This window comes from Hylaeus anthracinus, unplaced genomic scaffold (assembly GCF_026225885.1).
Source record: "Hylaeus anthracinus isolate JK02 unplaced genomic scaffold, UHH_iyHylAnth1.0_haploid 5, whole genome shotgun sequence".
In the NCBI taxonomy this organism is placed as follows: Eukaryota; Metazoa; Arthropoda; class Insecta; order Hymenoptera; family Colletidae; genus Hylaeus; species Hylaeus anthracinus.
The window spans coordinates 14,238,434-14,299,552 of record NW_026535322.1 but is presented as its reverse complement, the minus strand read 5'-3'; the positions used below and the strand labels follow the sequence as shown (position 1 = coordinate 14,299,552).

General features: G+C 40.2%; 2 protein-coding genes and 1 long non-coding RNA gene across 7 annotated transcripts; 1 reads left to right on the top strand and 2 right to left on the bottom strand.

Moving 5' to 3' along the window:
* Positions 1 to 36,711: 36,711 nt before the first annotated feature.
* On the top strand, positions 36,712 to 38,804 carry LOC128895385 (uncharacterized). 5 transcript variants are annotated; one of them, XR_008461761.1, is made up of 3 exons: positions 36,712 to 37,312; positions 37,677 to 38,114; positions 38,497 to 38,633. XR_008461761.1 is itself a non-coding variant. In XM_054157931.1 (3 exons), the coding sequence occupies exons 1-3, from the start codon at positions 37,206 to 37,208 to the stop codon at positions 38,675 to 38,677; spliced, it is 447 nt and encodes a 148-aa protein (XP_054013906.1). In that variant the 5' UTR covers positions 36,725 to 37,205; the 3' UTR covers positions 38,678 to 38,804. The 5 variants fall into 5 exon arrangements, 3 of the variants coding, with proteins under 3 accessions (XP_054013906.1, XP_054013907.1, XP_054013908.1); XM_054157931.1 differs by having other exon boundaries at positions 36,725 to 37,312; positions 37,956 to 38,114; positions 38,497 to 38,804; XM_054157932.1 differs by having other exon boundaries at positions 36,725 to 37,312; positions 37,952 to 38,114; positions 38,497 to 38,804.
* LOC128895387 (uncharacterized) lies at positions 38,350 to 40,513 on the bottom strand. Its single transcript, XR_008461765.1, has 3 exons — positions 40,369 to 40,513; positions 38,798 to 38,927; positions 38,350 to 38,671 (listed from the first exon to the last, which is right to left on the bottom strand). It is a non-coding gene; the product is annotated as an uncharacterized LOC128895387 (long non-coding RNA).
* A 6,992-nt stretch (positions 40,514 to 47,505) lies between these two features.
* On the bottom strand, positions 47,506 to 59,999 carry LOC128895381 (E3 ubiquitin-protein ligase MIB1-like). The gene is made up of 5 exons (XM_054157923.1): positions 59,683 to 59,999; positions 58,666 to 58,840; positions 57,882 to 58,083; positions 53,678 to 53,835; positions 47,506 to 52,731 (listed from the first exon to the last, which is right to left on the bottom strand). Exons 1-5 carry the CDS (start codon positions 59,997 to 59,999, stop codon positions 52,591 to 52,593), a joined length of 993 nt encoding a protein of 330 aa, XP_054013898.1. The 3' UTR covers positions 47,506 to 52,590.
* Positions 60,000 to 61,119: the final 1,120 nt, after the last annotated feature.

Below are 61,119 nucleotides of genomic sequence, written 5' to 3'. Positions count from 1 at the left end.
AAATCCTAGAAATCGGTGAGAATGTACCTGTTCTATATAATTACCAATTTTTTTATAGACCCTGCTAGTGTCGAATAAATTAATCCTTTTTTTTCGACACTGCTCTTGAAACCTTCTGCGATGGCATCGCTCTCCATCTTGGTAGACGCTTGATTTCTACCCCAATTTATGAAACATTGATGGTGTGGCGGGTCTTTTTCTTTTATGGCTGCATATACAACAAATTTTGTTCTTCGCGCCAATAAATAATACTTTCTTAGTGTGATAACCAATGATCACACGTACACCGGACAGTGAGTCGTACTTTCCTGTTCGATACGAACTTTTCATCCACCTTCCGTCTGTAACTACAGGAATATGTGGAATTCTACATGAAAGGACATCACCTCTTTCAACGGCTAGCCTTTTTTCTTCTTTTGCCGCTGCTACCATTTCTGTTTCGGCAGCAGCGACTAATTTATTGACGTTGTGGTCGTGACATTTCCTATATTTCTTCTTTAACATGCAAGGGACATTGATAGATGTCAAAAAGTCCTCCATTTGTGCGTAGCCGCCTCCACTGAGAATGTTTGCTGCAACTGCATTCTCAGATGTATTCATTACCTAAGCATTTTCAGGTTGGCTGTGCACTTCGGCTCTATAATTGCACATCCTGCATTCTAGAATAAGGGTTGAATTTAAACCGGATCTTTTCAGACCTTTTATTTCCAGGTTTCTGAATGTTCGCCGATCAATTTTATCTGGTCGAAGACGTGGTGCATGTCAACAATGCTGAACCCGTCAGACCGACATAACTTTTCGTCTGATTTCGTCGTTTCTTTTTCTACGACTAGATATTCTTCTTCGTCAGTGGCAGTTTATGTCTGCATGACGACGCCTACTATCCGATGAAATTCTTCTTCCTTTTCATTTTTTGTATCTTCTTCTATTTCTTCTTCTTGTCGATCTTGACATTCATTCTCTACAATGTCTCTTCCATCTAATTCTATTTCCATTGCTTCTTCTATTTGTAATTTTTCATGTGCCGTTGCAGCTGACACAGTTTCAGTCCGCTCCTCTTCGCAAACTTGTTTACCTAACCGCTTCAATCTAGAAACAAAATAACACAAAAACCGTGCAATAACGATATGGCCTTAAATTTCCCTTATACAGACATATTTTTTTAAATCTGGAGACTTGAAATATCGTGAAATTAAACTGATTTAAAATGAACGCTACACATATTTTAAAAAAACAGTCTGTAAAAAATGCATTTTGAAAAAAATTAGGTATATTCTATTTTACGACGTACGTGTTTATGAAGTTTTTTCAGATTTGTTCACTGCAAAATGGTTTTTTAAAAAATTCAAAAATTTTTAAGCAATTTTTTTTTAGAAATTATGAAATGACCACGTTTATATTTGTACACTGTTAATGTCTTCTTATGATTATTAGTCTGTAATTTTTTCATATTTTTGGAAGTGGTGGAACGATGTTGAAAAAATGAAAAACCGATTGTTGTTTATATTATTACCTTAATTTGTCATCTGACTATGTTCATATTGTGTCTGTTTTAATAGTTTATTACCGTTATTATAGTATGATATTTTCAGATTTTCTGCACAGACGTGCTACATACAAAAAAATTATAAATCGATATTTTCTAACTTTTCGTTCGCAGAGTACTATATATCGTACATTCGGATAATTAATATTTTTACGGCATCGTATGGTCATTATATGCAAGTTAAAAGTAGTTTTAAATGTATTTAATAAGTTCTGATTTGAATAAAAATTGTTCAAGTAAACATTGCAGTGTTTTTGTAGGCCTATAAACCAGTATCAACAAATTAAAAAAAAATATTTTTTCCCCCACCCCCAACCCCGAAATTTTTGACAATTTTTGTTCATTAGTAGAACAGTAAATGCATTTTGTTATTTTGAATCCAACGGTGTGTATGAGTTTATGATTATCATACTGGTAAATAATGTAATATAAAATTTTCGCTGTGGTAGTCGATATTGCAACGGAAAAGTAACGTCTATAATGGAATTCGTTAGTTTCGATACTTTTGAAGAATTGAAAAAATCATAACTCTTGATTGAGTAAACGGATGTCAATTATCAAACATGAAAACTGCGCGCCTTTAGATGAATAATTTTTAAAAAATATGAAACAATCGAAACGGCCTACTTTTTAGTTCTTTTTGATGGAAAAATATGTAAACAGTTGACAAATCTTAATAAATTAGTAGTTCTTTTTATAATTAACATTTTTGATTGAGCCTTTTTTTCGTTGAAGATCTCATGGAATCCCACAGAAAACAAATAGAAAGTTTTTTTCTAAAGTGAAAATCCAATTTTTTAAAAAGGAAGGAAGGTTTTTATAAAGATTTCGCAAACCAATTCATCGTCGATTTTGGTCAAACTCTAAAATTATTTACAAAAATTATTTTTCACATTCTCGATCAAAATGAAGCATATTTTGTTAAATAACATATTGGAGCGACTTCTATTATTTATGAGAAAAAAATTCTTAAAAAAAAGAATAAAAATGGTTTGAAAGAAGTGATCCTCGGAAAATATTTTTTTTTCGAAAAAATATATTTAAAAATAGGTTCATATTATTGGATTATGGAATTTTTAAATCAACAAATTCACACTAAATATTTTATATCAAATGTTCTTTTATTTTAAAGAACACGGAAGCACGTCTTTATTCTTCTAGTGAGACTAACAGCTCTTTCAAAAGTGCATAGGAAAATTGGCGCTTAGGTCGTAGAAGAAAAATACGGCTTGGGTCTGCCACATGTTTTTCACACTGCCCTCCTGAACATAAATACTGTCAGAGGCCCAACTACGAAAGACAGAAGGAAAGAAACTTTCACTTTTGTAAAACACAGTGTTCCTCAACTCTAGATTTATTTTTGTTACGTTTATTATTAAATAAAGCAACACATATCTCATCAAGATGTACAAATTTTGTTTAAAAGATTCGAATATGCATAGTACTCTGCGAACGAAATGTTAAAAAATATCGATTTATAATTTTTTTTGTATGTGGCAAACATGTGCAAAAAATCTGACAAAATCATACAATAATAACAGCCACAATAAAACAGCCAGAATATGAACATAGTCAGATGAAAAATTAAGGTAATAATATAAACAACAATCGGTTTTTCATTTTTCCGACATCGTTCCATCACTTCCAAAAATCTGAAAAAATTACAGATTAATAATCATAAGAAGACACTAACAGTATAAAAATATAAACGTGGTCATTTCATAATTTCTATTAAAAATAAATGTTTTTAAACTTTTTGAATTTTTTAAAAATCCTATTTCCAGTGCAAAAAAACTGAAAAAATTCATAAACACGTACGTCGTAAAATAGAATGTACCTAATTTTTTTCAAAATTTTTGATACAGTGTAACGAAACAGCTCAAACGGTAAATTACGTTTAGCTCTGGAACTATCCTTCCGGTAATGGTAACGGGTTGAAACTTTGCACAAATGGTTTTCTTTGAACGCTCTATTAAATGATATGCTTATTTTCCAATTTGGCTCAAGGGCACTTTTGACCGCCTTATCTGGCCTTGTTAAATCAGCTGTCATTCAATGTGATCTCAATAGACATTAATAGAGTCAATCTCGATAGACATTTATAATAGAGATTTTACAGTAGTAATTGTTATAAACATTGAGAAATCCATGTGTTTGAATTTGGAACAGGGCGCGGTATTCCAAATCACGTTACTGCGATACGTAGGTGCGCAATTTTGTAATATAAGACAGGTGCACATCCCAACCTTTTTAGTAGCCTATTTTTCGGCCAATTAGGGGCCACGCGAATCGCTTCGGCTATCCAGCGAAGCGTTCAGACACACTTCCGATAACCACATCGATCTGACGAACACGTGTCGTGTACCGAAACAATTAAAGTAAAAGTTTACCGATTATTATTCGAAATTTATATCAAATGTAAAGACTATTATTTGTTAATATTGTGACGTTGAAATAGTGACTCATTCCAAGTTATGTACATTTATTCATAAGTTTTGTAAATAGTGTGTTACAATTAAAGTACGTGGCTTTGATTCTTTAACGTGTGCATTTAATCTCTTCGACTCCGAGTCTTTGATAAGGCTAATCAACCCATCCGTTCGTTAAGAATATCCTAAAACACCGTGGATTTTTACAAATGGAGAAATCAAGACATTGTTCAATTTCGATCGATAAATTCATCTCCGAGTTACATAATAAATAGGAATTTTGCAATAACAATACTTATAAACAATAACAAAAAATCATTTCTGCAAAGTGAACAAGTCGAAAACCTTTTCGACAGCAAAATGTAAAGGGTTTCATCGATTTCATCGAATTCAGGCCGAACATACGTGAAATAGTACAATTTTGCGATAAAAAAAGTGCAATAAAATGATAAAAGATGGATGAAGGAGAAATGTCTTTTTAAGCTTTTAGGAGGCACCGAAGCCCTACCAGATGCAAGAAGATTCCATCCTATTGGTCAATCCGTTTCGAAATAAGAAGCAATACAAAATTTTTCGGTTTTTTGGTAAAAAAAAAACGGGAAAAAAATAAAAGATCTTAAAATGTCGAAGTAACGGGACCAAACTAGGAATATGCTCTACAAGATACAAGAGGTTTCATCCCGATCAGTCAAGCCGTCTGGACGTAATCGGCGAACATACATAAAAAAAAAGGTAATTATAGAGAACAGGTTACATCCTCTCCAATTTCGATGATTTTTAAATATGTTGTAGAAATCAACATTGTCAATAACTTTTTCCTATACATATAACCGTTGCTCGGCCTTAGTTTCCGAAATATTTGCAAAATATCATTGCTACTACTACAATGAATATTGCGTATAGCTACGCGTCTCTAGCAGTGCGTGTGTAAGCGTTCAGTCGTCGATTGTTTAGGCTCGGAATACACGTACACGTCTGTGAGTTTCCGTACTTTCGAGGCGTATACTTTTCAAAATCCTGTTACAAAAATTGAAAAGCATATATGTCTCAATCATACGCATGCTGGCGGGCTGCGCCGCCCAGACCCCCCGCTAAACTATAAAGACCCCTCAGGCTAACCGTGTACACACCTGAGTGGTGCGCTGCAGTACTCGCTGTTGGGGGCTCCGCCCCCAAACCCCCGACCGGGGGCGAACCCCCGGACCCCTATTTTTTTACTGTACGAATACAAATCATGCGCTACTTTATATGTATAAATGAGTTCGGAACAGATTGAAACACGAGCCGACCAGCGAATGATAGCTAACGCATACAGACTCACAGACGCGTATGTGCATTCCGAGCCTGAACAAGTGACGACTCAACACTTACACACACGCTGTCACAGACGCGTAGCTAGCTATACGCAATATTCGTTGTTGTAGCAGCAATGATATTTTGCAAATATCTCGGAAACTAAGGCCGAGCGACGGTTATATGTATAGGAAAAAGTTATTCACAATGTTGATTTCTACAACATATTTAAAAATCATCGAAATTGGAGAGGATGTAACCTGTTCTCTATAATTACCGTAAATGTATATTGTTTACACTGACCTATTTCGAAGATACGCTCCTTTTCCGCTGTATCTTTTCCTGGAGATGCGAAGATGTTTCAATGATTCTTTCCCCTTCAAGTATCGTGACGCCACATTCCGTTCCGTCCGTAGAATTATTGTTATCCATTTTAGAAACACAATATTACAAACACTATACACAATATTGCGAACACTATACACAATATTAAAAAATTGCTCAATTTTATATGTACACGTGCGAAGGTGTTACGATATATCACTGAACTGTATCAGAAGTTCGAAATTCAGTTATTTGCTTTCAAAGTCAGACGAGTGGGAAGATTGTCGTTCTCGGTATACGAAAAAATGACGTCAAAAATGACGATCGCAAAGGCATGTTTGATATTTATCATGTTTCATTTATGATTTTTTCAATTCTTCAAAAGTATCGAAACTAACGAATTCCATTATAGACGTTACTTTTCCGTTGCAATATCGACTACCACAGCGAAAATTTTATATTACATTATTTACCAGTATGATAATCATAAACTCATACACACCGTTGGATTCAAAATAACAAAATGCATTTACTGTTCTACTAATGAACAAAAATTGTCAAAAATTTCGGGGTTGGGGATGGGGGAAAAAATATTTTTTTTTAATTTGTTGATACTGGTTTATAGGCCTACTACTACTACTACTACTACTACTACTACTACTACGCAGGTTGACCACTTGGCCTGCGTAGCATTAAATGCTACAAGTGAAGGGACGAACGTCTCCGGATCCAACCGGAAGATGAGACAGACGTCCACATCGTCGGACGGTGGCCGCCGGAGGCGACGCGGCACGTATGATAATTCATTCGTGCCGCCTCGGAGCCCTGTCCGTCAGGAAGTGGCCGCGGTATCTCCCCAACTCGGCAGTGGTGGAGCTTGGCGAAGGAGCTGCCGTTAAGCTCCTGGTCGCCGCCAAGCTCAAGATCGGCTGGGTCAATTGCCGCATCCGGCGCTGGATGGAGGTTCAGCGTTGCTTCCGGTGCCTGGGCTATGGACACACTCGTAGAGAGTGTAAAGGCCCGGACCGGAGCTTACCCAAGAAGGGTAAGCCCTCTTCGCGGCCACGGTAAGCATCCTCCAGGGAAACCTGAACCGGTGTCGACTTCCCGATGACTTGCTAACGCAGCTCGCTTCTCCATAGCGCCATAGGGGTCAACGCCGACGTATCGACGCCCTGGAATCGGAGACTCGATACCGGATGTCACCCTGGTGTCTGAGGATCTGGTCCAGAGAGCGGCGAACTGGAGGGTGATTGGTGATTTCATCGGTAGCGATCATAGCTACATCACCTTTCAGTTGATCGGCGAGCGGCAAGCGCGGCCTCCGGGGATTAGACGCCCGAAAGGATACGTCACCTCTCGCCTGGATAAGGATAGGCTCTACGCCACTCTCCGGGCGGGCGTGGAGGCCGTGCCGCAGACCCCGCGTGACCCGTCCGATAGAGCGGGTGCCGAAGCCATCGTGCGCGGCACCCTTAACCTCATCCGACGGGCATGCGACGAGTCAATGCCAAGGAGGAGGCCATTCTCCGGCCGGCGGCAGGCATACTGGTGGACCGACCAGATCGCCTCCCTCAGAAGAGAAGCCCTGAGGCTCCGGCGACGAGCTCAAGAAAGCCTTAACTCGTGCGATCAAGCAGAGTAAAGCGCGGTGTTGGCGCGATCTCTGTGACGACCTTAACCGAGATCCGTTCGGCGACGGGTACAAACTCGTCACCCGAAGACTCGGTGGGTTGTTCGCGAGCCCGGAACTGGACGCGACCACGATGTGGAGCATTGTGGACGCTCTGTTCCCTGCACATCCGGTGAGGAGACACGATCTTGATCCGGTGGCAGGGGCGGACGTCCCAATGTTCACGGCGGCGGAACTCGCCGTTGCGGCCGGGGCTATGAAGCCCCGTAAGGCCCTGGGCCGGACGGCATACCGTCCGAGGCCCTGCGCGTGGTTGCGAAGAGGTGTCCCGATCTTCTGCTGCGCATGTACAACGCATGCTTGTACACGGGTATTTTCCCGGCACAGTGGAAGCTCGCGCGGCTCGCGTTGATCAGCAAGGGGAAAGGGGAACCAGGATCTCCGTCATCGTATCGTCCGCTGTGTTTGCTAAACACAAGCGGGCTGCTGATGGAGAGACTGGTGAAACCCCGGTTGCACGAGGCGATCTTGGCCGCTGGCGATCTTTCGGACCACCAGTACGGTTTCCGAAAAGGGAGGTCCACCGTGAACGCGATCTCGCGCGTGGTAGACGCTGTACGCGTCGCCGACACGGCTTGCCACGCCGCGAGACCCGTCGCCCTGCTGGTGACGCTGGACGTACGGAACGCGTTCAACACGGCACGGTGGACAGACATGTTGGAGGCGTTGGAAACAACGTTTCGGCACCCGGAGTATCTACTGTCAGTGATGGCGGATTATCTTCGGGACCGAAAGCTGTTGTACGAGATGTCGGACGGGCTCCGTGAACGATCGATCGCTGCGGGTGCTGCGCAGAGATCGGTCATGGGGCCTGACCTGTGGAACGTCATGTACGACAGCCTCCTCCGCATGGGTATGCCAGAGGATTCGTTCCTCGTCGGCTATGCTAACGACGTCGCCGTGGTCATCACGGCGCGGACCGCCAAGCTGGCTCAGCTCAAGCTGAACCAGGTCATGCGCCGAGTGGAGCGATGGATGGAGGACCACGGGCTGCAGCTGGCGATTCCGAAAACGGAAATCGTCATGCTGACACGCCGACGTATCCCCACCATCGTCCCGATGACTGTTGGGACCGAGACCATCCAGACCCGGAGGTCCGCGAAGTACCTGGGTGTTGTCTTGGACAACAAGCTCAGCTTCGCGGAACATATCCGGAGGGTCTCGGTCAGGGCGGCGTCATTGGCGACAGCACTCAGCCGACTAATGGCAAACGTGGGCGGCCCGAAGCCGAGCAAGAGGAAACTCTTGCTCTCGGCAACCCAGAGCATCCTGCTGTACGGAGCCGAAATATGGGCAGATGCCCTTCGGCTCCGTAAGTACAAAAGCTGCATGTCTGCTGTACAGCGCAAGCTGGCGCTTCGGGTGGCGTGCAGCTACAGGACCGTCTCCGAGTGCGCAGTGCAAGCGGTCGCCGGGGTAATACCCATCGGCCTGCTTGCATTCTAGCGGAAGAACATCTTCCAACGCTCCTCGGAGACTGGGCGGGCCGAAGCCGTGTCCCACGAGCGCGCAGCCACGCTACGCGCATGGCAGCAACGCTGGGAGGCTGCCCAGCCGGGTCGGTGGATGGTTCGGCTGATAGGGGATCTGGCCACCTGGATATCCAGGACCCATGGTGAGGTGAATTTTTACCTCACCCAGTTCCTCACAGGCCACGGGTACTTCCGTGCGTACCTGTCGAGGATGGGCAAGGTCGGATCCCCGGGATGCCGGTATTGCGACGCAGCAAGGGACGACGCGCTTCTTTAGTTCTTCGTGTGTGACCGCTTCGCCAGAGATAGGGTAGATCTCGGCGCCCTCGTAGGAGACGTCACCCCCGACAACATCGTGGGGGTGATGCTGCGGGGGCCGACCGAATGGGAAGTGGTCGCGCACTACGTGGAGCGTGTGCTGCGTCGCAAGAGAGAGGAGGGATGCCTGGATGATACTCCGGGCTCCCCCTAGCTTCGGTTCTATCCGAACGGCGGAGGCCCTAACGGGGCCTAGTTGCCACGCCCCCGGACTGTTGTTATGCGAAAGCAGGTCTGGTCCGGGGGGCTAACGTGGGAAGCGGGTGGTTTTTTAGTGAGTAGGAATCTCACACTACCGGACGCTGGCATCGTCCACCGGCGCTCGGTGCCTATGAAGGTTTTTCCACCCGCCAAAAAAAAAAAAAAAGAAAAATAATAATAATATACACTTCCTGTAATTATATAATCATAGTTCAATTTGGATTTTTAATTAAAAAATCTGAAAAAATTATGAAATATGTGACGCGCTAATTGATATATTTCTGATTTTTTTTCAAAATTTTGTATGCAATAGGACGAGAGCAATTGGTCAAAAACATGATTTCTGTTTTTTCTTGTTTACTCGCCCCTCCCCCCCTCCCCCAGTCGAGATAGGCACTTGAAACTTGGCACAGATTAGTTTTTTTCGATAACCTATCGAATACATCGCCGCAGATCAAAATCGATCCAAAGACACTTTTGACCCCCTTATCCGGCTATACCCTTTATATACATTGTTACGTTGTTTATAAAAAAACACTATCACTTTCTCCTCTATCCTGGTTTTAAATATTAATCATTTACGAGAAAAATGCTGGCTAATTAATCTCTAAATAATTTTTTACTGATACATATTTATGTATGTAGATGGGATTCGAAAATAACAATATTGCGCCGACGCCGACGCCAGCGCTAGCACCGGCGCCAACACCTGGTCCGACACCGGACCAGGATAAAAAGAGAATTAAAGAGTTGGAGAAGAAAATGGTAAGTTACCCTAAATATATTTGAATTACATCAACAATCTCAAATATGTTATTTTTAAATTTTCATTCACTTTTTACAGATTAAAATATTATGCCGCCTTCGCGGTAACATGTATAAAAATAACTGGACGAGAGGCGAAAGGGGAGGAGGAAGGGGAAGAGGAAGAGGAGGAAGAAGAGGTGGAAGAAGAGGAGGAGGATGGGGTGAACGGGGGGAGGAAATGTTTTTCAACGGAGTTAGAAAAAAAAAAAAATTTTAATAATTAAAAAAATTTTTTTAAATTAATGACTTTATTTTTATTTGTATTGTCCTCCTCCTGTTGTAGTCATAAATTACTTTCAGGTATAGGAAAAAAGAAAAATTATTGTAAATATCGACTAGACTCTGCCGAATAAGCGAAACTTGCAATATTACATTTGTGACATTTTTCTGATTACAATGATATTTACAATAAATTTTCTTCTAGCCGCTAGACTCTTACTTTCAGGTATCGCGGCATCACGCAGCCTACTCGCCAGCCTTCATGGCCGGCACCATGCTGCCGAATATTGTTAATTATGACAGAAAAGAGCAAAAGTAGAGTACCTATGGGAGCTTGCGCTCTAGTTTGAACATTTATCTAGCGGAAACTAGTATTGAGAAATCTCGAATCTGCATTGTCGAGACATAAATAGGACAATTTGGAACCCTTGCAGATCCGTGTACGTATACAGTGATGTGGAGCTGAGTGCGTACCAGCGCATACAAGGCACGGGAGTCCACTCCTTAAGGAAGTATCTTGAATTAGGAGGTCTAAAAACAGCGGTTTTTCGTGAATTTATTTAGGATGGAAATAAATAATTAATTCTATCGAACTTTTTATCCTATTTTCGTACATATTTGAGTAGTCTGTACACATTTTTTCAACAAGAAATATTCAAATTGAGTCGACTGTGACGCACATTTGTAGAGCACCTCACAATTAAAACCTTCTATCGGCGGGAAAAATGCAGGTCGTAATTTTGTTTTGACACAAAAAAAACCAAAAGAAATTTGCATTTTTAACCGACTTCGAAAAGAAGGAGGTTATCATAGATTTTTCTTCTATGTGAACTAAAAAAATTCATACAAAAAAAGTTTTAAACAATTTTTTTATCAAGCTAAAGTGATTTTTTCCGCCCAAAATACTCGTCCGTTTTTTCAAACTTGAAGTAATTTTATATTTCATCATTTTTGCGGGTTTTTCTTAGTTTTTCTTAGGTCGGTATACATCGGCGTCCGTCTCCGTCTGGAAATCAAAGGCCACCCCCACCAGGACATGGGAGCAAGAGTTTGCTCCATCGGGCCGTCCGATTGTCCAGGCCATCCTACCCATATTCGATATATGGTACGGGACGCGGGAAAGGTAGATCTTCCGCCTCACGCAGGTGCTCACCGGGCATGGATGCTTCGGAGAGCACCTGCACTAGATGGGGTGGGAGCCGACAACGCAGTGTCACCACTGTGACGAGGAGGTGGACACGGCGCGGCACACACTTTAAGAGTGCCCTGCGTGGGCGGTGCTGCGGCGTGCCCTCAGAGCCGCACTGGGTGGGTGTGACCTCTCGCTCGCGACCATGGTCGATCACATGGATTCGAGCGAGAGGTCGTGGAAGGTCGGGGAACGGGACCCGGGCTCGAACAGACGGGTCTGGCAGCGGGGACGTTCCTCGCGCCAGCGTGCCCCTCATCGCCCAGGGGGGCAAGGAATGGTAGGACGCGGTGGACCCCCCCGCGACGACTTTTGCCTCGGAGGGGGGCGGCGAATGTGACGGGCCGGAGCGCGAGCTGACCCCTGCTCTCGGAAGGAAACAATTTCCTCTCAGGGCGCGCCGTTCTCGAGGGATCGGCCCGTCCCCACTAGGACCATCGGGTCCTTCGGGGGCGTATGAGGGGTGAGGTGAGGAGGGTCGGGGCGTGCCGGATCACGCCTTCGACGACCCTCCCTTACCGGTGTCGGCGTCTTCTTGCCCTGACCGTGTGGCGTCCTTTGGGTCGTCAGAAACGGGCCGGGCACGAAGACTCCGGGGGTCATGGGTGGACCGAGCGGGGGCTTGGGAAACTCATTTCGCCGGCTCCAAGGACGGGGACACCAGGCGGGTCTCCGCCCGGGGTCTTATAGAGTAGGCAGGGGGGGAGTCTATCCCCTCTCCACGGGATTCATATATTCTAGGACTCCTGTTATGGAACTTGAGGTATGAGTCGGTATTGCGCGGGCTGCTCCCCTTCGGTGTCAGCGTCGTCTGCTATGCGGACGACACGCTGATTATCGTAACGGAAAACATCGGGACGAGGATTATCTGCTTAGCGGAGATGGCGGTGGTCATCGTCGTCGCCAGGATCCGAGTGTTGGGACTACAGATCTTGTCGCAGAAGACGAAGGTGGTCCTGTTTCATGGACTACCTCTGTCGCGATGGACACCCCAGGCCTGGATCCGAGTTGATGGCGCCCACGTCCAGGTGGGCGAGACGATGAGGTACCTCGGCCTCGAACTGGATAGCCGCTGGCGCTTCGCGGCTCATTTCGACTGCCTGGTCCCCCTAAACCAGGGTGTGGCGACCCTATTGGGAGTGGTCCGGTGAATGGGCTTATACGGATCACCCGTGTGGGCCAACGATCTGACAGCCCGTCGGAGCAGCCGGATGCTGCTGCGCCGGGTGCAACGAGACATGGCTATCAGGGGCGCGAGGACATATCGCACCATATCTGACGAGGCGGCGGCCGTCCTGGCGGGGGTGGTGCCCTTTAATTTTCAGGCGGAGGCAGAGCCTTATGTATATCGGCGTCTACAAATCCTCCGTCGGAATGGTGCCAACCCGCCGGATGTGGCGGTCGAAGAGTGGAGGCGTCGAGTCCGATGACTCGCCTGTGAGAAGTGGTGGCGCCAACTCTACGAGAGTGGCGCCGATCGGCACTGTTGCTGCTCAACAGTAAAACTCATCCCCAGCAGTAGCGCAGCCGGGGTGTGGATCCCCCGGTGGGACTTTCCCTGTGTGGCGGGGAATAAGAATACGCCCACAGTAATCCCTGCTTGTCGTAGGAGGCGACTAAAAGAGGCAAGAGTGACTGCAGGTAGTGGCGCCCGCGGTTAGGTGGGGAGGGCATTCCGCTCCCCACCGGAGACGGCACTGTATTATTGCTTGCTGGTCGGTTGGTGCACGATCACCAAACTAGAGGGGTACTGAGAGAACAGGGGATCGCTCGGTCCTCTGGAGAGAGGGAAGCTCGGTCCGCCTAAACCAGTGGTCGGAATTTTCTCCACGCGGCGACCGATTTTCGAGGGCTACGCCTACTGGCTTCCCCTTACCGCGCGGAGGGCCAACAAGCTGACTGAGGCGCAGGACCGTCGCATGTCCCGAATAGTGCGGCGGGCCCATTTACTAGATGGGAAGTAATGAAGGAGCGCGCCCGCCGCACTATTCGAGACATGCGACGGTCCTACGCCTCGGTCAGTTTGTAGGCCCTCCGCGCAGTAAGGGGAAGACGTAGGCGTAGCCCTCGAAAATCGGTCGCCGCGTGGAGGAAATTCCGACCACTGCTGCAAGCAATTATATTACTCCGAATAGAGGTTCATACAGAAGAAAGACATGCCTCTAAAGTAAAACAAGTCTATTGATTTCAGATAAAAACTGTGTGTTTCAGAATGTACGAAAAATAGCTACGTTTGATGGTGACCTCCAAAGAGTGGCATATCTTTCATATTTTCCAAGGAAATAATTACAACAAATTACGAAAGTTAACGTTACGCCAATGGTTACTATTGCCTTCTTACTCTATCTTATTCACGGTCTTCGTCTCGCGGTAGCGTTTGCCTAAACTAATACCGAAAATGCATATTTTGACCTGGCCAATACCGAAGATTCGTTCGGGTAGGGGTGTCGACCTTCCCCGCGCCAACTCTCCAGCAAGTAACAATACCATTGCATGGTGGAGGAAGTGTGGAGGGGGGGCCGACAGCGTTCGAAAGAGATCCCGGTGCCTTCCCCAAACCGCCGGGGCCGGTCACTGTGGAGTTTTAGTGGATATTCCCCTCCTTCTGAGGGGCGTGTCCCACACAACCCCTCCTTTCAAGTTCTTGTTGCAGTCAGCAAGGGTTGTATCTACGTATGTCCGGGGTTTTAATATACCAAAGGGGAACCTTTACTTGTTTTCGTTCAATGGAAATTACTGTTTGGGTTACAATTAAAGGGAAATGGTTTTTTATTCGAACGTACATTGGTGATGGTAGCTTTGGTTTTTCTGTATATAACTCGTAGTATGTGTTATTGAATATGTAGTTATAAGACGGATTACTGGGAGTGGAAGACATTTTGAGTACGTACTTTATATTTAAAAACTTTCTCCTCTATTCAAGTGACATTTCACTAGCTTCAAATAACACTCCGCTTATGAGGCATGTGCGAAATAAGCCCATGGCTAACCGCAATGCTGTGTTGTGAATGGGATCAATTATTTTTAGGTTATGTACTTTCGCTGAATTGTATGTGTATAGTGCAGCCGTAATCAATCTTAGACCTGATTATACCTCGGTAAGTTTTCAGGAGGATTTCTTGACCGGAGCCCCAATTGTGGCTGGCTAGTATTTTGATAATATTTAGCCTTTTCAGACAAAAATATTTTAGGTGTTTTATGTGGGTGATTCAGGATAGTCGCCTATCGAATATTAGTCCGAGGAGTTTGATGTTGTCAACGAATTTGATTTCACAACTGTTCATGAATAATGTTGGCGTGTCTTGGTAGATTTTATTGGAAAACAGAATGGATTTAGTTTTTTGGGCTGAAAATTTGAGACCGCAGCTATGAGACGATTCTCGTAGGTTATCGATCGATGTTTGTAGCATTTCTTTTAGGGTAGATATATTTTTTCCACTGCATATTAGAGTGAGATCGTCAGCAAATAGATATGCACTTACGGGAGGACTTATGCCGCTTGATATGTCTACGCAAAAATAGTGTAGTGTTGAGCACCGAACCTTGGGGAATACTATTTTGCATTTACATCGGATCGGATAACGTGCCGTTAATTCTCACTTGGATGATTTTATTTGACAAGAAGTTAATAATACAGGATTTCATGTGTCCATTTATGTTTAATTCTATGAGAGAGTTGATGATTTTCGGTCTAAATCATGCCGTACGCCTTCTCGGTATCCAAATACATTGCCATGAGATACTCGTTTTTTGAAAAGCGTCACATATATTTGTATACATATTGGTAAGTACGTCCACTGTAAAACGGTATTGGCGTAAATACTATTGGGTTGGAGATAGAAAGTTATTAGTTTCAAGAAACCAACGGAGTCTGCTATTTATAATTTTTTGGAGTTATTTACACATGTTATTAGTCAATGCAATTGGGCGATAACTCTTTGGTTTATGTTTGTCTTTGTCAGGTTTGAGGATTGGGACTGCTATAGCTTTCCTCCAGTTGTCGAGAAAAACTTTGTGGGTCCATATATACATAGTTGTATATTCGGGGTAGATAGGTTTCCTCGGTCATAGGTAGGTTTTTTTTAGTAATCTATTTGGAATATTATCCGAGCTAGGCGATGAGTCTTTCGTTAAGTGGAGGCTGTTGGTTAATTCATTTATTGATATGTTAGAATTTATTGCTGGATCTGTTTCCTCTTCGCTGATATTGAGGAGCTTTTATTTTATTTCATTTTCGTGTTCTTTGATATTTCAGAGAAAATCTTCAGGATAATTATTATTCGAGTTTGATTTGAATTTCTTGGCGAAGGTGTTGGCGATATTTTTTGTATTACTCACTACTTGATTTTGATCCGTCTTGAGGTATTGAATCATAGGGTATAAGTTATTGCTATTTATCTGTTTAATTTTTTGCCACACTTGTTTAGCAGGAGCTTGGTTGGTTATATGTAGATGAGATGTATTCATTCCAGGATTGTTTCTTACTTTCTTTGATTGTCCTACGGAATATAGTTCGATATTTTTTTAATTCTATTAGATTTTCGGTGGAAGGATTTTTGTTAACTCTATTAAAAGCATGATGACTATTCTTTAACGCACTTTCGCATTCTGTATTCCACCAGAAAATTGTACATTTTTTAAGGGTTTTTTGGGGTTGTTAGTACACTTAACACGGAAGCCTCTTTTGCTGCAGTGGTGATAATTGATTGTAAGTCACTAACTATATCATTTATTTCATTGCGGTTAATTTCGTCGTTGTTTTTTGGAATGAGGGCTTCGTTGATCTGATTTTGGTAAATTTCCCAGTCAATTTTGTTCAAATTTCATTTCGGTGTTAGCCGGAGGTTAGCAATACGTGTTTGCCTAATAAATGGTTACTGCGATTGCTTCTAAGTTTGTTTTTAATGGAATTTCTGTGGCGGTGTGTACATTTGATACTGCAATAGCTACTCTGGTGAAGTTAGTATTATTTCGGTTTTTTACGAAAAGATTGTAATTTTTCAATGATGGTGAATGGTTCTTTTTAAAATTAGTTTCTTAGGGACACTAGTATATCTGGATTTTGTTGTTTAATAATAATTTGAGTGTAAGCGAAATATTCGTTTACATTCCATTGAATGATTTTTTTTCATAATGTGGCTGACTATTTATTAGTGAATTATATGAGTATATTTGATTATTACTTAACCTGATAGATCACTGTCCACCTCTGATGACCAATTCAGTGTTGATTGTCCGATGAATCTTGGATCATTTTCTTGTGTAATGTATGTAGTATCCGCGCCTCCCATACCCAACAATAAGGAGTCAAATAAGAACACAAAACGTAGGGTACGGGATTGGTCGGGAATCCCCGTGCCTTATTTTTCGTTTAGCCTCCTACATGTATGGATTATTTTTTATTGATCGCTCTTTAAGTAAGGGGTGGATTCTTATTAGGAATTCGGCTAAGACTGTTGCGTTTTCTAAGAAGCTTTTCAAATGGAGGTAGTCTAAAATTTGGTTATTTTTCTTATCGTTGATATAGTTTTTGATGATTGAAGCATCTTATCGATTTTGTCGAATGTGAAAGTCGGTGATTGAGGGCGTGTAGGTTTTTTGAATGTTGGTTCACGCTCTTCATGGTATTTTTTGGTTGCCTGAAGTACTGAGTCCTTGGTGCCGAAGTCAAGATCACTTAATTTAACTGGGTTTTTTTATACTTTCTCTGGACAAGTTTAGTGCAGAGATTTTTGAGAGATATTTACATTTTCTTCTGTTATTACCATGTTTTATTATGAAACCGACCTTTTCATATATTAAGATTATTTTCATAAAATGTCGTGCATTTTCTAATTTGTCATTGCGAGGGAGTTTGTGTAATGGCTCTGTACAATGTTCGTTTGAAATAATTAAATTGTTATTTATAGACTATAATGACGTAAGTTTTTATAAAAGGTTGTAAAAATTTTTTTCACATTCTGATTCTTTTTCAATGCAATAAAAAACATAAGAATTGCACGATATTTTATCAAATTAATCTTAATATATAGAAAGGTAGAATTCATAACAAAACATGATAAAAACATAAAGAAACGTAAAAAATAAGTGACTCCTAGCGGGATCGAACATAGTCCAGAGGAAGATATTGATTTCACAACCTCACACTTTATCGACTGTGCCACAGTGCTTCTATGATACATCTAACACTTGTATGATTGACACTAGTGTGGGATTGGACTTTAGGTGGTGATGAGATACGATTAAAGATCCGATTAAACTAGAAATCATGAAAGTCTATATTTAATATGTTTGGTACAACGACTATGTTCAACGACGGCTAACGACTCTCGACCGCCAACGACGTCTCTCGACTCTCTACCTCTAACGACGACAATCGACTAAATGCCACGACGTCTATTTACCAAACGCTTCCTTTGCTTTTCGTCGCCTTTGTTTATCTAGAGATCTAGAGACTAGAGATGGCGATTACTAACAGTGATTTGTCACTGCGATCACAGAATCACGATCGCAGTCGTGATTAAACTTCGATCACGACCGTGATCCGGAAGATGACGTTACAGAAGTGATTCTGTGGGGACTTTCCCCTAGGCTTGGTCAGGTTGGCGCTACTGTCGCATCCGCGTGGGGTTATTCCAAAGTTTGGCAAGCGTGCGACATTCGAGCGTGCAACTGATTTAGACCAGAGACGCTTCGTTTTACGAGCCGTTACGTGCGAGGTTAATACCTGCAAAACTAGTATTATTATAGTATTAAATAAATCAAACAAGTATAAGAAGTTATACGTCTATCACGCATACTATCATTAGTAAACCAATCTCCACATCTGGTGACCCCGACGTGATCTCGGGAAATTGCCGATATATTGAAGCCAAATTGCCTCATCAGATCACGTGTTCTTTTTTGGTTGCGTGAAGCCAACGATACCGACGCCTATCTTCGAGAGAGCAACTTCAGCATCTGCGATGCTGTATTGCGTAAAGCCGACGACACCGGCGCCTTTCAGCAAGAAATCGGGTTCCTGTGGAGCCTGTAAAGGAAACTCATCGCTACCTTCGCCTATTACATCAAGTCTGCCATTTTGATGGCCATGCGATAGGTATTACGCAATTGTGACGGTACGAGTTTTGTAGTGTTATTTTAATTGGAACTTATCACCTCGTCTGCGAAAATGTCGCAAGAGGAGTTGGAGCAACGTCTAGCGTGTTTAGAGGCCAAGAGGTTAGTACTTCAGGAACGCGCCGACCCAGTCCTGTAGTTTATGCAGGTCGAGGCGTCGCTTCGCAATGCTAGGATTACGTCGGAAGCGATTAAAGCCGATGCAGTGTTGGCCGCGCTTGATTTCGAAGTTGTCGGGTGCGTTAAAGACATTATTTCTATGGTTCCGTCGCCTGTAAACATTTTTCAGCGTATAAAAACTCGAGTTATTTCAACATTCGCGAGTTCGGCGGAAAGTAATCTCCGAAAACTTTTGAAAGGAGAGATGCTGACAGACGGAAAGTCATCGCTAGTACTTAGCCGTTTGCGCAATTTAAATGACGGAAGTTGCGACGATGCGATTATCACATCGATATTTATGGATCAGCTTCCGCCGCACATCCGTGCGGTGCTGGCGGCTACAAGCGTAGAGGAGCTGGACAAATTAGCGATAATCGCCGATAAAGTGGCGGATAGCGCCAGGTTTTCCGGAATGCAGGTTGCTACAGTGTCCAGGATTGGTTCGCTCACTGCGTTGCAGGAGGAGGTCAAGCAATTGACGGCCAGCGTGGCGTCTTTGACGAAGCGGTTCGACAATTTACTCGGACCGCATAAACATCGTTCGAAGTCACGCTTGGGCAATACTAAACGCGAACGGTCTAAGAGTAGAGACAAGTCCGGGCTATGCTTTGCACACAGGAAATTTTCGCAAAATCCGTTGTCGTGCTGCGAATGGTGTGCGCAATACGGTTGGTGGAAATCAAAAAACTGGCGAAGCCTTCCTGTGTGGAGACTGTCAGCGAAGGGTCCATTAAGGAGAATCGTCTTCACGTCCGCGATCGCGCGATTGGTCAGTCGTTTTTAATAGACACTGGGGCAGGAGTTTCGTTGCTTCCGGCGGATCCCAAGATAAAGGAAAAAGCATCGAGCCTTAAGTTTTTTGCGCCTAATAATTCCCAAATCAAAACTTATGGGGAATCGCTTCGCGTGTTAGATTTGGGATTAAGGCGTTCAATCCGGTGGAATTTTATTATTGCAGCGGTACAGTATGCTATTGTCGGTGCTGATTTGTTAAGACATTACGAGTCACTGGTCGACCTCAAGAGGTGTAGAATAGTTGATACCACGACAAACGTATACACGTGTGCAGTGGTTAAACCAGTTTCTGTCTGCGCGGCACATGTTTATAAAGAGAATTCCGCGTTTACGTAGGTTCTTGCAGAGTTTCCGGAAATCACAGGTACGTCTCAGATTACTCCGTCCGTTAAATGTGAGGTGTTTCATCACATAATAACGACAGGTCCTCCCGTGGCGGAACGGCCACGGCGGTTAAATCCGGAAAAGCTTAAAGCTGCCAAGGCTAAGTTCAGAGCGCTGATCGAGGCGGGAATTTGAAGCCCGTCCGATACATATGGTGCCTAAAAAAGCGCATTTGTGGTGATTACCGGAAATTAAATTCGGTTACTATCCCGGATAAATATCCAACTCCACATTTACATGACTGTTCGATTAACCTTTACGGCAAGAGTATATTTATCTCCCTAAATTTACATAAAGCGTATAACCAGATTCCAATGGCTCCGGAGGACATTGAGAAAACAGCGGTTATCACGCCGTTTGGGCTGTTTGAATACCGATTTATGACATTTGGTTTAAAGAACGCTAGCCAGAGTTTTCAGAGATATATTAACCGTGCCTTAGGTGACTTAGACTTCGTATTTGTTTATATTGACGATATTTTGATCGCGTCATCTTCTCTCAAAGAGCATTTCGCTCACCTGCGGACTGTTTTCCAGAGGTTGCAAGAGTTTCACCTTCGCCTTAATGTCGATAAGTGAGTGTTCGGCGTCCGCGAACTTGAGTTTCTGGGGTACTTAGTAAGTGGCCAAGGGATTCGCCCCACTGGGCAAAAGGTTGCTGCGATCACTGAATTTCCGAAACCTCGAACTGTGGCTTAATTGCGCCGTTTTCTAGGTATGGTAAATTTTTATCGCCGATGTCTCCGTCTTTCGGCGAGTTCGCAGGCCCCGCTCAATGCATACCTAGTAGATTCGCGTAAAAATGACAAGCGTGAGATTTCTTGGTCGCCTGAAGCAGAGGTGGCATTCAAACTCTGCATCTGATTTTTGCATGGGCGCTGCTCTTCAGCGGATGTCGGTAGCGAAGGTATGGGAGCCTCTCGCATTTTTTCCCAAAAAGTTATCACCTGCTCAAAGGAACTATAGTGCATATAAGCAATAAAATATTTTTGACATTTGGTTGAGGGTCGTGATTTTAAAATAATCACGGACCATAAGCCTCTAATTTACGCGTTGGCTCAGAAATCGGAGAAAGCATCACCTAGGCAAATTCGCCAATTATCTTTCATTGCTCAGTTTTCCACTCGAATAGAGCATGTTGCTGGTATCAATAATGTCGTCGCGGATTCCCTCTCGCGTGTTGATTCTCTCTGCCATTGGAGATTGAACTCAATTAGCTAGCAGAAATGCAGGAGGCTGATTAGCAGCTACAGCTAATCCGCCAGAGTCCTGATTTCCCATTAAAAATGAAGGCTATCCAGTGGGGTGCTAATCACACCACGATTTTTTGCGAGATTTCTGGCGAGGTTATTCGACCTTATATCCCAGCTTCCCTTCGTTACACAGTTTTTAATATCTTTCATCGCCCAGCTCATCCAAGCGCAAAAATCACCGACCGCATGGTGCGTTAGCGCTGTGTGACCAGACATGCACCGCGACATCGCTCTCTGGTACAAAAACTGCATCGATTATCAACAGTCGAAGGTTACTCGGCATGTTGTGTCAACGCCGTCACATTTCATCGCTCCTGATGGTCGTTTTGACCATGTTGTTACGAGCCAGGGCGATAGCGACCCGCGTGTGAGCCCAGCGAGTGGGTTAGATTTGAGAATTCGAGCAATACGATTAATTAGTGTGTATCAATGGTGCCGAAGACTGAGGATCTATTAGAGAATGCAGACGACTCTGACGCTAAGTCAGATAGTTGCAGGAATCGGTATCTCCCAGTGAAGGATAACCGCAGAAGAGGTTAGATTTGGAGTTCGGGTTGAATACACAGAGTTTGAATCGTATCGTTGATGTATATTACGCGTCGCGAATAAAGCCTCGCAACTTATTATTTAATCTAATAATAACTCGAGCGGCAAAGTTATTATGTTGTAGGATCTTTACACAGGCTGGGTTTGCTTATTATATCGTGAAGGTTTGGTAATTGATTTCGGAAATTTGTAAGTTTAAACAAAAGATAATATATTCAAAATAACTATGCTAATTACAATTGTGAAGTGTTGTGTTGTCGCGGTTGTATGTATTGAAAGTAGAAGTTACCATTAAGTTGCATGGTATTGACGCACTGGCGATGCGGGGGTCGACTGTTCGGGGGATCCGCGCTTGTACGCGAACAAGTGACTCGTCGTGCATCGTAGGACATTGACGCTGCCGCCTAACGCGTAGCCTTCGCTACCGCGGCCGCTCGAACGGTCTACGCGCGCTCTGATTGGTCGGGGTTTTCTCTTAATATCTCCTTAACGAAGCCCCATCAGACATTTTTGCAAAGGAAATTGTTGTTCAGAATCGTCTCAACTACCCCCCGTTTCCGGCTCCTCCCCGACTTTTTGGACACCCTGTAGATCCGCGAAAACGGTTTATATCTACAGGGTGTCCAAAAAGTCGGGGAGGAGCCGCAAACGGGGGGTAGCTGAGACGATTCTGAACAACAATTTCCTTTGCAAAAATGTTGGATGGGGCTTCGTTTTTGAATTATTAACGAAAAACACTGACCAATCACAGCGCCCGAGGAGCGCGTGCTCAGAGCATAGGCGTAAGCCAGGAGGCTCGAGCCAGCGAACAAGCGGGTCGGTAAAACAGCACGCGTTAATACCAGTGTGAGGTTGTAGCACATGAAACGTCTGATTTATAATGAAAACTTTAAGCAAATATAACTTTTTCTTTATATTAAACGTTACTGATCAAGATAGGAGATATCGAAATCTGTACATTTAATGAAGAAATTACACGTTTCCTACCTTCAAAAACGTAATCGTTAAAAAATTTCAATGACAATTTATCATAATAAATTTGAATCTAACTTTAACATGAGAATCGTTAAAATGTACAACTTACATGCATAAGAAAATGAGTAACAATATGTAAATGTTTGAAAATTAAAATGAAGGAGACTCTAAACATTGCATTAATGCGTCAAAGATCTGAAGGATAGAAATATTTTTCGAGAAAGTGGATAAAAAATTTGCCAATACAAAATGAGGCATTTCATGTGTTACAACGTAAAAATACCAGTAATAAAAATGCCTGATATTAACCCTTAAATGCCCTAAGTTTCAAATTTGATACCGAACTTTTAAATCGAATTGTACACTTGCAATTGGTTTGTTTTTAATATTTGACTGTATGTGTATTACCATTGCAGGTGGGACAGGATCGAACAAATTCAATAATTTCTTTTGCCATGCCTGGCAAATATAAACGTTCTTGGATAAGCTGGCGAAGTTTAAAGGAGCCTCTGTGGCCTCCAATTACCGATTCGTGATGTTCTTTAATGATTTGGGGGCATCCCTCCTCGAGCGGAATTATAATTTCTTTACTGCACACTGTAATTACATATAGTGGATCATTAAAAATCTCCCTAAGCAGATGCAATATGTTGTTTTGTTCGGAAGAATTGAACTTATCCAAGTCTATTAATATGCTGAAGGTTTTCGAATTCAAAGAGTCTAGGAGGACTTTAAGTGATTTTAACGAAGATTTGATATGATCAAGGTTAAATTCGTCTTGGAGTTCGATCTTGTAGAACAAGAAGAAAATGGAATATTTGTGGTTGGGGAAAGCCATAGCATCACCAACATTGGCCTGGTATTGCTGTATCTGCTCCATTGAAAATCCAATTTGGCCTAGTGGGCCCTCAGTGGTTTGAGAGGTGTCGCTGCGATTTAAGGAGGTAAAGTGGGCGAAATTATCTCGCTATACGAAGAGGTGATCCTTTTTGTGAAATATGGTGGGGGATAAGGGACGAGATGCCGTTGATCGATTTACGTCGAAGTTAGTAGGCAAAGTTCTTTTTCCAATATTGATTCTATTTCCATTATTAATGTCTTGTACTAGTGGTTCTTTAAAATCTACAGAATTTCTCAGCGAGGTCACTCCACTGGATTCCCCTGTGCAGTCTTGGTCGCTAACATTCATACTTTCCCCTGCCAACCACGATTCCCTTGATCGAGACAGCCTTCCACCCGGTTCCCTTGACCGGATGGGATTTCCATGCACACACGGGGCGCCCCTCTCCCCTGAGACGACACAAGATGCACATCGAGCACAGATTCCCTCTCACAGCCCACGAAGCGGGTTCCTGGGGTTGGATTATACACCCGTTAGCCAACGATGGACTGAGTCGAGGAGACTCTGGGGTGTTCAATTGGGGCGTTCCTTTATGAAATTCTCGCGAACTGTTCACTAATGTAAATGACTTTTCGGATATTTCTCGGACTCTATAGGTGACCTCGTTTAATTCTACCACTGTTTTCCTGCGCGCTAGGAACACAGAGGCGATAAGACTATCATTTTCGGCGCATAATACTTCATCTATCCCGTCCATTTCGGAGTCTACAACTGGTGCTTCGACTGCGTAGACGAGCACCCTTTCCAGACGCCTCGGATCAAGATTGGAATCCGTGTCGGGTTGGGTAGGTGGCAATTGGGAATTGGGGTTTGCCACGGGACCAGCGGGATTGCGCGAAAGTGCGTCGGCGTTTGCATTAACTTTTCCAGGCCTGTATATTATATTATAATCATATTTATTTAATCTGATTCGCCATCTCATTATTTTAGAAGTGGGATCTTTGACATTATGTAGCCATACTAGAGGTCGATGGTCAGTGACCAATGTAAATTGTCGGCCGTACAGGTAAGGTCGGAAATGTTCTACTCCAAATAAGACCGCCAGAAGTTCCTTTTCTATGGTAGAATAATTTATTTCAGCCTCGTTCAAGGTTCTAGAGGCGTATGCGATAGGGAGATCTTTTCCTACTAGTCCCTGGCTCAAGATGGCACCCACCGCAATGTCGGAGGCGTCGGTGGTAACAAAAAATGGTTGTGAAAAGTTGGGAAATTGCAGCAGGTGTTCTGAACAAATAGCGTCTCTTAAAATTTCGAAAGAAGTTTGGACATCCGAGGTCCAACGAAAAGGTACGTCTTTCTTTAAGAGCTTCGTTAGCGGTTTAGCAATTTTAGCCATAGTACGCAATTTCTTTCTGTAAGAAATGGCACTTTTCTGGTTGTAAAGTTAGACCAGCGTTTTGCAAACGTGCCAAAAGGGTCCTTAATTTGCGTGCGTGTTCTGAAAAAGAGGACGCATAAATAACTATATCGTCCATATAAACAAATAACTCTGTGCCTTGCAAACCGGATAATGCCAGATCCATGACCCGTTGAAAGCTAGCTGGGGCATTCTTCAAACCAAATGGCATCCGATTTGACAAGCCGTTTTGGGCTTAGATGCAGGATCTAGGGGAATTTGATGAAATCCGGATGCTAGATCTAACGTACTGAAGTACTTAGCTCTGCCTAACTGATCTAATATTTCCATAATATTAGGAAGGGGGTAGGCATCCGCCACGGTTTTTTCGTTTAACCTGCGATAGTCAATAACCATACGCCATCGAGGCTTCCCAGATGAATCGGGTTTTTTTTGGGACAATCCATAAAGGAGAATTATAAGGGGACATCGATGGCTGAATTATTTCGCTCTCAATTAATGACGTTACTTACTTGGGTTTCTATCTCGTTTTTGTGGACCGGGGGAAATCTATATTGCTTCGTGTTTATAGGTAATTCGTCAATTGTGTTAATGGCATGATGGGGAACATTACCTGCCTTTAATCTATCACTAGGTAAATGGAACTGATACGGAAACTCGTTGATGATTACTAAAATACTACTTTTTCCGGTTTCATAAAGGTGACCTAATTCAAGAAACCTAAGAATTTCACTGAGCCTTCGAGCGTGATCCTCCGATTTGTCCGCGGCCGGATTTCCTGTACGAGAAGAACGGGGTGCAGGAGGTCGCGAATCAAATTCCTCTAAATCGACAGGGGGAATTGTAATAGTAACGTGGTCGCAAGTTGTATTAATTGCATATAGTTTGATCAGGCCATTTTGTTGGCTGGCCAGAATATCACCTACGAAAATGCCAGATCCGGCATCAATCCGTTTAACGTAGTTCCACTCATTATTATTCCCAGCGGGGACCGAGATCAAAACTTTGGTTCGCGGGGGTAAGACGTGTGATGAAAAGGTGGACGCAAACAAATTCTTTTTTTCGAAAGACAGAATACATGGAAAATTCTCTTTAAATTTAAGGGTTGCCTGTTGTTTTTGTAGGAACGCGACTCCTAAAATGCCGGCTTCCTTAATTGGAAAGTCGTTATCGACCACTTGAAAATGTATGGGAGTGTTGCAAATGAAGATGATTACTTCGCCATGATTACTGAACCAATGCCGGTTAGATGATAAATTATTTCAATATCAACTAGTAGATCTGATTTTAATTCGCTTTGTTTTATTAGGTTAAGCTGTGAACCTATGTCTACCAAAAATTCAGCGAGGCCCTGGTGAAAATAGTCGTGTGTTAAGAAAATAGCTGGTGATTGCACGGCGCTATTTAAACCGGTTTCATAGCAGACGCAGTGGATTCGACGCGGGAAATTAGGGGTTCTCTCCGTATCGCGCCTAGCAGCGGAGCCCCTCTGGAGTTTAAAGGATTATTCCCACTATTTTCGGAGGCTAACGGTATTAGAGGTCGCGGGTTCTATCGGGCGCGGACATTATCGTTTCGACGACACTGCTTATCCGTATGACCTGCTTTCCCGCATTTTCGATATCTAACGGTATAGCTATTATTTGACCCATTGAATTGATGGATCGGTCTCGATCGACAGGTTGCAGCGATATGGCCGGATTTCTCGCAAATGAAACATTTAAACTCGTGCGTTTCCATGGGTAAAATCCTAGGGTTAACGTAGAAAGGGATTTTGTTTTTCGGTGGTTCTATGGGACCTATATTGCGTTCTATTTTAGAAGCTAGGGCAATGAGTGATCTCAAATATTTTATATCGTCTCTCGAAGCTATTCCTGCAATAATATTATAACGTAGCCCTCTTAAAAATCCCTGTATCGCGTTTTCGGTGAGAATAGCTCTAATCCCTACAAATTCCTCGGAATTGTAATTTTTGCGTGGTTCTCGAATACCAAAACTTAAGATGTTCTGTACTCTAAGTCCGAATTCATTTATTGTCTTGCGGTCGACACGTTGAATAGCCTTTAATTCGTCCTGAACAGCACTTAGATCAAAATATTGAGCATACGCGGATTTTATTAAAGCAATCAATTCTTCAATATTTTCCGGCCTATCCTCGCCTACTATGCTGTCATAAACGCGGTATTGTATTCGACCTCGTGCTACAGTAAGCAAATAATCTTTATGTTCAGCTCCTACGATAGAATTGGCAAGTCTACATTGAGCAATGAAATTTCCTACTTCAGATGATTTTCCCTCAAAATGAGGTATTATATTTACTATTTGATCATACGAAATACGCGGTGCGGTTCTCGGGAGTTCGATTGGCATTGAAATTGCATTGTTAATCAGGTCACATGGAGCGGTTTGCTGCGAGGGTCGCATTTGAGTTAGGATGGGATCATTCAATTGGGGTTGAAGCGAATAAGATCCCGAAAATACTACATACCTTCGGGAGGAGTAGGCTCGCCGTCTTTGTAGCGCAGGCAGACCAGAAATTACGGAAGACTCGCTTATTCGAGGTATATTACTATAAACAGAAGAAGAGGAAGATCCTATGCTGGGAGATTCTACTATTATGTCCTCTATAAAAAAAACTCGACACCACCACGCAGCTAGGTTTGCGGCACTTCTTGGTCTTTATAAATTTTCTCAAGAATGGCGGCATTTTGGCCTGGCAACTAATAAAGATTGTAACAAAATAATTTTTAACAGTCTGGACTTACAAATTTTGTTGACGATTGGCTAAGGTCTACTATAAGGTCGTTTTAACGCTCGCGTGTTCGTTTCTCTTCACAGCAGCTGCTCCTATTTTGGTCGTCGTCGGACCTTGAGCTGGCTGGTCTCCGTCCTGGACAAGGAAGGTCCTTCGGGTCTCGAGGTCGACGATGCCCCTGTTGCATGAAGTTTCCCTTGTGTCTCGTTCAGCGGTGGTCACCCCTTAATCAAGGTCAGCAGGAAGGCCCGATGATGATGTGGTTAGGGTGCATGTGATTACGATGGTAGCTAGCACGGCTGCCGAATACCCGTCTCCGGTATTTACCCTTGCTCTTGGGGAAACCGTGCGAAAACCCAAGAGAGAGAGGATGCACTGATTCTGATGTCCACTTTATATTGCAAATGTTCAATAAAACAATTCGTAAAACCTTCGATTGTTATTAAAGCGCGAACTCGCAAGCCGGCAGTTATTTAGAAAATTCAAAAGTCTGTCACAATCACTCCAACTACGTTTGTGAATCAAATTTATTTGAAATATCCTACCGCTGTCACCAAAAATATGTTGCGGAACGCGTCGTGCGGTGATAGGGAATTTTTTGACGTGGGTAAGGTGCCCGTGGAGCGCTGAACCGCTCTGCCCGGAGAGGCGCGTGAAATAAAAATTTGAAATACTTTTAGGAAAAGCAAAGACGTTTATTCAGTCGACTCGTTTGGTTTAAAAATCGTTTCGTAGTTCGTTCCCAGAGGTTCGATTACGATTGATCTCTCTGGAAAAATCTTCGCTCGATCTGCTGCTTCTCTCCCTTCGGAAGATTCCCGATCCTCCCTTCGGGTTGTCCTGGTTCAATCAGGGGTTGCGCCCTACTCCTTCTATCGGCGATCTTCATCGATCTCGGATCCAGCCCCGAGTCGGGTGGAGGTGGGAGTCGCGCGGCCATGTTTGTCCAGGGCTACATGTGAAGAGGGAAAGCGCGGAGGCCTAGAGAAAGAGAAAACGCGCCACCGAGACACAGCAACCCTTAAGAAAATTTAGAAATTAAGGAACCGAGGTACAGCGCGAGTCTGTTATTTTCAAGGATCTTACGAGTTGGAACAAAACCTAACTCGACTCGAATTCTAAAGAAATGCATTCCAACGGAAACGGCGATTCGACACGACCTATAATGAATCTATCAAGTATTTTCAGCGAACGTTTCCTTTTCTCTACTGACTTTCGACTTTCCCACGCTTGATCACTCACGTCGAATGTTTTAACAATGTACGTGGCGGTTCGTTGATTCAATGCGTTAATCCATTTGAATTCCGCTCCTAATTTGAATATAAATATATACTACATGCGGTAGTGTTTAAGCTATTCCGCGTTGTGGCGCTATATGCCATGAAGCTAAGTTCACGTGATAGCGTTAACAGACCAGAGACGCTCCATTTTACGAGCCGTTACGTGCGAAGTTAATACCTGCAAAACTAGTATTATTATAGTATTAAATAAATCAAACAAGTATCAGAAGTTATAGGTCTATCACGCATACTATCATTAGTAAACCAATCCCCACAATTCATCGTTATCGTTATCGTTATCGTTAGTGTCTCACTATCTCCCCTTAGCGGCAATTCAAGAAACTACAAATGCGTCAAATTTAAATTGTACAGGAATGAAGAATTCAAATGTCAAAATTTTGCAATCGATTATTCAAACAAATTGATAATTTTGTTTCCAGAAAAAAGAAGCATTACTTAGGTGTAAAACACTCGTTTTAAAACTAAAATCACCAATAAAGAAAGTTCTTATGAAGTTCAAAAGAAGAAAGTAAATTTATACAATCGAAAAAAGTTTATAAAATCGATCAATTTATCTTAAACTAATTATCGTGCACGTTAATTAACTAATTTGTTATAATTGCAGTTATATGCATACATCATACTTTTTAACTAAACCGAAAATATATTCGTAATATTTAAAAAAGATTCAGTACGATTATATTCGTTCTGAATACGCAATTGAGGCTTGGATTGGGGTAGAAACTAGGAACGCCAAAGAAATACTTGAGAATGTTTTGAGAGTGCGAGAGAGAGAGATTTTTGAAATTCTGTATTAGAGACAACACAGCGAAGATTAGTTATTATTTAATAATATTACGGACAGAATGTAATAGAAAACAATAAAGCATTGAAAAAAGGAGGTTACAGAGGATACCATTTAATACCATATTATTCAATGTATCATTTAGTGCATTAACGATACTTCCAATGGGGAAGTAGGCGATTTCGGGCGCTGACGGTCAGAGTCAGTAGTTCATGGGTTCGCCCATGACTAGAAGCCTTTACGTGCACGGGGAAACCCGTGGCCGTAATTTGCCGTAGCACCGAGAGTACAAAACTGCTCGGGAGCGGCAAATGTTGTTGTAACAGCGGCAGCTAACAACTGACCGGGAGTGGTGACTCCTTACCATAGCACTGAGAGCCCATGCTGCTCGGGAGAGGTAAGAACCGGGCGTGGAGGGGGTAACTCGTACCGCGACCGGAAGGCTGTCTGCGAGATCATAAGCGCCCGAATGCAACGCACCGTTTGATCTTTGTCGAATCTTATTGTTAGATGGGTTTACTAATTGCCGCAATGAGTCGGCGAACTTTGGTGGAAGAGTCAGAAGGGGATGAATATTATAAAGCGGCGAAGACGGAGAGTAAGCATTAGCATGTTAGCCATTAGACGAGATCGCTAGAAATAATCGTAAAACCGTCGAAGAACAATTTGGTGCCGAAACCCGGGAATAATATACCGGATAAAGGTAACGGTTAAGAATGATAAGTGTGCGAGAATCTTTAAACATTATTGTGTTGTGTGAACGTCAGTGATACACACATAGTTGAGAGTACAGGAAATGGTTCGTGGAAAACGACACGCAACACAGCTGGAGATGCCGCGGCCAGCAGCCAAGCGGGGGTGGCCGACTAGGTCAAAGACAACGGCGTGACCAAGGTACGGTGTTGGCTGCAGCGGCCGTGGTGGCGCCTTCGGAGGAGGTGCTCCGGCCCGTTCTCGCCGGCCAACAAGGGCGAATTACAACCAGGCCTACGAGCAACCAGCGACAACGTGAGCTTTCCGGAGACAACAAACGCGAGACGGAACAACGAGAGGCGACGGTGGAAACCGCCGCACGGCCTGCAGCGGACGACGGCATGGACTTCGAGAGCGAGGCAGAGGATTTCCAGGCAGCCGGTGGCAGCGGGACGATGCGTCGGTGGATCAACAGTACCGCGTTACCAGCAAGGCGCCCGCAAAATGTAAGTGAGGAATATTGTGTTGATCCGGCTGATCGATTATCCGCAGCGATCGAGAGAACATTAACCGCGGTACGCGAAGCGTCGCTCGGAGGAGGGGGAAGTTCGCATTTAGTGAGCCGATTAACGACTGCGAAAAACTTGCCGAGTTTCTCGGGAGATCCGCTAGAATGGCACCATTTTAAAGAAGCGTATTTGTTATCTTCTGAATCAGGCGGATATACTGATCGCGAAAATATAACACGGCTGTTTGATTCCTTAAGAGGCGAAGCGCGCGACGCGGTAAAAATGCTGCTCGCTAGCAGCCGCGACACGGACGCGATTATACGAACGCTCGAGTTGCATTTCGGAAATAAGCGAATCGTAGCGGAGAAAATATTCTGAAATGATTCTGAAAAACTTTGCTTGGAAAGACAAAATTCCAATGAATCATCAAGTTTGCTAGATTAGTATAGATTGTATTCAGTGCATAAAACAAGTCAAAATGTTAACAACTTGTTCAATAATAACATTTAAATAAAATGAAGTATAGCGTATTAAAATTTTAACTTTACATAAGTTTTTAAAGGTGAGTCCCGTTGAGTCCCGGGGTATAATCAGTACCACATGAAAGGCTGAACCTTTCTCTTTCAGAAGCAAAAATAATTAGCTGCTACTTCCTGCTACTTTTAAAGAAAACAGCGATTAAAGTAAACTCTACATTGCGTAACCGTTACGGTCACTACTGGAAACTCGCTGTAGTACCGACCGAGTGTAGCGGTCACGTGAGGCAGAGTTTACTTTAATTGCTGTTTTCTTTAAAAGTAGCAGGAAGTAGCAGCTAATTCTTTTTGCTTCTGAAAGAGAAAGGTTCTCCCTTTTATATGATACTAATGATATCTCGGGAATGTACGGGAATCGTTTTCAAAAACTTAGGTAAAGTTAAAATTTTAATTCGGTGTACTTTCTTTTTTTTAAGTGTTATTATTTAACAAGTTTTAATCCCATATACCCTAATAATTTTTTACTTAGCATTCACTTCTATTTCCAACTACAAGATTGAATTTTATCCATTACAATTAAAAAACTAAAGGTAACGTTCATATCTGTTTAGTTTCGTCGTGGTAATGAGTATACCAATTGCAATTAGTTTCTTCTCGGAAAACATAATAAAATTAAAAGCAGAGAGACACGTGGTGTTTTATTCGTTATTCTTTTTCTCATGGTATGGGTGTGGAAATGTGCATTGTTAACTGTATCGAGTGAAACATCTGAGGTACGGAAAAGAAAAGACAGTCACCTACTGATTAACCTATTTCCACTATTAAAACATGTGTGTATTCATTTTTAAGTAACCGAATTCTTTTCTTTCATATTTATTAACATATTTGATGTGAACACAAAGTATATAACATATAGCTAAGATATTCAACACACTGTTCTTTATATGTAAATATTTCGTCACTCTCTAGATTAATATATTTTATATTAATATAACTTAAAGGCCATAATGTCCAAATATCAATATCTCCAAATATCATTAAAATATCTCCAGTAGAACTAAAGTTACAGATTTTTGATCGCTGAGAGCCGTTTTGTCCCACTGTGCGGCGGTGGTGTGTGTTACGAAACCGGATAACGAACGCATTAGGCGGACAGATTGGAAGGCAAGTACATCGCGCAATTGCGTAATTTGTAAAAAGGACAATCACGCGCCGCCGAAATGTTTGTTTCTCGCACGGGAACCAGTGACTAGGCGCTGGGAGTTAGTAAAGAAACATAATTTGTGTTTCGGCTGCTTAAAACCCGGCCACAGGAGAAATGAGTGCAGGGGTGTAGAGTGCCCATTCTGCCAACGACGACACCATAGTCTTCTCCATAAACATGCGGACGCGGAGGCGGGAACCAAAGAAAAGTCGCGCGAAACTGCGGCGGGCAGAAACGGGGCTTCGCGTCAAGTTTATGTCGCGCACGATAATAACGAGAACGAAGACAACAGCAATGCGAAAAGTTGACTAGAAGAACCGAATATTTTATTGAAAATTATTCCGGTACGCGTTCGCGGTCCGAAACGATCGACGGACACGTTCGTGTTACTAGATGAGGGTTCCACGGTTACGCTAATTGATGATAAGTTAGCACGTGACATAGGCGTAGAAGGATCGCAAATAAATTTATCGATTAGAGGCATAAACGAGAACGAAATATTGATGCCGAATTGTAAGAAAGTAACCCTCGACGTAATCGGTGTCTTTGGCACATACAATATTTGCGGCGCGATAATCACGAGAAATTTGAAACTTCCCTCCCCATCGATCAGCCGAGATAGTGTTTTGCGTGTCAATAAACTTGTCAAAGATGTGGAAATGCAGCCTTGCCACGGAGCGAATGCGAAAATATTGATAGGCCAAGATAACTGGAAATTAATAGTAACGCGGGAATTGTGCGAATTCGAAAATGCGGATTTTGCAATTTCGCGTTCGCTTCTGGGTGGGCTGTACATGGGTTCGTAGACAACCCCACGTATTCCTTGCACGCGGTGTTAAATATGGATGCGAACGAATTGCGGCATTGCGAAGCGATCATAAGAAAGACTTCTCTAGACGAATTAATCAAGAGTTATTTTGAATTAGACTACGTAGGAATAAGCGGTAACGTGACGCTTAAATGTGACTACGATCGCGCGTTTAAAATACTAAACGATACGAGTTTCTACAAGGGTAGTATTTGGGAAATCGGCCTTCTGTGGAAAGAGGACGACGCGCCGAAGGTAAACGGGTTATTCACCGCGCAGAAAAGGTTAAATATGTTAGAGCGTAGGCTAGATCGCGATCTGGAATATGCGCGTTTGTATTACAACGAGATGCAACGCTTTTTGCATAATGGTTACGCCCAAAAGGTGGAGAGAACAGCTTTCTATCGAGCCAAAAGCTGTGCTGAATTTCGAAATGCACGGTTAGGCAAGCAATGAGCCGGAAGTTCTACCTGAATCTGTCGGTCAAGAAAAACGGGTAGGCAGAGGTGATATGCGATTGTGCGACGGAGAGGGAGAAAGGGTTCTTGGCATTTATTAAGACACGCAATCGGATCATTTAAAATTTAACGTGGATCTGGCAAAAATACAAACAGAGATTCTAACAGTTGAGAAAAAGCCGACAAAACGCGAATTTTTACAAGTCATCATGTCGGTGATCCACTCGGTCTCCTTGCTCCGTTCACTTTGAAATCAAAAATAATCATGCAAGAAATATGGTGAAGTGGCATCACTTGGGATGATCAGTTACGGGATGAGGAATCTGTAGGTTGGCTAAAGTGGGTATCGATACTTAATAAAGTAAGAGAATGTCGAATACCGACATGCTACGCGTCGATAAGCTCGTATAATCCGGAAGCTCAGCTTCACGTTTTTTGCGACGCGAGTATGACGGCCTACGCGGCGGCGGCTTATTTGCGCTTTGAAGACCAAAATAAGAAAGACACATTTCACGTTTCGTTGATTATGGCCAAAAGTAGAGTCGCACCATTGAAGACATTGTCCATACCGCGGCTCGAACTACAGACAGCTTTGACGGGAGCTAGACTCGCGAAATTCATAGAGCAAGAGCTTGAAATCAAAATTAATCAGAGACTGTTCTGGTCAGATTCGACTATGGTAATCCCCTGGATTAGATCAGAGCCACGGATCCGTCAGGTTTTTGTAGCGAATCGATTGGGGGAAATAGGAGAAAACACTCGAACGGCAGAGTGGCGATGAGTACCGTCAGGTCAGAATCCCGCAGACGATGCGACGCGTTTTGAGAATAACTCCGATTTTGTCAATCCACGGTGGTTCGAGGGTTCGGAGTTCTTGCGAAAACCGGAATCTGAATAGCCCATAGAAATGTGTTTGATTACAAAGAAAAAATCGGCTGTAGATGATTTGGTGCGGCGGAAGGCGTTTGTTTACACCGCGTCGGCAATAAAATTAGAATTTTCATTACCAATAAGGATATTAGGCTGGCGCGGATTGATTATTGTCGCTCGACGGATACGCGCGATTTTCGACCATTGGAAGGGAGAAGCTCGGGTGAAGGAACCGTTAGAATTAGTACGAGCGAGCGAGCAGTATTGGTACTGGGTAATTCAAAACGAGTATTTCGGGGCGGAGATAAATGCGTTGAAAACGGGGAATAGCATCGGTAAAGGAAGTAAAATAGCCAATTTAAACCCATTTATAGTTGAATATCAAATCTTAAAGGCCAACGGATGCGTGACGACAATCTCGCTTGAGAAATTTCAGAATCAATCAATAATTCTTGAAAGTAGACATCACGCAACTAAATTAATAATAGCCGAATATCACCGTCGGTACTATCACGCCAGCAACGACACAGTAGTGAATGAACTGAGACAAAAATATTGTATCATCGGGCTGCGGCGCACCCTGCGCTCTCTTATAAGTCGATGTATCGTGAGTCGTATACGAAGGGGCAACCCGCAGAATCCTCTTATGTCCGCGTTACCGTCGGGACGCGTAGCCTATGGGCAACGGCCGTTTAGCCATTGCGGGGTTGACTATTTCGGGGCGATGAACGTGAAAATCGGGCGTCGTAGGAAAAAACGATGGGGAGTATTATTTACGTGTCTCACGACTAGAGCAATTCATTTGGAGCTCGCGCACACTTTAAATGCAAGTTCGGCAATAATGACCATTCAGAGACTCGCCGCGCGAAGAGGAACACCGCTAGTTATCTATAGCGACAACGTTACTAACTTTCACGGCACGGATAAAGAGCTCAAAGAAGTGATCGCGGACATAGATCGAGACAAAATCGAAGAATACGCGTTATTGAAGTGCGTAAAGTGGGTCTTTAATCCACCGGACCCAAGCACCCCATATAGGCGGAGCTTGGGAACGTCTAATTAGGTCGGTAAAAATTGCGTTAAACGCTATATTGCGGGAACAAGCACCTTCCGAAGAGGTGTTGTATACGTTATTTACCGAGGCCGAACATTCGATGAACTCCCGGCCGCTTACGCACGTATCGCTGGATCCTCGAGACCAAGAGGCATTAAAGCTAAATCATTTTCTGATAGGGGCGTCCTCGGGTGAGATTCAGTTATGTAGATACGATGTAAACAATGTGTGTTTGCTGAAACAATGGCGAGTGCCGCAGAGTTTTGCGATGGCGTTCTGGAAACGATGGCTGCGAGAGTATTTGCTGACCTTGATACCGCGTAAAAAATGGACCGAAAAGGAAGGAACCTTGGAAGTAGGTGACATTGTATTAATTATAGATCTACAAGCGCCGCGAAATAGTTGGAGGAAAGGTACGATCACACGGGTTTTTCCGAGTTCGGATAAACAGATCAGAGTGGCTGAGGTACGCACGCGAACGGGAATCTTGATCCGTCCGACACGGAAACTAATTAAACTGCTAAGTGTAAGAGAGGTACAAAATTAAACGAATTTTGTACGAGGGGAAGGATTGTTACGGACAGAATGTAATAGAAAACAATACAGCATTGAAAAAAGGAGGTTACAGAGGATACCATTTAATACCATATTATTCAATGTATCATTTAGTGCATTAACGATACTTCCAATGGGGAAGTAGGCGATTTCGGGCGCTGACGGTCAGAGTCAGTAGTTCATGGGTTCGCCCATGACTAGAAGCCTTTACGTGCACGGGGAAACTCGTGGCCGTAATTTGCCGTAGCACCGAGAGTACAAAACTGCTCGGGAGCGGCAAATGTTGTTGTAACAGCGGCAGCTAACAACTGACCGGGAGTGGTGACTCCTTACCATAGCACTGAGAGCCCATGCTGCTCGGGAGAGGTAAGAACCGGGCGTGGAGGGGGTAACTCGTACCGCGACCGGAAGGCTGTCTGCGAGATCATAAGCGCCCGAATGCAACGCACCGTTTGATCTTTGTCGAATCTTATTGTTAGATGGGTTTACTAATTGCCGCAATGAGTTGGCGAACTATTCGCGTGTGAATATCGATCACGAAAATAAAGCTGAAAAGTCCCTCGCAGGGTCTTTGTGCTAAAGTTCCGATAGCTCGCGTTTAGGGAAGGAATATCAAACGACACCGTCAAAGTACAGACCGCGCCCATTTGACGGCGAATGCCGAGCGATTATCGGCGAGTGGGCTTTGTGTCTTGACGCGGAGCCGCGAGTCGGGTGCGAAAAGAAGAAACCGCGCGACAATAACCCAAAGGAGGACACATGCCAAAGGCACATGGCGAATCTCGAAGGTTCGACGGAGTTTTGGTGGAAGACTCAGGAGGGGATCAGGAGTTTTATATGCTCAAAATTATTGAATGTGAAACTGGGTAAAACCTATTTCAATATGATTTAATTAAAAATGAATTACACATGAATGTAGATTATAATTACCCAGATAGGACAGGGACGTCTTATATACGTCCATAAGATGTCCGGTAATTCTGAATAGTTCCAAATATTACATACATATTACATCTCATATGTACAAAAAATATTGTATTCCTAATATTGAATAAACATTTTGTTTTACATGTTCAAACATATATTCTGTTGCGAATATTAGAGAAATATGTGTTTTATCTACGGAAAAAAATATTCTGTTCTACATATTGAATAAATATTATATCATAAAGAATATTAATAAATAATATTTATTTTGTTTAAAAAACAAGTATTTTTCCCTAAATCTAGAAAGTTCAGAACGGACATCCCTGGGACGTACAAAATTTAGGTCCCATGGACGTACGTAGGACGTTCCGGGCGGACGTCCCTGGGACGTACAGAATTTAGGTCCCATGGTTGTTCGCAGGACGTTCCGGTCGGACGTCGGACGATTGGACGTAAGCTGGACATAAAATGGACGTCCATGGAACGTCCGGTGCTATCTGGGTAAAGATCTCTTCCCTGTATTCAGACTCATTTTTGACTTCTTAAAGACAACATCTCACGTAAAATGTCTATCCAAGGTAGTGATGTGTGGAATTTCTTCGTGCCAGTAAACAATACTGGATATGCTACTTGCAAAATATGCAAAAAGAAATTATCGTATAAAACAACTACGACAAATTTAAAAAAACATTTGTGTTCAGTGCATCCTACTATTTCACTAGCATGGAGACAAAAACACAGGTAAGCTTAATTAAGATATAATAAATAAATATATAAGTAGTATGGGTGTGCATGTATCCAAAAAATGTATGCATTGAGCAAACTTTCGGAATCACACCCCATTCGACCCGATAACTACGCAACCTGTCTCGATTTGTATTTTCGGGTACCCACACACCCCTAATAAGTAAATAATTATAACTTATTTTGTGTTAAAACGTGTAAGCTAAAATAAAATGAAATGAAATGAAAAATGTAAAAATATAACAAAAATATTTATTTTTGTTTGTACGTATTAACACTGTAATTATCTCTAATCTAAAAACATTTTCCTGCATGCTTTTTCATATATCTATTGATTGTAGAATGTATTTCTCCATGTTTCCATTTTTTCTACCCACAGTCATCACAGTCCGCAACTGATCCTGATAATCCAGAAGTTCCTCAAACTGGACCAAGCAATATTATCATATTGCCAACAACTCAAGACAGTTCAGAACATACTACAAATTCTCAACCTGGTCCAAGTAACGTATTGCCATTGCTACTGTGAACATTTCAGGACACTTCAGCACATACTGTAAATAGAGTAATAATATCAACTCAACAGCGAATTACACCATTCCTACCACGAAAGATGACAACAGCAAACCGCAAAAATATTGATGAAAAATTATTATGCCTGTTTATAAAAGATTTGCAACCTTTTCAAATAGTTGATAATATTGGATTCAAAGAATTTGTACATGCTTTAAATCCAAGTTACGAATTTCCAAATCGCAAATTTATTTCACACTCTTTAATCCCGGCTCGCTTTGAGGAAGCCAAACGTACCTGCAAAGAAAAATTAGACAATTAAACAGTACTAAAGTTTCTATTACAACAGATACGTGGACATCATTAAATACTGAAAGTTTTATAGCTGTGACTGCACATTTTATTAATAATTTCAAATTAGAATCAATTCTTTTAACTTGGGTGCAAATGACAGATTCCCATACAGGTCAAAATATTTCAGATGTATTAAAAATAATATGCAACGAATGGGAAATTTTTAATAAAGTTGACTTTGCTACAACTGATAATACCTCAAATATGAAAACCGCTATTTTAAAATATTGTAAATGGAAATATATTCTATGTTTTGCACACAGTTTAAATTTAATCGTAAAATCTAGTTTAAATAATGATGCAATTAATTTACTCCTTGAAAATGTTAGAAAAATTGTTAATTATTTTAAAAAAAGCACCACAGCTGCAGAAAAATTGAAAACATGCCAATTAAATTCAGACAGAAATGTACAGAAGTTGATACACGACGTACCAAGTAGATGGAACTCTACTTACAATATGATAGGTAAATTTATAGTATTAGAAGAACCGATTAAAGCAACAGCAGCAATAATTAATAAGAACTTACCACAAAATACAAATGCAGAGTGGGAAATATTACATGAATTGACAGTCATACTTAAACCGATAGAATCAGCAACAAAAATTATAAGTGGAGAACAATATCCAAAAACTAGAACAAAAAGATTTTTCAATATGTACGCAACAGATAATACACCATATTGAAATAGGAATACTAGAACGGTTTACAGAAATAGGAACAAACATAATAATACAAATTTGCACATTTTTAGACCCACATTTTAAAAATGCTTTTTTTTTCTCAAGAAAAACTTGATATAACAAAAACAGAGATAATAAATATATTAATTGACAATAGAAACATAAATACAACTGAAAATATAATAAACATAGAAATAGATATACAACCAGATACAGATATAGATACAGATGAATTATCAATATGGGCTGCTTTAAAAGATAAAGTAAAAGAAAATACTCCGAAAGTCATGGCACCATAAAACAAAATAGCAACAGAAATACAGCAATATTTAAGGGAGGAGTTTTACGACAGAACTCGGGACCCATTAATTTGGTGGAAAGACCATCAATTTCAATTTCCGTTATTGACTAAATTAGTAAATAATTTATTTTGCATGGTGGCTACTTCAGTGCGATGCGAAAGATTATTTTCTAAAGCTGGGTTAATTTTAACAGAAAAAAGAAACAGATTACAGGCAGAAGAATTATCTATGCTGTTATTTTTAAACACCAATACATAGTTATTTATTTTTTATTATATATATTTTATTCCTTTGTTATTTTATTCTTTGTATTTTATTTATAATATTTGTATTATGTTTTATCTATTAATTATATTTTCTAATTGTGTTACACTTTGTAAAAATCTAAAGACACTTACAATTAAATTAAAACTTACACTTCATAATTATTGACTTATTTTCATTACTCTTCACTGTTCCTCATTAAAACATTCCTTTATTTACTATTCTTTACTTTACTTTATTTTATGCGGTGTATTTGATGTCTTTAATTACATACTTATGTAGAATATATGTAAAATATACAGGGTGTCCCAAAAATGTTGGAGGTCCTTGAAAAGGGTGGTTCAGGGGGTGATTTGGAACAACTTTTTCCTTAGCGAAATTGTTGTCCGAGGCTTCGTTGAGGAGATATTAACGGAAAACACTGACAAATCAGAGTGCGCGTATACTGTTAGAGCGGCCGCGATAGCGATGGTTACGGGCTAGGTAGCCGCTCTCGTACGCGAACAAGTGACTCGACGTGCATTGAAGGATATTGACGCGGCCGCTCCAACGGTAACGGGAGCGTCCGCGCGCTCTGATTGGTCGGGTTTTTTTATTAATATCTACTTAACGAAGCCCCATCCGACATTTTTGCAAAGGAAAAAGTTGTTTCAAATCATCTCCCGAACCACCCTTTTCAAGGATCTCCAACATGTTTGGGACACCCTGTACAGGTTAGGGTGTTTATCATTACGGCGCATAAAAATTTAGGCTGAAGATTCTAACAACGCATGCAAAGAACAGTTATGTTCTTCACCAATCAGAAGCAATCACGAAAAATCACGAATCACTGTGGAAAATCACCGTGATTGGCAACGAACGTGATCGAATCACGAGTGATTCACAAGTAGCAGTTCTAGCAATCTCTACTAGAGACGCGGTAGCGTTATAAATTCATGAAAAATTATAAAGCCCCGTATATCAGTGCTCGGAATTACTTGCACATTTCGGCCTGATTCCTGAAGCACCACCTTCGGCATCCCCACTACCGGTCTAGGCCCGACGGCCGGCGATCGTACGCGCGACGTTGTTTCTCAGAGATGTACTACAATCTACAATAGATATGTCGGGTTTCACCCGCGTGAGTAAAAATTTCCTTGCGCTGTCAGTATTTTTTATTTTTACAGATAAATAAAGTTATTAATATTATGTTTAGGTTTATAAACATCTTTTATATATACATATAATAACAATAATATATGATATAATGATTGCAATTTTGTCAATAACTTTCCACATCACCCAAGAGGTATTATTGTTTATAAACCTAAACATAATATTAATAACTTTATTTATCTGTAAAAATAAAAAATATTGACAGCGCAAGGAAATTTTTACAAAGCTATTAGAATTTGTCTGGAACTATCCTGCAGGAAGTTTGTGGAAATTATAGTTTGTTAAAGAAGAAAATTAACTCACTCGATTGTCACACATAACTTTATTAACTCCGTTTCCGCGATGGAATTCTCGATCGGCGTATAAATTCCACGCGATACGTCGAAATCGAAGCGAATATCGTCGTTACAGTTCGAGCACAAGCGATAGGCGCGTTGTTAGAGGTGAAAAGACAAACATGTATTAGTTTCGATGTTTTGGATAAGAATGATCCATCGATGACTAGCGGTCGCCGCAACCACGCGTGGCGCGAGGCATGACGTTTCGTTACGTCATTAACTGGCGAGTTAATTAGTCAAATGACATTTTAATTGTATTAAATTAATAAATAAATTTAAATCTATTTAACGTTATCCTAAATGTAATATTTATAACCTTAAACCTTAACATACCGCCCACCTCGGATATACGTATCCGACTGCGCAACAAAACGATAAAACACCGATGGTATTGCGAATTGAATTGTAATATATATAAATATACATAATCTAATTACAGCCACCCGCCGTGACAGAGCAAGTCGACGGTCGTGACTTGCTGGCATTCCCGGAATCATTGGAGTCGCATTCATGTATCTCCACTGGAAGAAAACATAATTTGACGATTGGTCGTTTGAACTCCGAATTCGCCGTTTTAACCGTGACAGCACGGGTTACATTATCCGCTCCCGGATGGCATTTTATTATTCGCGCGAGTTCCCACTTGCTCGGAGGGGCAAGCGGGTTTTGAAGAAGGACAATCCGACTGACTTTCGCCAGATTGTTTGCGATGCGCCATTTTGTACGTTGTTGCAGCGTGTGAATGTAATCATTCGACCATGCCTTCCATATACTTTCGGAGAGTTTCTTTAATAATTGCCAACGAGTCAGACGTGTATCGCGTACATCGAGAAGAGTCACCGACGGAACAGCTGTAATTGCAGTGCCGATTAGGAAATGACCAGTCGGTAGCGCTGTATAATCCTCCAGATTTTCCGAGAACGGAGCTATTGGGCGTGAATTCATACATGCTTCGATTTGACATAGCACCGTAGTTAACTCCTCAAAAGTGAGGGTGTGAGTGCCGATGACACGCTTTAAATGTTGCTTCATACTTCGAATTCCAGTCTCCCACAGTCCACCGAAGTGCGGAGCAGAAGGAGGAATAAATTTCCATGAGACCTGATCACCTGCAATCTTATTAAGGAAATTCGGATCGCGGGTTGCAGTTCTGAACGCTTTGGTCATCTCTCTATCGGCACCTTGGAACGTCGTTCCATTATCGCTATACATAGCGACTGGTAAACCGCGACGAGATACAAACCGATCATAGCAAGCGAGAAAAGCATCAGTTGCATGAAACCCTACTAGTTCGATATGTACTGCGCGAGTCGTCAAGCATATGAATAACGCTATATACACTTTTACCGATTTATATCCGCGACCAGGAGTCGTTCGAACCAAGACCGGGCCCGCATAGTCCACGCCGCAGTGTTTAAAAGCTCTTTCTGCGCAAGTAACGCGTGCTGATGGAAGATCTCCCATTAATTTAGACGGAATTTCCGCTCGATGTCGCGTGCATGTTACGCATTTAAATAGAACTTGGCGAACAGTAGGACGCGCTCGTATGAGCCAGAACTCTTGCCTCAATTTCGACAAGGTTAATTGAAGACCTGCATGTAACAATTTCCTATGCAGATAGTCTATCAGGAGGGAAACCAAAGGATGAGATGTAAGGACAATAGAGTGCTTCATCTCTTCCGTCATTGCTGCGTGACGGAGCCGCCCGCCAACACGAATCAAACCCTCCGAATCAAGATACGGGTTTAGTGAAATTAATTTACTCTGTCGCGAGAGAGGAAGTTTGTCCTGCAAACGCTGCAGCTCTACCGGATGGACCAATCGCTGGATATATTTTAATCAGAAGGTTCGTGCTTTGTGAATTTCGATTGGAAGCAAAATACTTGAACTACAATGAGTCTCCACTGAAACCGTTTCAGCTGAAGAAGTCGATTTATGAGGGTGGCGACACGACTTAATCTGCTTAATGAAGCGCAAGATGTACGCGGTCACGCGGACGAGTTTAGTCCAACTGGAGAACCGCGACGCTAACTCCCATGGTTCATGGGATGAACATACATGGAGAGTTACAGCTCTCCGTTCCTCCAAGGAGACTGTTGTTTCGAGCGGCGGTATTTCGCTAGGTCACGATGCTGGTCGCGATTGAAGCCACGGCGGACCGGACAACCATAATAAGTGATTCATAAACAGCGGGACGCTCATTCCCCGAGAAGCACAATCGGCAGGGTTGTCCTCCGACTGGACGTGATGCCATTGGCATTGTGGCACAAGTTCGTGAATTTCCGATACACGGTTCGCGATAAATGTTTTTCATTTAGATGCAGATTGGTGAATCCATGCGAGAGTAATAGTGGAATCCGTCCATCCATGCAATTCGCACTTGATACTGCCAAATGATGTTCGTATAAACGCCATTAGTCGAGCGAGAAGCAAGGCTCCACATAGTTCAAGTCGCGGAATAGTTAACAATTTGAGCGGAGCCACTTTAGATTTCGCCGCAAGCAGCGACACAATGACATTACCATTGCTCGTGGTAACGCGAGAGTAAACCACTGCCACATAAGCGTGTTGGGAAGCATCCGCGAAACCATGCAACTCTATATTTGGAATCTGCGTCTCGTGTGCTATCCATCGAGGGAGATTCGTCGACCGAAGAAGAGGAAGCTCGATACAATAAGTTGTCCACTTTTGGTGAAGCTCGGTTGGAATGGGATCGTCCCAATTACACTTCCGCAACCATAATTGTTGCATCAAAATTTTAACGACAATAACTACGGGAGCCGCCCATCCAAGCGGGTCATAGAATTTCGCATTGGTCGAAAGAATTTCACGTTTAGTCGACGAAAGAGAAGTGGTTACGCCAATATCAAAACGGAACGCGTCCGCTTCTGGATTCCAATTGATATTAAGTACCTTTAAATTTTCATCGGGGAGTAGTGGTTTAGTCGTCGCGAGACCGTGTTCAGAAGGATCAATATCTGCAATTAATGCAGGACAATTACTTGCCCATTTTCGCAGAGTGAAACCGCCTTTTTTTAATAGAGCCGTTACGTGGTCGCGAGTTTGACGCGCCAATTGTGGATTGTCCGCCCCGAACGCACAGTCGTCAACGTAAATTTGATCTCCAATGCAAGTCAATGAAAGACTGCCAATGCAAGAGGATGATTCGCTCCGTCGTCCTTTGCGAGCTGCTGTAGAACGCGTAACGCGAGATAAGGCGCGGGACCAGTACCGTATGTAACAGTCAAGAGTTTGAAATGTCGCAGTGTATCCAACGGTGAAGGTCGCCACAAAATCCGTTGATAATCAACGTTCTTAGAATTTACATGGATCTGTCGATACATCTTTGCGATGTCTGCTATGAAGACGTATCGATAAAGGCGCCATCGAAGTAACACAGTAGCTACTTGTAATTTTGGACCGATTAATAAATGATCGTTTAACGATTTACCGTTTGCCGTTTTCGCAGACGCGTTGAAAACGACTCAAAGACGTGTAGTCGTGCTGTGTTCGCGAATGACCGCGTGATACGAAATATACACGGTTTGATCGGATGGTACCGGTGAAGAATCTTTAACTTCTACCATATGACCAAGTTTTTATACTCGTATAAAAACTTTGAAAATTCAGTGAAGTGTTTCACAAACAGAAGACGCACTATATATTGCCCATTAGGAGCTCGAGTATGCGAGCGCTGAAAATGCTCTTCGCATTGCTGCTCGGAATGAGAGAGACGCGTAATGGACGGCAACTCCTCGATCTCCCAAAATCGTCGAAGTTCTATATCTAAATTCGATGAAACGTTGCAATGAAAAGTCGCGTTTGAAGCGGGAGACATGGTTGAGGATGAGGATACAGGATCAGACAGAATCCATCCCAGTGTGGTATTCTGAGCTGTTGGCTCTTTAGTCGTACCCTTTCGCAAACCATCTAATAGGAACGAGCCGTACTGATCAGCGCCAATAATCATTTCAATAGGGTCCGAGTTAAAGGGATTTTCATCAGCTAAATCGAGATCACGAATGTGAGAGAGTTTGACATCAGTGGTGACGTGGTGTGGACCATAGCTCGACAACGAGCGTAGAACATAAGCGGTCATGGAGTATACGGACTCAGTCTTACAAGAAGCGATAGTAAATGTTGCTACTGAACGACACGAGATGGCAGTGTTACCGATGCCGGTAATACAGGCTGAAACGCGCGAGCGCGGAATGCGTAATTGTTGCGTCAGATTCTCAGAAATTATGGAAACAACCGAGCCTTGGTCGAGAAGCACTCGAATCTTCTCTGAACGACCCGATGGTGATCGCAGTTCAACTCGTGCAGTTGCAAGTAGAACTTATTGCGTAGCTGTAATTCGCGGTACAGAGCAGGACGCGAACGTAGTGGCGGCAGGATCATTGACATTACAACATTTGTTGATGAACTCGTCTCGTTTGAGGACGCGGTCGCATTGTCAAAGTGCAACAAGGTATGATGACGTTTTTTACAAATTCTACAGTTGTGCGAACTCGTGCATTTCCTCGTTGTGTGGTTCGGACTTAGACAATTTATGCACCGGTTTGCTCCTTTTACGAACTCGAAACGTTGTATTGCGGATTTGGTTTTAAACAACGAACATTGTCCGAGCGTATGATTCGATTTACATAATTCGCAAGTACCTTTCGCAATAGCGGCTCCGTGTAATGACGCGGCGCGTGTTCGATTCGATTTCGTTGTTGATATTTCGCGACTTTGATCGGTCGATCCTGACGTGGATGCCCCGATAGTTTGGAGAGCTCGTATTAGCGATTGTAAAAACGTGTCTAGGTCGCTAAATGTCGGGCATTAAGTATCGTTACCCAGTTGCAACTCCCAAGCTTTACGCGATGCCGAATCTAACTTTTTTGATACAAAGAAAACGAGTATATCATCCCACGTATTGACGGAACTTTTAAGATTCTTTAAAGCGTTAATTGCCATACTGGCTTTATCTCGAAGATTTCGAAGTTGATCGGCCGATTCGAAACGCACTTGTGGTAGGTCGTACAAAGTATTCAAATGCGTTGAAACTAATAGCCGCGTGTTTTCATAACGTCCGACCAAACGATCCCACGCGAGTTGAAATCCCGCCTCGGTTATCGCAATGTTTGTAACAAGATCAGCCGCTTCCCCTTGTAGACATGATAACAAATATTCAAACCTAGAAACGTTTGACAGACCTTAGCGTTTGATGATCATGGCTGATAACCGATCCCGGAAGCTTTCCCACCCATTGATGGATCCAGAGAATTGCGGCAAATGAAGAGGAGGCAACCGATCTGCAACGTTGCTGGATTGATGGACAGCTTCTTCTGCTGGACGAGTCGCTGAAGTATTGGAAGAGTCAGCAGCCTCCAAATTGGTAAGAATTTCCGCCATGAAGTCCGACGTCTCCAGATAGATCTCGTGCAAGGTCATAAAGCGCTCCTTTTTGAAGTAATCCAGGTTATAGCGGTCAGAATCCGTTGCTGTAGCGCTAATCTCTTTGTGTAAATTTTTACACTCGACAAAGGATTCGCTAAGCTGTTCTAATCGATTTCGAATGACGGCAAACCGTCCACTTGTTTTTGCCCAGTTTTTTGAAATTGTCGAGAGCATGCTCGACAACACGAGCGGCTTCGACTTGTTGCTGAAGCAGCGTTTTAAGGTTACCCATAACGAGCGTTAACGAGTCTTTGTCCTGTAACTTTGAATTTTCAACGACTTATTAACCGATATTCTACACCGAATTGTCTTTATTTTATCACAAACTTTCTTCTTTCTTTTCACACTTCACTGCAATCCGGCTCGAAGGACCAAAATTTGTATAGGCAAAGCTATTAGAATTTGTCTGGAACTATCCTGCAGGAAGTTTGTGGAAATTATAGTTTGTTAAAGAAGAAAATTAACTCACTCGATTGTCACACATAACTTTATTAACTCCGTTTCCGCGATGGAATTCTCGATCGGCGTATAAATTCCACGCGATACGTCGAAATCGAAGCGAATATCGTCGTTACAGTTCGAGCACAAGCGATAGGCGCGTTGTTAGAGGTGAAAAGACAAACATGTATTAGTTTCGATGTTTTGGATAAGAATGATCCATCGATGACTAGCGGTCGCCGCAACCACGCGTGGCGCGAGGCATGACGTTTCGTTACGTCATTAACTGGCGAGTTAATTAGTCAAATGACATTTTAATTGTATTAAATTAATAAATAAATTTAAATCTATTTAACGTTATCCTAAATGTAATATTTATAACCTTAAACCTTAACACATAATATTAATAACTTTATTTATCTGTAAAAACAAAAAATACTGACAGCGCAAGGAAATTTTTACTGACGGGGGTGAAACTCGACATATCTATTATAGTACGTCCCTGAGAAACAACTTCGCCCTGAGAGCAACGTCTAGGCTCGGCCGTCGAGCCGTACAACACAGTTGATTTGCCATTTTATCGATTGCACGACGTTTTAACGATTACACTGAATTCGACCCTCTAATAGATATTTAAAGCATTTTTACATTGTTTACATGTTTAAACGGTATATTTTAATATGTCTTTTGCGAGCCAAAAATAAAACAAAAGAGCGACGGACGAGACAACATCCGGACGTCGACATCTTAGGCCTCTTAGACGTATAAACAAATGGTTCTATCTTTTGACTTAAAAGGAGCAAACGAAAATTCCAATTGAGCATTTGTGAGGAAACGATGAGCAAACGTATGCAAAAAGAAAATTTTCAGGGTGCAGGTTTAATATTTTTTCGAAGTCGGTTATATTTTTTTCTAAAAATTATTTTATTGGGATAAAAGTTGCACAGAAACGAGTAAAAAAGGACAAATTACAAAATGTTTTGTTTGCGGGACCAACTGGAATAAATATCCTACAAGATGCAAAAGGTTTCACTCCGATTGGTCAAGCCATCTCAACGTAATCGACGAACATACCTTAAAAAAAAAAATAAATAAAGAAAAATACATGTCGAATTGAGTAACCTCTTCCTTTTTGGAGTCGGTTAATAAAAATAATAATCGCGCAATCTTAATGTGTTCATATGATGTGTATAGACGTTTAAAGAACTAGTATTTATTATAAGGCTTAAGACGCATTTATTGTTATCATTTCATTGTATACAACTGAGATAATTATACGCACTGTATAGTAAAATAGTACAAGTGAATAAAGTAGTTACTTAAAAGCTATACGTCGCTGAAATTAATATTTTGCATTATATTATTCGAAACTCCAAATTAGTGTAATTTTAATCAATATAATAAATAGTGAATATATAATCAGAATGTTATTTCATGGTTTTGCGCAACTTAATTTCGATTTTAATTAAATAATGAAGTTCTTTAAATTTAATATAAAAATACATATTAATGATTTCATTTTCTGTTGTATAATGTATAGTCGAATTAAGTAATTGTTTGTACGATTTGAAATAGTTTTGAAAAAGTGGAGTCATGCATTAGATTTCATTGTCTAAATACTTTTTAATTATTGAGCTACTTATTTTAAGTATAATTAATAAGATTTCTATTCTAAATATAATAACTGCTTTGCAAAAATTCTTAAACAAAAATTTGTAAATGGAAGAGCAGGGGAGCAATAGTTAAAATATTGCATACATATCGAAGTTCAAAATGAAACTTAAATGTTTTGGGTAGGATCATGCTCTGTGTTGTGCGTTATCATTTTTATTATTTAATTTGGAATGGAACGTATTCCCAATATTTCCATTATCGTATGCACTTGCTTTAAATCATAATTAAGACAGAACAAAAACCATTAAAAAAAGTACATCGATTTGAATAAGATTATATAAAAAAAAAGGAGAAAATGTTACATTATACATAACGTGTAAAAATATTTTTACACTTAATAAATTTGTACACCATAGAGTACACACATAGTCACACCCTACAGACATGCAAATTGATTTTAATAAAATATCAATTTATCAAATTTCATTATTGTTATTTATAATTGGAAGTAGCGATTCTTTGAGTTTAAAGGAATTTTTAAAAAAATTAATATCCTTAAAAAAAGGAAGATGAATCGAAAATAGAAGCAAAAAACTAAGCGCTTAGTATATAATTATACAATTAATGTTTGAAAGATTATTTATATCGCGTATAATGCTAAATTTTGTTTACAATGCTACAAACATTCTTTCATGAATACATCGTCAATGATCAATATTCGTCCCGAATGTTTCTTTGAAATTAATCTACAATGTTTGTACAAGATCGTTAGTATAATCACTAAATAACCTGCTTTGAATTTGTAGATATAGAAAAATGTATAGTATCATTAACGTCATTTTCTTTAAGTTTTCGAAGATCGTTAAAGATTTTTTAAACGACGGTATACATTTTTTGTTACTGTAACTTAATATTTAAATATTGTATTATAATTGTTACAAATATATGATACAATATATAGCTGAATTGCTTATAATGATCGTCACAAATAAAAAAAAAGACAGTATAGAAAAACATATGTGAATTTGTAGCTTTATAATTCTGAAGAATTAGACCTTGCAAGAAATGAATTCTGTTCAGCGTCATCATTTGTTGAGATCATGAAAATTCTGCCTATTGCATTTTATTGCATTCTATATCTGTAAATCAAAATATATTTATGTCTTCTGATTCTTGTGATTCGTTGCGTATATTTATAAATTCGAAATCAGTAAAATGAAAGAAAAGAAAACTTTTGTTTTACAAGAATTTCGGTAAGCCAAAAAGAGTCCTAAATAGGTATTTGTTCGTCGTTTATTACCTTTTGAAAACTTTGCCTTCCTTTTTTTTTAAGGTTTAAGACAAAATGTAATATTTTTGTTGTCCAATGAGACATGGATAGTTTCACTTACTACGTTTATGCAGATAACTATTAATTATTTTCATTAATACTAATTTTAAAACCACTCTTTAAATATGCAATGTAAAATTAAGATAATTCTGAATTATAATAATTAACTACTTTCAACATTCCATAATCAAGTAAGCGTTCAGTGGTAAACTGAATCTTTTACTGCTTATAAAACTATTTGGCACTATCCATTGTCGTTGTAAGTATCAAAACTGCGATTAGTAGGTCTGTTTATGTAGTTTCAAGCAGGGAGAACAGATGCAGCTGTATTCATATATTATTAAGCATATTTACAAGAAAACTTTGCACAGAACCCACAGGACAAAAAAATTATCACTCATTACAAAAAATTGAAACAAAAAACGAATTTGGCTTTTAGAACAAAAGTCAAGGGCATAGAATGTACATTTAATAACGAAATGCAATGTAAAATTGACAGTACAAATAATAAAATAATCAAAAGTAATAAGAAAATTTTCTTCTACAATTGTCATGGTGGAGTTTCATATTTCAGTTATGTATAATCTGATGTTACCTTGCAAAATAAAAATTACTTCGTCCTGATGATTGTTATATCTGATTAAGGAAAGCAAAAACTTCACGATAAGTTTGCTGGCTGAACTTTGTAGGATAATGTACAATGTATCTATAACATTGTTTAAATTTGTATCGAATATACTTAAATGACAATTTTGTGTACAAATTATGTACTACGATAATCATAACCGTTAGTGAATACATGGAAATGTCTTAAACGTTTGTTATTGATTAATGCTAATTACTAGAAGACAATTGTTTATTTATCACTGATTATATGTGTTAGGTAAAATTAAATGAGAAATAAAAGAAACGAAACATTAATACCTATCTGACAGTGGCAAATTTCTTGTATACTTCGCTACGTTATTACTTCCGTTTCGTGCTTCGCTCGATTAGCGATTGATTATCTCGGCACTTAATCGAATTGATTATTACGACGCATAATTAACAGCCGAAGTTGCGAGATTTGCGGACAACTGAAATTTCTCTTCGTCGTCTTATTTCTATTCAAAAAGAACATTTGAATATTGTGTATAGTCTTTTTTCGACACATACATATGAAATAATCATTATTGTTATAGTAAATTATCTGATAACAAAAATGTGGTCGCTAATGCCTGGAGGCCTGCGACTTTAAATAATAGAATTAAAAAAAAAAGATCCATATTGTTTTCATTACTGATTGTTAATTTCGAGAATACTTATGTATAACATTAGTACAATAGTGTTTGATGAGAAAGTTCGTAATAATTAAATTGCGAATGTTTATGCATTTATGACAAATGAGAATATGGGTAAATTTATGAGAATGTGTACAAATGGAAAAATATATAATATATCAACAATGATGTATATGTTATACTGTTCAGAAGAGAAGACATACTTTCATTTAAGTTTCAATTTCTGTTCCAAATTTGTCTCAAATATGAATTTGCATCAACATCCGCAGTCTACTAATGATTTGTAGATTTTTTAATTTTACGAAATATCAAATCTCCGAATCAAGACAATGGTTAAACTTTATTTTGGGCACCAAAAATTATGAACTTTTTTTTGTACCATGTTTACAATTGAATGGCATTACCGACCTAATTACCCACCAAACCCACGGTCAAAGCCATTATGGCGTCGGATTAACCAACTAAACACGTCAAAAATGCTCAACTTTACACACGCGTATCTTTTTAACTGTTGGATTCCTAACATTTCAACTTACATTTTCGTAATCTGGCCATCAAAAATTACTAAATGGTACAAAAAAAATTCATAATTTTTAGTGCCCCAAAGTAAAGAGCACCCAAGACAATATTTAATTAATCCATTAATTTTACGAGATGTCAGATTTATATCGCCGAATGGAGACAATATTTAAATATCCTCTTAGATTTGTCCGTATGTAAAATTCCAGCAACATAAAAACAATGGGTTTTTTGTGCTTAGTAGAGCAAAATTCGTCTGTCAACGGCCTTCCGGCATATCGGGCACTCTGACATCCGGTCTCCACACATTTGGCAGGTTCCGTGGCCGCATAGGAATATCATGTTTTTCAAACGATCCAAACAAACTGGGCACATGGTCTGTAAGAATAAAAAAAAACGGAGGAAGTAAGTATTTCGTAATATATGTATTTATTTCTTCGTTCAAATGAATTCTTTGCGAGTCGTGATTATTAGATCATTTTTGAGATTATTGTTTGGAAACCCATATGGTCTCTTGCAATGCATTTCTTTTCTACATATTACTACACATTTTAAGTATGTAAAAATAATACGTCTATTATTAAAATTACAAAAACATGTATGCTATGGGAAGTCTTATTAAATATTACTAAAAAAGGTAGTTGATATTGGATCATCCAAAAGCAAACAATTAAACTGATTATTAAAATATATTTTTGTGGTTATCTTTTGAACAATTTTTTGTTATATGAAAGAAAGATTTATGAGAAAAGTCTCTTTTTCTTTCGTGCATACGATAGTTACCCTTAATCATCAAATAAATTAAATACTCAAATTTCATTACGTTAATGCTACCTTGAAGTAATAATTATTTAATTTGTAGAATTTGATTAAGTTCGTATTAAACAAGAGTTTTAAGATGTAAAGCAATTATTGTACATCCAGCAATATCCTTTTACATCTACCGAAACTGTATAATAATTGTACACTTTTATTACCATTAAATAGTTTTCTTTAGTTTTATTAAATGAAGTTTCAATATTTATTTCATGGAATTGATCTAAAACGATTAAAAGACTTTATAATGTTATAACAGTAACACTATTGTTAATATTATTTCATTTTTTTATCACGTGTATTTCTTGAAATTTCAACGTCCTTTTTTGATTTTCTTAAGTAGAAATAAAATTTTTACGATAATGCGTTAAATGACAAGAAAAAGTCGAACAATGCGTTACGTGACAATATTCGAAAAATAGCACTTTGAATAATTGTTCGCTCCTCTTAGATAAAATGCACTGTAATTTAAACGCTGGATATTTTTGATACATTTCATATTCAATACCTGTTCTTTGATGTCTTGAAGTTGCTGTTCGAGTTTCTCTATATCGCTGAGCGTTTTATCTATGCTTCCATTGTTCATAAGAGGCTCCCCAGTAGCGGTAGCTTGCTTGCTTGTCGTCGGTTCTTCTTCTGGATCGCTTTTTACGTCTGAGATGTTACCTTTTTATTATATAATAATTTGTATTTTTTGTAACACAGCAGATAATACAGGGTGTCCCAAAAATGTGGTAATACCTTGAAAGGGGTGGTTGGGGCGGTGATTTGAAACAACTTTTTCCTTAGCGAAAATGTTGTCCGAGGCTTCGGTAAGGAGATATTAACGGAAAACATTGACCAATCAGAGCGCGAGTATGCCGATGAAATGCCAGCAGTAGGCGTAGCTACGCGCTAGGCGGGCGCGCTCATACACTACCGAGAGCGTTTCATCGGCATACTCACGCTCTGATTGGTCAATGTTTTCCGTTAATATCTCCTTACCGAAGCCTCGGACAACATTTTCGCTAAGGAAAAAGTTGTTTCAAATCACCCCCCGAACCACCCCTTTCAAGGTGTTATAACATTTTTGGAACACCCTGTGTAATAATAACACTGTCCAATACGAATTTTATTCTATCATATCGACTATGTGATCCTTCTAGGGTTCCTCATCCTAAATACGCATCTGGAAGCCAAATTGCTTTATCATGTCCAGTCTTCGAAAAACACGAGGTTTTGTAAAATTGATCGATTTGTAGAGAAAATATAAACTACGAACGCTAGAGAGTTCTATTTAGTCTTAAAAGATAGAGGAGTGTTTTCTGAATATGAATATACATATTCATTGGATGTCCCCCTTCGCAACGAACAACTTTCATTACTGACTTGTTTTGATCTGATCCATAGCTCCCAAGATATCTAGAGACGCGGTAGCGTCTCGACGCCAAGTACATGAAAAAATAGCCTCCCCGTATATGCCTGGCGCTGGCGCTACCGCGTATCTTTTACTCGAGAAAACGCGATTCCAACCTAACCCGAAACTTCTGTCATTAATATCTTGTCACGCCTGCTGTATTTTTTAAATCTAAAGGCATTTTTTTCATGTAAATCGCATATAAGCTTTCGAATAAAACCAAACTCAATAAAATCGGTCTACGAACGACAGAGATATCGTAATATCATATCATGAATGTGTCAAAAACTGCAGCATTTTCCTTTTCTTTTGACAAGGAATTTTTCGTCAACACTTAGCCAATAGGACCTAAGGCCGTTCGTCGATTCGTCGACTCTCGGAATCGTTCGGCAGAGTTCGTGGTGGCCACATGCCGCTCATTCATAACCTGTCAAGTGTCAAATTTTTTACACTATTGAATTATTCGTGTACTTTTTTAATTTCTTTATACCAGCAAAATGTTTTTAATATACTAACAAATTGCAGCCAGAGTTGTAAAGTGTTGATTAATTTTAATTACGAGGTAAGTTGCCAAATCTGAATTGCCAGATATCTTTATCCATACCAGAAAACTGTTTTTAATTTAGATTTATCCATACCAGCAACCTGTTTTGAATTTAAACTCTTTTATAAACAATTCTGGTATCCTAATCCAATTCTTGGATGAGAGGGGAGCATACAAGCATGGCTTTTGCTGTTATATGGTGTGGGCTGAACGCACAAATCATGAACTTGATTACTATTTTTGTTTATGCAAAATTTTCGGATTTAATAGGAAAGAGAAAAGGAATATAATTTATCCGAATGTATCATCTGTTATTCATCCTATTGCTCATTCCAAAGAGCTACCTATACCTGTACAAACATCACTATCAACTACAACAGAAACGTACGAGAATGCTGTAGAAGAGTCCGAAACGATCATACAGAGAATTATGAACACGAAATACAGTATCCGTGAAACTACCGCATTTAATTAGTCAATCTGATTTTAATGATCTTGTGCGAGCAGGATGGAACAAATATTACATATTTTAGAACTCGATCACATATATTGCAGCAGTATTTTCATACAAACGAAGGACTTGGGGTTTGTATTGACGTCAATTTACTAGCACAAGCAATAACAAGCAATAGGTTTTGAACATAATGAAACAGAATAGCAATTATTTATAGATTTGTCAAAACGAAGCTTGAAAGCTATATAGTACACAATGGAAATGTACACCCATCTATCCCCATAGCATACTCTACAAAAATGAAAGAATGTTACAACACACTAAAAACAGTTTTATGCAAAATACAGTACAGCAAATATGTATAAATGGAACGTTTGTAGAGATTTGAAAGTAATCAGCATATTGCTTGGTCTTCAAGGAGGTTATACAAAATATTTTTGTTTTCTTTGGGAATGAGACAGTCAAGCAAGAGATTAGCATTATATTAGAAAAAATTGGCCATCAAGAAAAAAGTTAGTTCCTGGAGAAAAAAAATATCCAACAAATAAATTTAATAGATTCAAATAAAGTATTTTTATCGTCATTGCACATTAAATTAGGCATAATGAAAAATTTTGTGAAGGCAATGAATAAATCTGGATCTGGATTTGCATACTTAAAAACAAAATTTCCACAAATATCTGATGCCAAAATTAAGGAGGGAATATTTGTTGGCCCCCAAATCAGAGAATTAATGCAGGACGACAACTTTATAGGAACATTAAATAAAGAAGAAAAAAGTGTATGGCTTTCCTTCTAAAAAATTAATGAAAATTTTCTAGGAAAACATAAATCAGAAAATTACAAATCGATAATGAACAAACTTTTAAACAGATGAAGGAAACTTGGCTGCAATATGTCATTGAAATTGCATTTTCTATTATACATTTGCATTTGGAGTTTTTCTCTGGAAATCTCGGTGACGTGAGCGACAAGCATGGGAAACGCTTCCACCAAGGCATATCAACAATTGAAAAACGATATCAAGGGAAAGAGATGTCTGCAATGCTTGCAGATTATTGTTGGACACTAATGAATGAAAATAAGGACGCACTTTACAAGTGCCAAGCAGGACGGAATCATTTTTAAACAATATTGTGTATGGGGATATGTCCCAAGTAGGTAATTCTTCATTTTTAATATTTTATTTATACTGCAACTCAACAAAACGAAGACAATTTTCCGCTGTTTAAATTTTAATCATTAATTTCCCATTTTTATATCTTCAATTATTCGACTTTTGTTTATTTCGTATTGAGCAAACTTTATTCAAATTTAAATTGAATTTTAACAATTAATTCAATCTATAATTGTACGTTTTGTTGTTAATTTTTAATGAAAACTGCTATCTAACAAATTTCTCTTTACAACAGATTTTACTCACCAAACACCAACTTCAATAAAAAAGGTATAACTTTTCATAAAAATACATAAGTATTTCGTGAAAAGTTCACGCATCAGCAACTTTTTGAATTTCGGTATTCATGTATAGGCATTCAAAGAAGCAAATAATTCTAAACGAATGTATCTACATATTTATAAAACACTCCTCTATCTTTTAAGACTAAATAGAACTCTCTAGCGTTCGTAGTTTATATTTTCTCTCAAAGTCGACCGATTTTACAAAACCTCATGTTCTTCGAAAACTGGACATGATGAAGCAATTTGGATTCCAGATTCGTATTTAGAACAAGGAACACTATAAGAATTTCCTAATGGATATTGCAAAACCTAAAGAAAATTTTAATTTGTTGGACAGTGTAATTTTAATAGTAATTATCAACACTTTATCTATCGAGATAGACTTATCTATAAGCTTTTTAATTTCAATGTCCATATATTGCAATCTGTTAACTGTGTTGATGGCCATCTACTTATAAATAATCAGTGTTTCTCTATTCGAAAGATATATGCTTGAAGATATAACACAAAAATTGATTTTTGAAAAACTTTTTCTCCAAGAAACAATTTTATTATTATTATTATTATTACTTATTATAAACGGGCAATTTGTTGAAATACAATATAATAAAATATATGGATCTAAAAATAGTCATTAAAAAGAAATGGAATGAAGGAAAAATGATGAATGAAGATGAAAATGAAAATGAGGAATGAGGAATGAGGAATGCAGAATTAAAAATGAAAAAAAATCGCAATTTTTAAGGTAAACCTTGCGTTTAGGGGAGGCATCTCCGATGACCTTGACCTTGACAATAGGTCGCCTGTTTTGAATTATTTATTTTCTTTTTTCCGATTGGTGAAAATGGCGTGCTTACCTGAAGTATTGCATCCCTTAACGTAAGTGACGTCTCCTGGACCACCGCAACAGACGGATAGGGGTATCATGTGTTGAATCTGAGCTCTGCATTGGACGCATTTCTTCATAAGGGTAGCGCAACCTTCGCAAGCACATATGTGACCACATGGACGAAATAACACGCCAGCTTTGCGATCGGAACAGACTACGCACTCCTCGATCTGCAAAAAACAAATATGTCGTTTTTATCAATTAAACAGAAATTTAATTTCGATTAAATGAAATAGTATGATGATACTTTCGCCACCAATGAAACATTGCAAATTAAGAGTTTCAAAAACATTCATATATAAAGTGATATCGAGTATAATTAATATGTCATTCAAGTAGAATTGTAAAAATATATTGTGTGTATAAAATAAAAGTAACCAAATACTGAGTTTTACTTATTTGATACTTTTTCCTACAATAATTATGTAACATTATTATTATTAAAATCTCCGTGCCTTATTTTTTGTTTAGACTCCTACAATAGTATAACAACGTAAACGTAAAGTTTTGTTGAATTTATTGTATTTTCTTTTGATAATTTTTTCTTCTTATTTTTACCTTCTTAATTTTGGTTGTAGTTTCAAGTTCAAATATAATTGTAATCTTTAGCTTTATTTTTTCATTAATAAATATTATATACTACACCTAAGCACTCAAGGGTTCTCCGGTTAGTAAATAAATAAATAATGAATAAATAGCTATATTGTATTGAAATACCGTTAAAACTGGATTCTCGCATAGAAATACTTTACCTTCACTCTCGATAGAACGTTCTCTCGGCAGATCAAGCATTTTTTTACCCTTGGTGCGCAAGTGTTGCAACAAGCGACATGTCCGCAGGGGTTGAAAAGCATTTCACGTTTTCCATCCGAGCAGACCAAACACTCGTCGATCGTCGCTGATGGGACTGTCGCTTCAATATTGTGTCTGAAAGTATAGTTACGTGTATCGGATATGAGAAAATAAATATTTGTTCCCTATTCGCGTCGAAGCATGCGATAACAAGGCGATCAACAAAATTAGGTAGTAATAGATCAGAAAAATTAGTTGTTCATTCTTTTGATAAATTAGCAATATTTTATTAATGTAGTCTTAGGAAGAATCAAAACACTTTTAGTGTTTCTATACGATTATACCTAAATTTACATTTTGTTTTGTACTTAATTTTATTGTCTACATATACATAGACTTTATTGTATTATCGTATAGGCTCTTAGAATTCTCTTAGAACTCTTAGGTTTCTTGGATGACTCTCAGAATGTTTATGTTATCATTTAAATGATGAAGTAGAAGAAAGTGATAGTATAAAAAGTATCAATTTTTTATAAATGGAAAAGATCCTGTATTATTTCAACATTTGATTTCGGCTGAGTTATATTTTAAATTCATTATTGTAATTTTTAAGTTAGGCTAAAGGTAAATGAATGTATAACAAGTACAAATTTATTATGTGTCAAACAGTTCCTATATTATTCTAACGTTTGATTTTTCATTCGGTTATTTATTGAATCCATAGTATAAAAAGTATCAACTTTTTATACTATCACTTTCTTCTACTTCATCATTTAAATGATAACATAAACATTCTGAGAGTCATCCAAGAAACCTTCCACGACAAATAAAATTTATGGAAGCTGGCCAAATATACTAGAATATTTTCTAAATTCCTCGACTCAAATTGCGTTAATTTTCGGTGCCACGTTCGAAACTCCACAATGGACCGTGACGTTTTTCGTGTTACAGGGATGAAACAGAATAGGATTACTAACGATTCTCTGTCCTTATGGCAAGTGGTTAACGTTTTGCAGAGATTCGGATCCGGACATAGGTCAAGAGGAGTCTGTCCCTTCTTGTTCTTCAATTCCAGGTCGGCTCCGTGGGCAGCGAGGAAGCAGGCAATGAACGAGCTGCTCTTCTTGTCCTGGCCCTGGGCGCCCAGACCCATCAGGAGGCGACCGACGTCCTGGACGTCTTGCAGTTGTCGCAGCTGCGACAACGTGTGATATCTCAAAGCTTCGTGAAGAGGCGTGTCGCCGTCCTTGTCTGCCACGTTCAAGTTGGCGCCCTCGCGTACTAGCAGCTGCATACAGGGATTTACGATCCGCATTTAATTATCGAAAACCGATGCAAAATTAATCTGTCATTTCTATAACATCTTAATATGTACGCCATCGTCCTTAACTACACCGACGATAGTAACTTCTATCCTAGCTTCGGCATACACCGCCAAATGATGAAATGCGAGCACTATCTTTAAGGGGTAAAACCACTCTAGAGGCAGAAAAAAAGACCTAAATTTGACAATTTATTTTGGGAGTGTGACAAATGGAATAGAATTTCTTTTTAGAGGGTTTATCTAACACATATTGAAGAACGAAAAACAATTTTTTTATTGTCATTTACATACAAAATGGCGGCGACAGAGCCAGTCGAACAGTGGTTTGGATGGCCGAAAACCTGGCCAAAATGGAATTTTTGAAGTTTCGAACACACTTTTTTCAATATTGTGTGTGTGTGTTGTATACATATGAGTGCATTAGATGCTGCTTGAAATTTTAAAAAATAGTAATCGGTTACTGATATACAGAGGTTCAAAGATGACGAACTTTCATGCTCCTTGATATCGTGAAAAATGGCGCATGTTTATTGTGTCATAGAAAGTTTATCCTCAATAGATTCATATGTAAATCATTTTACCATAAAAGTAGATGTTACAAATATAAACTTTCCACAAGAACAAAGTAAAATATCTTTGGATTCACTATTGTAATTCCCTTTTCAATATGATATAAATTTTAGTTATCTTTCGATGAATCGGAAAGAAAACAAAGATGATAGTCACCGAGTGACACGCTCTGTCAAGTTTCTTGATATAAAGAAACATGTCAGATATCATATCCAATTGAGAAAACGTGGGCAAATTTGTGCCATTTTAAGTTATTTAAATTTAAAGTGCCAAGTAGGAGTATTTACAATCTGTCCAACAAGCATAACTTGTTGATATATCTGTAAAGGTTAATATATTAGTATAAAACTTAATATAAAATGAAAAAAGAAGTATGCAAAACATGTTTTTACTTAATAATGGATCTGAGATTACAATTTGTCAAAGTTTTGGTTACAAGTGGCTAGATTAATGTAGCCTACTTTTGAAAGATCTACTTTTCCATTTATTTAAACGAAACTGAAGACTAAAAACAGCATTC

Coding starts and splice junctions, on each gene's coding strand:
- LOC128895385 (XM_054157931.1), top strand. CDS start 37,206: ATGCCAAAGGCACATGGCGAATCTCGAAGGTTCGACGGAGTTTTGGTG. Junction 37,313..37,955: donor ATTATTGAATGTGAAACTGG/GTAAAACCTATT, acceptor TATCCAAGGTAG/TGATGTGTGGAATTTCTTCG. Junction 38,115..38,496: donor GCATGGAGACAAAAACACAG/GTAAGCTTAATT, acceptor TTCTACCCACAG/TCATCACAGTCCGCAACTGA.
- LOC128895381 (XM_054157923.1), bottom strand. CDS start 59,999: ATGCAGCTGCTAGTACGCGAGGGCGCCAACTTGAACGTGGCAGACAAG. Junction 58,084..58,665: donor ACGTTCTATCGAGAGTGAAG/GTAAAGTATTTC, acceptor TGTTTTTTGCAG/ATCGAGGAGTGCGTAGTCTG. Junction 53,836..57,881: donor TAAGGGATGCAATACTTCAG/GTAAGCACGCCA, acceptor TATAATAAAAAG/GTAACATCTCAGACGTAAAA.